The sequence below is a fragment of the Hippocampus comes genome, unplaced genomic scaffold (genome assembly GCF_001891065.2).
Source record: "Hippocampus comes isolate QL1 unplaced genomic scaffold, H_comes_QL1_v1.1 scaffold66, whole genome shotgun sequence".
Taxonomy (NCBI): Eukaryota; Metazoa; Chordata; class Actinopteri; order Syngnathiformes; family Syngnathidae; genus Hippocampus; species Hippocampus comes.
In genome coordinates, this window is record NW_017805003.1 from 1 (window position 1) to 71,056 (window position 71,056).

The 71,056-nt window shown below is 41.1% G+C and overlaps 4 protein-coding genes and 2 long non-coding RNA genes across 7 annotated transcripts; 4 read left to right on the plus strand and 2 right to left on the minus strand.

The window, feature by feature from the left end:
- The first annotated feature begins 3,516 nt into the window (after positions 1-3,516).
- Positions 3,517-10,620, plus strand: kcnip1b (Kv channel interacting protein 1 b). The gene is made up of 8 exons (XM_019858567.1): positions 3,517-3,856; positions 6,608-6,732; positions 6,830-6,899; positions 6,965-7,035; positions 7,132-7,239; positions 8,608-8,712; positions 9,238-9,300; positions 9,664-10,620. Exons 1-8 carry the CDS (start codon positions 3,799-3,801, stop codon positions 9,709-9,711), a joined length of 648 nt encoding a protein of 215 aa, XP_019714126.1. The 5' UTR covers positions 3,517-3,798; the 3' UTR covers positions 9,712-10,620.
- Positions 10,621-11,505: 885 nt separating this feature from the next.
- Positions 11,506-15,627, plus strand: npm1a (nucleophosmin 1a). Its single transcript, XM_019858879.1, has 11 exons — positions 11,506-11,677; positions 12,875-12,954; positions 13,054-13,173; positions 13,462-13,555; positions 13,653-13,783; positions 13,952-14,010; positions 14,170-14,227; positions 14,294-14,362; positions 14,570-14,689; positions 14,792-14,866; positions 14,958-15,627. Exons 1-9 carry the CDS (start codon positions 11,620-11,622, stop codon positions 14,633-14,635), a joined length of 735 nt encoding a protein of 244 aa, XP_019714438.1. The 5' UTR covers positions 11,506-11,619; the 3' UTR covers positions 14,636-14,689; positions 14,792-14,866; positions 14,958-15,627.
- Positions 15,628-16,941: 1,314 nt separating this feature from the next.
- On the minus strand, positions 16,942-20,288 carry cldn7b (claudin 7b). The gene is made up of 4 exons (XM_019858893.1): positions 19,801-20,288; positions 18,172-18,336; positions 18,005-18,089; positions 16,942-17,852 (listed from the first exon to the last, which is right to left on the minus strand). Exons 1-4 carry the CDS (start codon positions 20,021-20,023, stop codon positions 17,699-17,701), a joined length of 627 nt encoding a protein of 208 aa, XP_019714452.1. The 5' UTR covers positions 20,024-20,288; the 3' UTR covers positions 16,942-17,698.
- A 2,035-nt stretch (positions 20,289-22,323) lies between these two features.
- LOC109508961 (uncharacterized) lies at positions 22,324-56,996 on the plus strand. Its single transcript, XR_002166827.1, has 3 exons — positions 22,324-22,568; positions 44,668-44,786; positions 56,382-56,996. It is a non-coding gene; the product is annotated as an uncharacterized LOC109508961 (long non-coding RNA).
- LOC109508968 (uncharacterized) lies at positions 22,832-24,309 on the plus strand. The gene is made up of 2 exons (XR_002166829.1): positions 22,832-22,985; positions 23,121-24,309. It is a non-coding gene; the product is annotated as an uncharacterized LOC109508968 (long non-coding RNA).
- On the minus strand, positions 28,432-48,666 carry fgf11b (fibroblast growth factor 11b). Of its 2 annotated transcripts, XM_019858868.1 has the most exons (6): positions 48,066-48,666; positions 47,663-47,988; positions 36,543-36,653; positions 35,685-35,788; positions 30,074-30,272; positions 28,432-29,385 (listed from the first exon to the last, which is right to left on the minus strand). In XM_019858868.1, the coding sequence occupies exons 2-6, from the start codon at positions 47,853-47,855 to the stop codon at positions 29,249-29,251; spliced, it is 744 nt and encodes a 247-aa protein (XP_019714427.1). In that variant the 5' UTR covers positions 47,856-47,988; positions 48,066-48,666; the 3' UTR covers positions 28,432-29,248. The 2 variants fall into 2 exon arrangements, with proteins under 2 accessions (XP_019714427.1, XP_019714422.1); XM_019858863.1 differs by having other exon boundaries at positions 47,663-48,666.
- Positions 56,997-71,056: the final 14,060 nt, after the last annotated feature.

Sequence of the window (71,056 nt, forward strand, 5' to 3'; positions counted from 1 at the left end):
ATTGTTTATTTGAAGCCCCAGACCATGTTTGTGTAGAGCTCATGAAATAATGACAAGATGTGTCATGAAACAATTGTAAATCCAGTGTTATTTCTACAGTACTCTGTCAAATTTAAGTTGTAAAAATCCGTCTACTGCTTAAATGTTTGCCTTTAAGTTTTCTCTGCCCGTCTTTGTTTGTCTTATCATTTGGGATGTATTTTGTTCTTCTTCAAATTGAGGTACAAATGCACGCAGACACATGAAAAGCTTTCTTGGATTGATGTCTCGTGTGGACTGAAGAAGCTCTGCGGTACTCTCTTGCATCCGACGGTTACCGTGCGTTTTTCCCCCACTTTATGGAGCTACGTTTCATCGCCACTCGGGGCGCATTACGCTGGCCTATGATCATTTTGACTGAGCCCCAGGCCTCTTTTCAAGGGACACTTGCCGACTGCTTTGGTCGGCGTGAACCGCTTAATTGCCAACTGTGGGTATTTGAATCCCAAATGCAAATTAAACCTCAAATAAAGTGATCGGTGGAGCTTTGCTGGGCTTTTCTTTCTCTTTATTCATTATTAATGTTTTTTTTCTCTTTTTTATTGTATTTTTTCTCTTTGGTGTGATGGGGGTAGTGGAAGTCCACGCACAGGCCTCTGCAGGGACACTTTGGTGCACATGCTTGCTTTTGAACTTTCTCTTAATAGAACTTTTATACTACTGAGAAAAATGTAAGTGTAGAATCTAAGATTTTTTTTCCAGCACAGGACCTTCAGAGCCTCTGGTTCAGCTGTTAAAACTCTTTTCGTGTGTCATTATTTGCTTCTACAATGCAAGAGGCGATGAGATGACTTGTGCTTTTTCGCTGTCTGTGATTTTCCGTGTGTTTTCCTCCTATGTGGTGCTGTGACATCAGACTTGCCAGCAGTAGCTCCATTACCATCAGTTGCCTTGTGCTTTATCACCCTGACAATTATCACTTGACTCCCCTGCAACGCCCACTGCATCGATTCGTCATCACTCGTGTCAATAACCTTTTTTGTGGAAACAATTCAACGGGCAGCTAGACAAGACTGACCCTCACATAAAGTTCTGGCTTTGAACTGCTTATCAAGTATCATGCTGACCTTGGTGACCATCAAGATCTTCTTGTGAGTCAATGGCATTCACGATGGACTGTCGTGTCTGAGTCATGTCCTCTCATGTCCATATCTGTGTGGGGATCATCAATAACTTTTGCTACAAATGCCAAAAGCATGGCTGCCAATGCCCATAACGTCATCCTCCCATTACCGGTTGAGAAGAACCATCCAGTTGAGTTGTTAGCTCCAGCCAAGCTTTGGTCGGAAGGCTTTGAGCAAGGAATATGTTGGTCCAGATCAGTGGTTCTTTACCTCGTTAGAAGTACTGAACCCAACCAGTTCATATGCACATTCATCGAACCCTTCATGAGTAAAAAATAGAAAAATAAGATCTTTTATAAATTCAACACATAAAAACGCATTTATTAAAAACTGAAAAAAGTCAATTGAATTTCTAGACATAAGTATAAGTTTTTTTTTAATTGTGCACAAAATGAACCGAGCATGACGTACTATCGCGACAGTCACACTTCGATAACTGAGCGAACCAAATTTCCTGCAGCACTGATTGGACAAGCAATGTAATGTGATCATCTGCAGCCAGTGATGGCCAAGTGGGCGTGTCATATCTAATTGACATGTTGAATTGGGTGTGTCTTAACCTGCATTGCAGACGCTCCGTCGAACCCCTGTGACTGATTCACCGAACCCCTAGGGTTCTATCGAACCCAGGTTAAGAAGCACTGGTCCAGATGCACGTGCATTTTCTGGACATCTCCAGTGAAAGGCATGACGGTCAATACACCGCCACAAGACATTTCGTGTAAAAAGTCCTTAATAGTAGACACAACGTATGAAGTCACTTCTCTGCATGTCTTTATTTGGTTGCTTAAAAAGCCTTCTGCTGACTCCATAATCGTAGTGGAAATAAATGCATGTTACATCTTGCAAGTATTCTAGGATTCAATAATAGATTTTTTGCTTATCTTGAATACGTCAATTCAGTCTTTCCAAAGCATTGAATTGCATCTTTGAAATAGCACAGATTTTTCATATCAACACTTATGCAGACATCTACCGCAAGAGGTCCCATGGGTGACAGCGAAAACAAATCATTGCTCCCAAAATATGATGAATACCACACACACACACAAAATACTGCATGCTCAGTACAAAAAAATGTATAAAAGTATAAATAACACACCGGAAATTATCAAATATTCTTGCAGTGCCACGGTTGACACTGTGTGCAGTGTTGATCTACACTGTAAAAATGGTGCCCTGAATTTACTCAATTTATTTTGCCAAGTTCTTGTACAAAATGAAATCACTTGGATCCACATACATTTTTTTCCGGATCCAGATGATTTTATTTCGTGCAACCACTTAATGAAATATAATCGGCTAAATTCAATAAAGAGTTGGGTTTTTTTTTTTCAGTGTACTTGCCTGATTCTTATGTACAATGCTGCAACATTTACTTAGTGCTTCTGAGGAAGAAATAGTGACGAGGTCGCCTGTGTGTTAGTGCTGTGTTGCAGCTCATGAGTTGTTGAGAAGCTAATGAAAAGATAATGAAGTTATAGACTGCAGTGCAGCAACCTTGGCACATCACTGTGCAGGGGGTAATGCAGTTGGAGATGGCAAACATCTGTCAAGGGAATTGCACAGGTCACGGCTGTAGGCTTGTGAATGCAGAACTGGATTTCCCTCCAGAGCAACAGACAGAAGCTATAAAAATGTAGAGAAAACAATGTCATGCAAACACAATTTATGTGATTCTTATCTCAGGTCTCTTTTCTATTGCTGGGGGGGCCTTCGGCTAACCACGGGCATGCACAGAACCCCACAGTGGTATCATTTTGTGCTTTGCATTTCTTAAATAAACATGTCTCAAGCCTTAAAAAAATGACATTGTTCCGTATTCTATTATATAAGCAGGACTATTCTATAAGTGGCCGCTTTTTCTTGGAAAAAATACTGTGATTGAATCGCGACCCGTCAAGGATGTAAAATGCCTCTCACCCAAAGTCGGCTGGGTGAGACTTGAGGTCATCCACAATCAATATGAGGATAGGCGGGATAGAAAAAAAGATGGATTCTAGAAAGATCAGGATCGCTCACAGCTTTCCTTCCCTCAAAGCAGTTAACATTTGAATGAAATGAAGGATGTGTAACATGAACGTCATTAATGGCCCTCTCATCCTGTAAGCAACAACATGCAGCACCAAAACAAAATGGACTTATTTTGTACAAAACGAATTCCATGGCTGACGGTGTCTGCAGTCATTCTCGTGCACACATACGGATAGTCGGACAGTTCACGATGACCAGCCCTGAACATTCATCTGTATCGGCTTCAGCTGTCGTTCACCCGCTGCCATTCACTTACCAGCGGTGTTATTTGTGAGTACTGCGTTAGTATAGCAGCATGCCACAACAACATTAGACCACGAGGAGGCAGGGAACTGGAAAGAGGGGAGGATAGAGCGGAGGGAGCCACAGAAAAGAGGGAGTGGTGCTGGAAGGCAGGAGCAGCTCATGTGCGTCTTTGAGAATGAGCTCAGAAATCCAAGGGAATCATCACGCCAGGGAGAATCGACTCTCAGAGAAAACCTGCGAGAGGAAATCCCCTCTAAGATCCATTGCTGTGAAAGGAGGCAACGAGTGAGTCCCAGAAATAAAAGGACTACAAATCTGGGCTGTGGTTGGCCAGGCTGGTTACCACTGTGGCAACATGGGTGCAGTGGTGGGAACTTTGACCATGCAAACCAAGCAGAGAAGACCGCCAAGAGGTATGTCAACATTAGTCCAAACTAAAGTAAGAGGGGAGGGAAATTTATGGAAGTCGCGCTCTTGTTTTTTTGCCGCACAAGACGCAACATGTGCTGACTGAATAGATCAATAATAATGAACACATTCATTGTCTTTCTGTGCATGTGTGTGTGCGTGTGGATACTCTATTTCTGTGAAAATACAAAAACAACACCGCAACAGTTTTGTCGATTTACTGGATGCAGTGATAATCAACCAAATATATTTACATAGGAGATATGCTAATAGCACCCTGTTCCTTGTACAGGAAAATCAGAACAATGATCAATGTTCAGTCAAATGAACAGAATAGAGCAACTCCATGACGAGCCACTCTTGTTGATACTGTCATGAGAGTCGTATCTCATGTGCCATGGTTACGAGAGAGAGAGATGACAGTGTGCCGTCAAGTAGGCTGTCCTCGTAGATAAGTAGAGAGCAAAATCACTGTCACTGACCCTTAAATATGTGCACGGGGGTGAGGGGCAAGTGTACTCATGGGCTCCTCCACTTAAAAGGTAGCGAAAGAGAGAAACAAGCGCTGCATGTGAATTAACACCCAGCTCACATATCTTACCTCTCTCCCATCGTCATGCATGAGAAGCCTGTTGTCATGGAGACTGGGTTGAAGGGGCATGAGAGAGTGAACAACAATCTGTCAGGAATCAGGATGAATGATACATTTGGAGCTGTGTACCAGAAAGAGATGTTAGGATGCTCACTGACAACGGTGATTTGAATCTGACACATGCAGTATGTTTGCTTACGCCGAAGAGATGGAATGGTACGAATAGAGTTTATTGTGAAACATGCATTTGAAAAATACAAAAGTGTTCAGACAACACTCCGCCAACAATGAAGTCATTTTCCTATGAGCCATGGATGCGATGACTAAGATTTTGTTTGATGACGTCAATGCATAGGTAAAAAAAAAAAAAAAAAGGAACTTCTTGAATTCATTTGTATTATTGTGATGGTCGTTTGCAGTTGTGTCGCATTCGAATTACGCACGCTGTACTCCGGAGATCAACTCAATCGTCAATATTCACGGAATGCAGTTCGACACTACTATATTATGCAATTTTACAAGATCGAAAGTAATGCAGAGAGTTAAGGGTCAGGGTCAGGGTGTACGCCACCTCTCGCCCAAACTCAGCTGGGAGAGGCTCACACAAGTGAACCCAGAGAGGATAAGTAGAACAGAATATTGAAATTATACACATGATTTGTGTTTTTTTGGGGGGGGGGTGGGGTGGGGGGGGTTGGTGTGATGATCTACTAAACTGTCATGAGAACACTTTATACACCATAGAGGCATACTTTTGTACTTTACTACCTTTCTGATTGTAACAATGAAAGTGTGAAGCATTATCTTTGCACCGACACAATCGCATCTATTTCTTAAAATTGAATTGCTATTCTATTGGCAAAAGATGTAACGTAGATAAAGAATCCTTTTTCTTGCTGGGTTTGCCTCAATGGATGGTTGTCCACCTGTTTCATGTGGTTTACAAGTGGCGGCAGTCAGAAGATAACATTAGCAGACCTCGTAGCTGGACCAATGGGAGCAGCCGGCACTCGGACAAACACTCGGACAACAGCGCATGTTGACACAAACGACATGATTGTTTGTGTCAACGTACGCTGTTGTCATTCACAAGTGATGTCGTTTCTTCTGGGCCGCGAGCACCACCTCACACATCTCTAATTATCGAGCATGTGCTCGGGGGGGACATGCTGCTTTGTGAATGTGAGCAGACTCTCTCGACAAGAAATGGTGATTATGATTTTTTTTTTTTCAATTTTGGCTTTTGGCAAAGGAAGTTATTTCAAGATAAATCCTCCAGGCGGTTTGACAGAAAATAACTCATCATGCTTCTGACGTCAAGAGACGGCTTGTCACACGACCTTCAAGCTGCGTTTTCCTCACACTCCGTGTCACCCTCATTTTATCGACACCTGCCAATTTCAATTTTCACCATTTTTTATTTTCTAATCACACGGTTGTGTTCGCACGGGTGAATTACTGAGCAAAGGGAATACGCAAATCAAGCATAACATTTAACCGCTAAAATGAATGCAAGGCAATCATCTTTGGTCAAGTCAAACACTAAAGTGTTTTTTTTTTTTCACAAACATATTGGAAAAGGATTATTTTGTTTGTGTTTTGATTGTTGCTTGCCCAAAATATTCCGCTGCAACCCAAATAGTATTATTCTCTCATCGCTCTATGTGTAAAACACAAAGAAAGAGGCCGCAAATAACACTTAATGTAGTTTCTTTCCTCTGGATATTTGTTCGGGTTTGTAAATGTATTTCCGTGTGAATAATACGGCTGATGGATGTCGAGATGTTGTTGTTTTTTTTCCCCGCTGGAGACGTCCACTGACATTTACCCACAGGCAGGCCTGAGCCATCTCGTCTTCATAATATTAACCGCCGTCTTTCACAACAGTACAGCAGACACTGAGAACCTTGTTACCCTTAATACAATTCCCTCAACTCTGAAGAGGGAATCAAATTTGTCAAGTTCATGCAGTTTGACTGCATGGTATTTTTTCCCCCCACTCAATAAGCATTCTCTTCTGCAGCCAAATCAGATTTAAAGTGTGTTCACCGGGCCATATCTGGAACATGTATTATAATTTCCACGGTTCTAGAATTTCTTCAATGCATAAAATGGAGACAGTTCGTCCTGGATTGCCGTCAACGCTTGCCGTTATTCTCTGCAGATAAAACCGATGATGAGCTGGAGATGACGACGGTGTGTCACAGGCCAGAGGCTCTCGAACAACTGGAATCCCAAACTAACTTCTGCAAGCAGGAGCTCCAGATCCTCTATCGTGGTTTCAAGAATGTAATCACATCTTACGTCCACAAATTCAGAGGCTTCCGTACGTCTTTAAAGCAGTTGTTTTACTTTTTTTTTTTTTTTATGTTGTTTTGTTTTACAGGAATGTCCAAGCGGAATCGTAAACGAGGAGACATTTAAACACATATACGCCCAGTTTTTTCCCCACGGAGGTAAATTTTTGCGTCGTCGCTCGTGTATTTCAAAATCTCACGTGGTTTTGTTTCTTGTGTTGCAGACGCAAGCATGTACGCGCATTATCTTTTTAATGCTTTTGACACGACTAACAACGGCTCCATAAAGTTTAAGGTAACGGCCGCAAAAGAGATGCAACTTTATGGGGCACAAGATAAGTTACTAGGATGTCCCATGGATGCGGTGACATTTTGTCCTTTCGCTTGTCAGGACTTTGTGATGGGCTTGTCTATCCTGCTGAGGGGAACCTTGAGGGAAAAACTTGAATGGACGTTTCACCTTTATGACATTAACAGAGATGGCTACATAAATAGGGAGGTGAGTTTTGTACAACTTTGTGCTCATAGGGCAGTTTAAATAAAAATGCGTGATGTGGAACAAACTAATGTACCGTTAGTTAACAAATGTCTCATCTTTTGTGTGTGTGTGTGTGTGTGTGTGTGTGTGTGTGTGTGTGTGTGTTGGAGGGGTTGGATGGCTGGTCAGTTTGAGGAATGGCTCTATGCAATCTATTTATAACTTTCTATCGTACAAAGTGATATTTGGCAACTTTTAGCAACAAATAGGTTCGCCTTCAGCAACTGCCCCGAAAAATGACGAAGCAACACTGGTCTAATCTATTCTTCAGTGTGTCTATTTTCTTTCCATGGACAAACTCACATGGCTCCTCAATGGAAAAGGCAAAGTATCTACTACAGAGTTATATGTTGTTAGCTAGTCTGTGTCCTTCCCTAGAGTGACCTTGCTGTGTTATATAGTCCTGACAGGTATTTTTATTTTAATACCTCGATCATATCACCATTGGGATGACAGCAGGTCAGGGCAGGGGGGAGCGAGCCTCTTCATGGGTGATGTGTTATGACATGTCATGGAGTCCAGGTCAGGCTGCTTCGAGAGATTCGATATCACACAGGTGGTGCAAATTTTATACGGCATGGCCACATTCTGGGGGTGATCAGATTGATCACTTGTATAGGTACTATAAATTACTCTTTGTCCTTATCTAGGTGTTCGAAAGACCAACAAAAATCCCAAGTCTTTCCCCTATGCAGTGGTTTACCAACCAACATGATTTTTTTCCTCTCCATTTGTCTGATGTCGGTATGTTTCCCACAGCATTTTAATTTTAGGCAACATAAGAGATGAAAGAGACTTCATTGAAAGTGTTTGCATTTTTGGGGCAGGGTTACTATAAGTTCTGTACAAGATCTTTGAATCTTTTTGAGTTGTTTTTCTTTTTTTCATGGAATGGAGAACCAGTGTCAAAGTGCTCAACTGTCTGGTGTCTTGTCTACATTGTTGCAGGAGCCATTTGTGTTGGATTTAGGTATAATTTTGTCACGTCTTGGACAAAGAAATATCGTTGAAACAGAGTAGTCACTCAACAAAGGGTCAGTGCTTTGTCCAATGGGTGACAGCAACATCAACTGTTGTCACCGCACGTTTTTGCAACGAAAATAGTCCAAGAAAAAAAATGCTTTTGGAGTCACCAAAAATATATGGACATAAATTTTGTGGACGTTTGTGGATTATTTCACTTATAAACATAATATTGAGAACACCCCCCCTCCCCATTTATTTATGTTTAAAAAAGGAAATACACGATTCATCTTATCAGTGATTGAGGAAGGAAAAATTCAGTTCCTGTGATTCAAAGTCAACCTCTGCATCGTTTTTTTCTTTTAGGAAATGACAGAGATTGTGAAGGCCATTTACGACATGATGGGAAAGTACACTCACCCTGCGATGAAGGGAGATGTGCCACAGCAGCATGTGGATGCTTTTTTTCAAGTGAGTTCAGCAATCAATTTCCGAGGAGAAGAGTTCATATTGGACAATTTCAATAGTCAGCAGTGGTAGATCAAAAACTAGAGAGCAGAAAAAAAATATAGCAAGCAAGATAGTATAAAAATGGAGACACAAGAGCCAAGATGAGACAGTTGGAAAGGAGGAAAGTCTCCAGGATCATCAGGATACTCTGCGTCGGTAGTTTTTAAACAGAGCTTTTATTTTATATACTGAAGCGAATAGTTTTTCTCATTATGGCTTTATTAAAGGCGGTACGGTGGTCGGCAAATTAGCATGTCCGCGCCACAGTGCAGAGGCCCAGAGTTCAGTTCCGGCTCCGCCCTTCTTGTATGGAGTTTGCATGCTTTCCCCGTGCCTGCATGGATTTTCTCCGGGTACTCCGGTTTCCTCCCACATTCCAAAAATAGGCATGGCAGGTTAATGGAGCGCATTAAATTGTCCCTAGGTGTAAGTGTGAGCACAAGCTTTCTTATGTTTACTGACCAACATTATGTATTTTTGCCACAGAAAATGGACAAAAATAAAGATGGAGTGGTGACTTTAGAGGAATTTGTAATAGCCTGCCAGGAGGTATGTGTTTTCCCACTGGGGATTTTCTTTTCTTTTATAGTCGTACACCCATTTGACTTCATGACAAGAGCTGTATGTCCAAAATTCATATGCAGTAAACTTCGAGTGAATTGACACTGTCACAGAATCATAATATACTGTATACTGTGTAAAAATGAATGAGGTTGTTGGTATTAACATTGATGCCTCTCAGTATGATGCAATAGACGTCTACGCCACTGTAAACTAGGACCCAAAGAAAAAAATAATTTCCCTTCTTAAGTTCCAGTTACGCCAATGTTGTGGATGACTGTTACATATCGATGTACAGTATTGCATTTCATTCCTTCACAATGGTCATTTGTTTTCTCTCTCTCCTCACAGGATGAAATCATGATGAAATCAATGCAGCTTTTTGAGAATGTGATGTAGGGCAGGACGGGATGATTTTGCCATACTCAAAATCAGAGGGCTATTCGTCAGTTAATATGTGTTGATGCATTAGAGCAGTGGCTCCAGTCTGTTCTCTGGCCATCGTATCAAGCTGTGAACTGAGTGCAGACATGTTCCCCGCAAAGACTTGGATGTTAGTAATGGACTGGAATTCTTGTTGCAGCGTTTTGGGTGTCCCGAAGTAACCCCTGAGAAAGGCATGGAAGTACAACGGTCTTGCGTTTTTCAGTTGGGCCAGTCAAAGAAAATGACATGAGTAATTGCTTAGGCTTATTTATTACTGTTGGCTAAAGATGCTCTCAAAATGTATGTATGATTCTCCAAAAGATCTGGGTTTATCTGCAAATATTTGTCCGATTGTTTGTTAAATGTTTCATTCTTTGCTTATCTCTGGCTGTAATGTGCTTGGCGAATCTGTTGTACGCTTTGTGTGTGTCAATGTAAAGCTTGCAGTGTAAAGCGAAACTGTCTTGGGAAGAGTATTTGGGCCTAAGGGTCGCGTTCGTTGTTCTTTTTTTTTTTACATGCTGGTCTCAATGTCTATATGAGAATTACATTCTTGAAATACTATATTTTTTCCATCGCTGATTTTAGTGTGTTTCAAAAATGTAAACAATGCAAACATCGAATATGGTGATTTCTCCACTTGCCCGCAATTTTAGTCTGTTGTGGTGTTAAAAATGCAACTGTCATTGGAAATGCACAGGCCATAGTGGGTGGAGCACTGAAATATTAATCATGGTTGTTTTTACAGGCAATGCAGCTTTTTGCTCCTTCATGTACAGTATCAGTGGGATATCCTAGCCTCAGGTCTTACTTTGCAATTGATTTGTCTGATTGTCACAAATAAATTTCTAAGCCATACAAATAAAAATGCAAATTCTTAAATGTAATGTGTTTTATTTCAAAAGTTTGTTTCAAAATGAATAAAAAAACGAAAAGACATACTAAATTGGGTGACCCGGTGGTCCAGTGATTAGCGCGTCGACCTCACAGTGCAGAGGTCGTGGGGTGGATCCCGGCTCTGGCCTTCCTGTGTGGTGTTTGCATGTTCGCCCCGGGCCTGCGTGGGTTTTTCTCCGGGTAGTCCGGTTTCCTCCCACATTGCAAAAACATGCACGGCAGGCTGATTGAACACTCTAAATTGTCCCTACGTGTGAGTGTGAGTGCCGATGGTTGTTCGTCTTTGTGTGCGCTGCGATTGGCTGGCAACCGGTCCAGGGTGTCACCCCACCTACTGCCCGAAGACGGCTGGGATAGGCTCCAGCACCCCCGCGTGAGGATAAAGCGGATCGGAAAATGGATGGATGGATGGGCGTACCAAATTTATCATCATGGGTCATTTCGGTCAACATTGGATCATTCCGAAATTCTGGGAACTTCTGGAATAAATTGGCTGCACTGACAGTCAAGTGGTCGAAAATATTGCACGGCCCACTTTTCAGTCAATTATTTCGAACAAAATGTTTAAAATACCACATGGCTTTTGTTCCCTTCACAGTTATGTTCCCATTTAGCGTTGATCCTGTGTATTTGTGATGTATTTTAATGATCTATGTATTTATGAATGCACGATTGAGCACAGTGGATTCAAAGCTGTCTTTGTGTACTTCTTATTTATCCTGTCAAAATTAAAGAAGTGTTGAGAATCTAAACAAGTTGAACGAATTAAACCATCGCAGTAATTAATACAGATCTGTGGGTGGCGGTAAGGCGCTGATTTAGTCCACAAACCGCCGCAAACAGCAAAAGAAGAAGCGAGGAAGGAGGTGGAGTTACACGTCAGTTAGCTCACTCTTGCAGAAGCGTCGCGTCTCTGCAGCATCAATTTCCCCCCACTTATCAGTTTCTTGCAGTTGCATCGTTACTGTCTCCTAATTTTACAAAATGAACGGTTTAAAGGTTTTAGACGATGAAACAGTGCCACCGCAAATGTTTATTTACGGTAAGTCACTTTCATTGATGTAAATGCGAAAAATGTCGTGTGTGTTCTCTTCGTGCAATAGTGGGAGACATAAAGGAAAATGAAAAAAAAAACTTCGCTTTCTTACGCATCATTGTATATCGTGAAATGATAATATGTTGAGCTAACACGTTTTGTCCAAATAGGTGAGTGTGTACGTTTGTCACACTGGTCCAATGCTGCTACACACGTGTTTGGCCCCCAAGCATGGCGTCTCCCTTATTTCCACGAGAAATATTCATATTAAAACGTGTCATCTCTTGACTTGTATTTAGCCCCTTCTTGATATCGTCCTATAACAATTCGGCCTGCATTATTGCTTTTGTGTCGATGAGTTAAATTGGTTGTTTTCGATGGTGATAAGGCAGGCTAAGTAGCAGGCTAGCAGCCTCAACGTCGGCTCTCACATGTGGACCACGGTGCCCACCTCCCTCTTAAATTTTCCTGTACGTTGATGTTTCGCCATTTCGTAGTATAACTTTCCCCCACCGTCTGATGTAAACATTCAATAACCCGGTGACGACGTTGATGTTGTCTTTATACGTTTCGTAGTGGTCTATGTACTCAACACAAAGACTGTGCTTGCAGTGTCGTATATTAATTCTGTTCCTCTTGCCGATTTAGTTTGTACGGTATTTTTAAGTATGTTTACTGAGTGAGGATACTTTACTTTCCCAAATTCGTTTTCATATTGGATGGAATGTTTCCTCATCGGTAAAGGTTAAGGCCAGGCCATGTGGAAATATCCACGTTGGTACTGTGGCGCCCCCACGTGTTCACGCCAGGTTTTCTTTTTATTGAACGAACGAAGGCCAGAGAAAAGAAACACCAGTTTTTACAGTCTTGAGATATTCACAAAAAAACACCAAATGCATCTGTTACAATTTAAATACTTGTCTAGTAATCATTTGTTATCCATAAAATATGGAAAAACGGTTACAGAAGTGCACACTGAACATGCAAGTTTGTGTTGCATGATCACTTTTTTACCCCCGCTATGTAAACTAGTTAAAATTAAGCTTTTTGCAACCATAAAATCCTGTATCTTGATAACGACCATTAGCAACCTGTCCAGCGAGGATCACTGATATACCGAACCGGAATTTCTTTATACTGTATTTAAATGAAGGTTGAAATGGGTTCTTTGTGTCTTGATTCATATGAGCTTTGCTTCGTTAGGTTGTGTGCTTGAATCTGGAAAGGAAGTGAAGTTCTGTCCTGACGACGATGGCTTTGAGCATCTGCTGGATCTGCGGATGGTAACCATGCATACATTTGCTTATAACATAATTGCGGGTTTTCTAAAAGACAACGGTTGATTTAAAGTTCGAAACTGAGCTGAATTTTGATCTTTTCAGGCATGTACTGACCCGGCTACAAAAGATGAGCTTCACCTTGTGGAGGTGGAAGGAAAAGACTGTGATGGTGAGAAGGTGACAGCGACACTGGCTTCTCTGAAGCCTTCCACCCTGCCAAGTGTGAGTTTCCACCCTAGGACGGGTTCCGTGTTTAATGAGACTTGAGCCAGCACATGAAACACGCAAGCATTTATTGAAATAGGTTTTCAAAGATGATGTTTGAACATTAAAATTTCCTTAGAACTTCTATATAATTGAATCACAACGTGGCGATAATGGGATGTGCGTAGCGACTATCCGAAACAGCTGAAAGGATGTCCTGACTTGGAACTTTCATTTAATTGCAAACACAAGATTGAAGTTGTTCTTTTTTCTTTGTCTATTTTCTGATTGTGACATTTTTCTCAGGTGTCCCTTGGAGGTTTCTCCATTCCACCGCCCGCAGTTCTCCGTCTGAAGTGTGGCGCCGGTCCCATCCATATCAGTGGGCAGTATCTTGTCTGTAAGTGTGTTTGTACATGCTCTGAAAAAAAAAATTTGTGTTTCATCAAATACCACAAGCACGTTATTTCTTCAACTCTTCTGAATTCCCGCTGCAGCAATGGATTACAATCGGTTGCGTGATGATGATGATGATGATGATGATGGTGAAGAGGAGGAGGAGGAAGAAGAAGAAGATGTCAAAGTTTCCAAGAAAAGACCTGCCGCCTCTCCTGCTTCCAAGTCTCAGGTTTGTTTATGATGACATTAACGACTATGCTACGCACTACTGTTGTGTGGACTCGGCTGGCTTGATTATTTTCACTCCGTCCTATACAATGGATTTTTTTTTTTTTTTATGTTCTGTGCTTTGACGCTTTAATGAAACGGGCTCTCATTCGCATTGAACACTGTGCAGAAAAAAATGAAGATGGACGTTCATATGGATGAAGACGATGACGACGACGATGATGACGAGTGCGTATTCATCATTTTTGCATTGCATTACAAACTTTCTCTTTGAGTGGAGTTTAAATTGCATTATAAAATGGAAAAATAAGGCTTTTGGGGGACATTCAAACAAGCTTTTGCATGTGCCATATTTTCATGAGGACTTTTTTTGTTTTTTTTGCTTAGCGATGATGATGATGAAGATGATGACGACGACGAGGAGGAGGAAGAAACCCCTGTTAAGGTGAACATTTAGAATATTTGAGCGAGGTCTGATGTTACAGTTGTCCAATGATTCTGCATTCAACAGGCCAAGCCCGTACGAAAATCCGCTCAGAACGGCAAGAGCCCAAAAGCCAATCCTCCCACCCCAAAGCAGGTAACTGGTGTTTAGTCTTTAATTTTTCTCAAGGGAAAAAAAAAGGAATTGCCACTTAGCCTCATTAGCATAGAGTATACCTTTTCCTACATCTATGCGGTCATTCATATTGTTGAATCCTTTGAAATTCAACCAAATTCAGCAAGATGAGCAAATTTACAGGAAAGCTCAATTCATCACTTAATTGTCATCCATCGCTCTGTAAAGGTGAAGACCCCCAAACAAAAAGTGGGAAAATCACCAAAATCACCAAAATCCCCAACGACCCTTTAAATAACTCTGCCACTTCCTGAAATCCAAGCAAAGATGACTGAAGCAGTGAAGAAGGTTGGTGATGTCACTCTGATGTTTGTTTATTTATTTGCTCAATTTTCTATAATGCCTTCAGCCAATGTCTTGGTCCTGTAAGTCATTTTGGCTCTGTTTTAGGGAGTAACGCTGCCCAAAGTCCAGGCCAAATTTGAGAACTTTGTGAAGAATTCTTTTAGAGTCTCTGATGCTAAGGTATGCGTCGCCGGCATGTAAATAATCATTGTTAATACGGCGTCTTAAGTCGACTTGATTAGTATTTTGGTTGTTTTGTGTCCATCCTCAGGTTGTTGCTGAGCTCTGGAAGTGGAGACAAACTGTTGTGGACCCAAAATAAACTCCACTTTTAGTCTTTTTTTTTTTTTTTTTTTTAAATCGTACCCAAAATCCCTCTGTGCCTCAACCCTTGTTCTCTCTCATTAAGTGTCATCGATTATTAAGAGGTTACACGTTTTCACTCCCACCTTTTGCGCAAACATACTGGAATTAATGAATAAGTCATCAGGGACTGGCTTGTGACCGACCGTCCAGAAATGTAAATATAACACCCTGTAGATTGACACCAGAAGCTGTGATACCAAGGAGTTGAATATGCGGAAGAACAATAACATGCAGTGTAACAAAATGTAAAAGTTAGTCTACCTTGATGTTGGCTCACAGACGAATTGTGGTTGTTTGGAAATGTGATTTTTGTAAGGTCTTGTGTTTTGATTTTGGATTTGTAGCTTAAGTTGTCTTTGTTTCTTTCTGGCCCTTCTTTAGCAACACAGTTTCAGTCTCTCTCAAAGGAAAACACACTTCAGCAAATGATGTTGCCTTGTACATGTATTTTGATGCATTTTAGTCATTTGACAGCGTTTGCGCCACTTGTATTTCAACGGTTTGAAAGGTATGCACAAGGCCAGTTGAAGTGAAGGCCATTCCAGATTCTCAATAAAGTTGGTTGGCTAATTATGGGTTTCTGTCAACTGCTGATTTTATTGAGACAATTAAAAATGCCTGTGGGTGTTAAAACTAGTTTTATGCAACTTTATCGGTTTAGTGCATTTCACAAGAGCTACAGCTGCAACAAAACACTTTACATATATTGTAATTAGTGATACTAACATGCAGTTGATAACAGAAAACAGAACAGTGTCAGTCACAAAATATGTATAAGCATGACAAATGTCATTTTCAGCAATGTGTTATTTCATCTGTCGACTTTTTTTCTTTGAACGTTCTGTCGTGAATAATTCATAAATCGGGTGCATTCTGGGATATGGCCTACATTTAATGAATGACAAGGCAAAGTTCCCTGAGCCTACATATGCATTCCACGTGGAATGTCCAGAATAGCAGGAACAATAGTCATTAAATATATATATATATAATTTAAAGGCGTCTTGCGGTTCTAAAATATAGGACTAAATGGAAAAGCAAATCAGCGTTGAGTCGTTTCTTATAATCCCAATACACAAAACGACAAATTCAGCATGTGATCGTTGAGTCGAATGAGCTAAAAATGTTCCACGATAGTGACCCTCTTTTTAGACTTGAAACACGCTGTCAACTGGCTATATTTTACCGAGGCATATTTCGTCCAGTTTATACGCAGTCGAACGGATAGCTGTCGTAAATTTTTTGTACCACGAGGTGGCAGTAAAATCAAATCTATCGACCGTTGCTCTTGATGTGATGCAGTCAGAAGGCTGCCTCTTAACTGGAAACTGCTAGACGGAAAATGAGTAAGAATAAATTAAAACATTTATACTACAGATGCTACCAATTCAACATTTCTTAAGATAAATGATTCACTAATAATTGCAGTCCAAAGGTCATACACATCCCCATGGGATGTTTTGTTCTTCCATTTGTGCACAATTATACATAACCTACTCGACATATATCCTCCTGCCCTTTTTTCCTCATCCTGTCTAAAATTTTGTTTTTGTTGATTTGGTCCACACTAATTCCTGAGTCATGATGGTTGAGTTTCATACCACAAACTTTTTCCTGGTTGTGCACGTTTCATCTGTTAAAGTTGTGGTGATCAAATAGTTATTCCCTTCCTTATTCTGAAACAGATTTTCAATGTTTTATGGTTGATTAATGGTGAAATGCTGTTGCAGTTCTGCAAAACTAACTAAATATCCCAGTACCTGTATTACAATATTTAATTTTACACACAGCTTGTATCAGTTCTGTGAAAAAGATATGAGGCACGTGTGTTGTGGCTGTTTTCATGCTTTGGCTGCTGGCTTTGTCAAGTAACAGTGAAGAGACAATTGTTTTTGTTATTTCCACTTTATGTACAACACAAACTTTAATAAAAAAGGCATTTTAAAAAAAAAAGGAGTGCAACATCCATACCTAAAAACAGGAATACAAGTGAAAAGCCATGAACATACACAGTAATTATCTCACTAAACAGCAACACTGATGTGCTGTTGTGACTGAGCAAATAAGATTGGCAAACTTGCTGAAAGAAATCAACATTGGAAATTAATAACTTCACTCTGGCACTTGATTAAAGTCGTCAACCGTGGTCGTAAATCATTGTTCTTGTTCATATAAATAAAAAGCCCAAACAAAGGAAATTCGTAATCTTACTTCTCAGGTGCCAGATGATTGACTTGTAAGCAGCCTGGCAGTTGTGAAACGTTTTGAATCTTTGCTGCTCGATGTGTCCTCATTACTCTCTTTAACGCCTACATTATAAAGCACTGGTCCAAGTACACAGCGTAACATGGCATCTAGTTTTAAGCATGCCGAATGGGATAGAGGGTTTTGGACTTCATGTAAAAATTGTGTGCCCAAGATTAAGATTATCCAAATCTAAGATTTGAGTGCATAAATTCATACAGTAAATGTTGATGTGGTCTCTTGAGTCGTTAACAACTTTAACACACTTTTAAAAATGTTACAGTAACATTTAAACATTGCCCTGAAGTTTTGAAAATACGGATGTCTTTTTGACTAGTTCCGAGATTAATTATGCTGCTTGTAAAGGGTTCCTAAAGTCATTATCTTTCATTCTCATCTTGCTCAAACATACTCCTTGGTGCTGCTAGGAGGTCTGGAGATGGGGTACTTTGGTGTAGATTTGCCTCTTGGGCAAGAAGCTGCCAGCATGCCACCCCCAATAACAACCAAGAAGGCTCCAGCCCAGGCAATGAAGATGGCCGACCCGAACTCATACCTTCAAAAAGAACACAAACTAGTCATGAAGGGGAAGCAGAGTATGTGACCCCTCCCCCACACACTTCTCTCAATCAGATTATCACATGATTAGATTTTAAACATGAACTGAGGAAACCAAATTACAATTATCCTGAATTGGCATGTACTCACTTGGTGTTGACTGGAGTGAAAGGGTTGTAGAAGGCTTGGATGATATCGTGAGCATACCAAGAGCAGGCAATAATGGCGCACAAAGCTGTGGGTAACCAAAGAATGTAGTCAACAAGGTTTTGTATATGTGTGTGTACATGCATGTGGCTGTGCGTATAACCCCTTACCTCCAATCAGTAAGATAATGCCGCCTGTCATGGCAATGCGAGACTTGCGTGTTTTATCATCTCCGCCACAGTTGGTGCACTTCATCCCCATGCAGGCTGCGCCCAGGCCGGCCACCGTTACGATAATGCTCACAATCATGAGTGCGCGTGTTGCCTGGAGGGCACCTGAGTGAAAAGGACACGATTGTTTTAGGGGTTAAGAGTATCCAGTGATACACACAATGCCTGTTGCCCAAAAAAAAAAAAAAACATGCAGGCTGCGCCCAGGCCGGCCACCGTTACGATAATGCTCACAATCATGAGTGCGCGTGTTGCCTGGAGGGCACCTGAGTGAAAAGGACACGATTGTTTTAGGTGTTAAGAGTATCCAGTGATATACACAATGCCTGTTGCCCAAAAAAAAAAGAAAAAAAACAGTCAAATTCAAAGCCCCTGTGATGACCTTTCATAATTTGTGGATTTGATTTTTTTTTGTTCCAGCTGCAGGAAAAGGTATTCAAGCAAACAAATGGACTTCAGTTGCTTGCTCCCGCCAACCCATATTGGAGTGGGGGCGGGGGAGGGTGGACCTCAGGTGTGCATGAGCAACTCAAACAGGTCTGACCAGGTTTCAGGTTGCATCATGGAGGACACTCTGAATTTCACATACTGGCTACAGGTTAACATTTTAGGCTTGTGACCTCTGTACACAAAGAGCCTCTCTGTGCATTCAGGCATGCGGTGTTTCTGCATTTAGTTCCTTGAGTTGGTATTTTTGAACATCATTATTGACTCGCCACTTGATTTCTGAGCCGAACTTTACTCGACCAATGTTTATCAAAGGTGGGTGCACATATTTGTAAAGATTGTGAAAATGTCGCAAACTAAGGTGAACAGGCCCTGCAACGGTACAATGACGAGCAATAAAATAACTGACCCATTTAGCCCCCGTTTTTAAAACACCGTCAGACAGATAACAACCATAAAACGCAGTTAACGGGGCCAATTTCAATGCACTTTGTTTCACATTGTACATGCATGCATGGCCACTTCCTTGAACTGACTGCTACAGCAAAGTGAGGCCACCAGTCTTTTTTTCCAACCAGATGACTCGGAACCATTTTAAAACAGCATGCATGCGAGTGATTTCGAGCGTGCGTGCGGTAGTGAATAGAGGGTTTAGAAATACGGTTCAAGACAACAAGCTGTACAAATATTGAACATTCAAATCTCCTCTGCTTTGTCATGGACCCCGTACAGTACACCAATTCGTATTAGTGAGGGGAATTAGTCTTTTTTTCTTTTTAAACGACGTTCTTATTCTTTCGTCGGGGAGCAGAGTCAATAAGTGACTAAACCGGTTAGGACGAGCAACAGGAACCAGAGTGCAGTTTACAGTGGTAAAAACAGGGGGCAGGTATAACGGTGGCTTAAGGACTCGGTCGGTGACTTCCCCATTACAGGTGTGGTTCATTTGCTTTTGTTCCGGTTCCTCGTATGGTCACATTTAAGTCAAATTAGCTGGCTTATAAAATCAGTTTCGCCAAGACAATAAATGTCTCATCGAATGGAAGAGTATTTTATTTTAAAACAGTGTATTAAGTATGAATACCAGCGGAATAACACTCAGTAATGAGTTGTATGACTTACTGTTGAGCTGGAGGATGGAGTCGTAGACTTTGCATTGGATCTGGCCTGTGCTTTGGAAGGCACAAGACATCCAAAGGCCTTCGTACATAGCCACTGCTGTGATGATGTTATCCCCGACATAGGCCGACATCTTCCACTGGGGCAGAATTGTGCCCACTACCAAGCCAATTAAGCCCAGAAGCGACAGGACGAATCCCAACATCTGCAAACCGGAGTTGGCCATTTTCTCTTCTTGCTCTTCGACGACGACCTGACTTCAAAAATGGGGGAGGCGACGTCCACCTGTTCAAAATCTCACACCTCGTCTAACTCGAAAGGTAAAAGAATAAAAAATAGTAATCCTGTCTTATTTTAAATTATGTAAAAACAATTTGTTCCAGTTATTCTTAAAAAGTGTTAATAAAATGTTTCCAATGGCGGTATTGATTTGGCCGACGATGTCACCTTGAGCACCTGTTGCTTTGCCGCACCTTTAATGGGGAGGGGACAACGGGAGCGAGCTTTTAGGCAGTTTCTGTTGCCGGTGGGCGGGTACGCGCACGCCTTCAGTTTCATGACGTAAGTATTTCCGGGAAAATCTTGCCACACCACAAACGCGATACTGCAGTGCAGGCCGAGGTTCGGGGCGGGGAATTTCTTTCAGGTGTTTTAATATTTATATTTAAAACAAACAAAAAATGAAACAAACACTTTTTTTTAGGAATCACCTTGGTATTTTTTATTCATTATTTTCACTTTCGCCCTGTATGATCACCAATCTGGTTGAAGTCTGTGTTAACAATGTCAATCAAAAAAAATACCAACTTGTGTTCTAAATATTGCCTTTTTTTCTTGTTTTCCCCAAATATTAAAAAATGACTTGGGCATCTTTGATATGTGGATGACGATATTTAAGGTAATAATCATTTATTTAAGTGGGGACCTAATTTGACATCTTCATGTGAAAGACCACCTTTCTGTCATTTACTTTGTATTTCCTCAGCAAACTTGTGTCATTCAATTTGTATTTATTTCAAAGTTAAACACAACACAGGCAAAAAGGCATTGGAATTTTGGCCTCTTCTGTCTACATTGATACTGACGACTAGACTTTTCCCACTCGCTCTCTGAGTCACACTTCAGAGGCGGGCTAAAATTTTGTTTGTCAACTGTCACAACTATGATGACGAACAGAATTACTTAGAGAGAAAAAAACTGAAACCATTACAAAGCGGATGATTCAGACTGTTTACTATTTCAAGGGTTGTGACTTTTCTAGGTCTAGTCTGGGTGCTGCTGCTATTCTGATTACTGTAGTGGCAATTAACACTATTAAGATTAATGTGTGCTGAATATTTAATTTTTCATGAAGTGATTCACCCTCTTTGACATATAATTTGAACATCAAAGCATTTCCTAGCACAAACGTCCCAAAATAATGACGTGAATTAGCTTAAGTATCAAAGAAAATTCTGCTAATACTGGGCAAAGGTTTTGTAATTAAGATTCCCTCATCTGCCAATGACTCATCACCTGAATGAATCTTTGTAGCAGAGGTTATATCTGGATCTGAACTGGAGCAAAAGGGTCTTAAGTACAGTGGCAAGTAAGTGTTGGACTTATAAATACAACAAAACACTGACCAAGTTAAATCTGAGTCTCAAACAGAAAGCTCAGCATAAGTAAAAAATTTAAATGTATCATAGTGCCCAAAAAACTTTTTATTCTTCCTCGCATCTGTTGAAAATTTGTGAATTTGAGAGCTATATTTGGCCAAACTCTTTAATCCTTATGAATAGCCGTATTCTGTCTGAGCTCAGACGGCTTTGCTTTACACACTTTAACTGAGAATTATATCTTGTCTTGCTACTGTAGAACTACACAAATGTTCAGATTTGAGGTGCTCTGTCTTGAGGGATCAGAGTCGTAAAGAGAAAGTGGTTTTTATTATTATTATAATTTTTTCTAATTATATATATATTTTTTAATTCAACTCTGACTTAGTTAGGGACATCTGAAAGGGGAATGTGTTTTGAAAGCCAGTGTCAATGTGGAACCCATGCACAGTAATCTACCGGATCGGATGCTGCTCAGCTTGATCATGAATATGAGTTGTAAGTTAATTAGTCTAATCCGTGCTACATGAGCTATCCATTTAGCATGGTAATCATTCTGACATTTTACTGCCTAATCGACTGCTGGGCTGTGAACTGGTTGTAATTGCATCTATTCATCCATCTGATACATTCTGGGTTAATCCTGGCTCTTTAAAAAGACAGTTGACTTGGCTACAGATAGATATTTTGAAAGCAGAGGTTTGATTTTATGTTTCCACTTTCAACACGCCAATGCTGTACTGTTGAATTTGATATTTCCACTTTCAACACGCCAATGCTGTACTGTTGAAGAAATACGAAATCTACAACTGAGACTTTTGTGACACACGATATGGAGTTGTTTTGGAAAATAAGGCAGATGATTTTGAACTTTGGCCTCATGGTGAAGTGGTGGTTGGCAATTTAACACATTTGCCACACAGTCACGTCCAAATCTTGGCTCAGGCCCTCCTGTCATGTGGACTTGAACTTGCGTGCATTGTAGGTTGGTTATCCATCGATCTATCCATCCATCCATCATCCATCCATCCTCTGTACGGCTTGTTCATCAGGGTTGTGGGTTTGCTCAAGTTTGAACCAGTAGAGCATTGTTTTTTCTGCCACCTTGTGGAAGTTGATGCACATTGCAGTCATGGAGTCCACAAGATGGCTGACGTCTCTGCTTAAGTTCAGGTAGGCTGCATAAACTTTAGTTTGAATTGACTGTTTATTATTGCGACAGCGCTTCTGCAATTTACTCTCAAATGCACGATTTGCACATCGTTTGGTAACATGAATATGTTACGCATGGTACGACACGAAAACGTTCATGCCAAGCGGAAAGACAAGATTGCATGTTTAGTGTGTGCCTGTGTGATTTGTGATTTGTGCTTGTGTGTGTGTGTGTGTGTGTGTGTGTGTGTGTGTGTGTGTGTGTGTGTGTGTGTGTGTGCGTGTGTTTGTGGTGTGGGGGCAGGGTGTGGTGTTAATGACAAAAAAACTAACAGCACTGCTTACAACAATACAAATATATTATGTTTTATTGAATATTTTTCCAGAATAGCAGATCTCCTCTCAATTCAGGAATAGGAGTTGTAGAAATATGCACAGGTGTGATGGAACATCAGGTTACTGGAGAGGGTAAATCGAGGGCTTGTGTCTGTTGATACTGAGAGGGAGGCATCCCCAGAGTTGTTAAACCAAAAAAAAAAAAAAAAGGAATAGGAGTTGTAGAAATATGCACAGGTGTGATGGAACATCAGGTTACTGGAGAGGGTAAATCGAGGGCTTGTGTCTGTTGATACTGAGAGGGAAGCATCCCCAGAGTTGTTAAACCAAAAAAAAAAACCAAAACAAAAAATCATTCATCATTTTAGACATTTAGTAATTATTATTGCAGATCAGAGATTGCCATACATAGCAAATCCATTGCAGTTCAGTCCCTTGTTGAATTTTTCATGTCCTTGATTTCAAACTGGTAAAAAGTTCCATTGCATATTGCTGGTTTTCATTCCTATGGAATAGTAAAAAAAAAAAAAGCCAGTTTTTGTTAATTTGGCTCTTTTGGAGTCCACTGCGTGTCTAAATCCATAGGTGCCTGCAGATCCAGACCATCTCTCTTTGGCCACTCAGTCCCAATGCCCATGTTCCTTTATGGCTTTAAATCAGCTCTTCTTTTTCTGAAAACGTCAGTTTTTTGTTGTTGTTGTTTTTTTTAATTTCTGGAAGACAGGAAGACTGACTTGAGAGTCAGACACCCAGAGTTCGGGATAGGGTGGGGGGGCTTGAGAGAGAGAGAGAGAGAGAGAGAGAGAGAGAGAGAAAGAGAGAGAGTTTAAGTCGTTTGAGGGAACTTTTTGGAAGACGTGCGTGACCAGAACTGTGAGCCCACAAAGGTCATAGTTCTTTTTTGACAGAGCACATGTGAGCTTTGGTCGTTTTTTCCACTCTCTGTGTTTTCACTTGAGTACATCTTTCACAAACCAAACACATAACTTAGTCACATAGTAGAATTCTGCTGGGATGAAGGTCACACAAGGGAGGCGGGCTCATCTTTAAAAAGATGCAGCAGTGCTAACAAAAGCCAAAAACAGACCCAAAAGAGATCATATTTGAAGAGGGAGAACCGCTCTGCTTTGTTTGAGGACTTTGCATTGGAAATTAAACACAACTAATCAAAAACGGACAACACGCATTGAGAGCTATAAACAGAATTAAATGGACTTGACATATAGTACACCATTCATATGTATAATCGACATAGCATACGTTACGTATGATAGAACTCTGACACAGTCACATTTTTATAATAAAGCACACGGCTAAATAGCTTATAAAGACCACAGAATCTCTCCATTTGTTGTCAGAATGACTCTATTGAAATAAAATTTGCAAAACTGCAAGTGTGAGATCAAGGGCGGCAAAGCATTTTTTTAAATAAAGATGGTTCATTGCAAATTAAGAAGCCCTGGGAAAATGATGAAGAGTTGTTACTATCAACAGTCATAATCCGTGTTCATATTCTGCTTTCCCACCGCAGTGAATAGAATTCGCGACTCATCCTTACCATTTGCATAAATTTGGGAAAACAAAACATCTTTGTGGAACCTTGAACTAATAATCACTCAAAATAAATCAACCTCCTTCTCAAACAGAATGATCATTTTGTCACCTGGTTGATGAATTGAATTTATACCTCAGTCAGTCGTTCTAAAGTTTCCAGTTTGCATGTAATGCATATGTAAAAGTTACTCTTAAACATACTGATTGTCACATGCAAGTAAATAGCCTTTGTGTTGTCAGTGACAAATTATTCCGTGGGGGTGTAAAAGAGAAATTATTTTGGAGTACTGTATTGCAAATAATATGCTGAAAAGGCTATCATAACCAATCAAGCATAAATCAATTTAAAATGAAATGCAAATGTTATTTTCAAATTTAATAAGTCTCGAGTTCTTCCCACTCCCCTTTGAGGATGGACAATTTTGTGAGGTGCACTTGGGCTAATTTTGCTTGTTTGTTGCCCTTGGTATTATTTTCATTTATACTTTTGTTGTTTTGGTTTTTCTTCATGTTCAAATAATCATTCATCCATTCACATTTGATCCAAGATTCCGAAATTACATCATAGCGCGGTTTTGAACACCAACTGAAGTGGTGGCTTTGGAAACAAATAACAATTTCCAATAGAGGGAGCTAGTTGTACACAGATGTTTCCCTAATCTGATGTCCATGTTTTCAACATGCATGTGTTGCAAACAAAAAGAACATGCAGATACTGCACTGTTGGTGCTGATATCCTGCCTGCTTTTGCAATGAACTGAGGCAAAAGAGACATTTTGTGTTTTGGAGGGTAATAGTGCGACAGCGATGTGACTCAAACACCTTCTTGTTGTGAGTTTTTTTGTTTTGTTTTTTGTTTTTATATTTGTTTTATAAAGCGCTGTGTTACAGCTGCGGCTGTTGCGAAAGCACTATATTAATATAGATGTATTGTATTGTATCTTGGAATGGACTTAATTTCTGCTGCGATTTTTTTTTTTTTTAAATGCTGTGATTAGTGACAGCAATCCAGGTCCCCGATGAAAATCTTATTTCCTTATTGAAATCATTGAACGCGGTTTATGCAGTGATTTGCATTGACCACTGCAGTTGAAAAGTCCATCAACTCAATAGTTCCTCACAACTACTCGGACAAGCAGTTTCATATTCTTTGTTGTCCGTAAGCCTCGTGAGTTTGTGGGTTGTTGTCTTTTGGGATAGTCGGTTAATGTTTTAATGTTTCAAGCAATGTCCAGGCCTTGCATAGTCAATTCCTCTAAAAAGGAATCCGAGTGGGCGGGGCTTTATTTGAAGAATTTTGCCTCAATTTATATGTAATTCCTAAAAGAGAATCTGTCTGGCCATGCTTTTTTTTTCTAAACCAGAGGATACAGGTCAGCAGGAGAGGAGTGTCTTGATAATTGCTCTGCAGAAACAAGAAAGTGTGTTTTCCACACAGCTGGCCTCTGAGTTGTTTGTGAACCAATGGATTTTGCTGTCTCTGCCAGACCTTCAAGTAATTTTTGCAGCCATCACAAGTCTCTTGTTTGTGTTTCATCGAGTCTATCGATCATTGTTTCCCATGCCCTTTGTTTCGCTCCTCCGCTCTGTCTTGCCCTGCCCAATTCTTAATCAACGGCGCGCGTGCACACACTTTACAAACACGTGTTTAAGCGTTTTTTTCCTGAATTGCTCCACATTCTTACAACTTACTGTTTTCTTTTCTTTTTTTACATTTTTACTTCCAAACAAAGTCATTCTTTACTTAACATTCAAAAACTGCCTTTTTTTTTTAAACATTCTTTTTTTCCTGTCTGTCTACATGTTGTATTGCTGTCTTGACAACTTGCGTGGGCATTCTTCAGCATTAGGGGCTTCTTTCAGTGCTTTATAAAGAGGGTAAGGGTATGAATGTCTGATATTTTGAAATAGAAAGTCATAAATTTTGCCATCTTCGTTCGGATGACAGCTAAATAAACCTATTCCATACTCCCTACTCTCACCTTGAAATCATACAGTACTTAAAATTATTGCTACGCGGGGACTGAGGAGGGATCATTTGCGTTTTCCTTTTGTATTCCGCACCGATGACAAAGCACACGTTTGGGGACACAAATTGCCCTTGAAACTCACAAAAAAAAAACAAAAAAAAACAGAGGACTTCATTTAAAATATGCAATTCATTCCATCCATAGCCTTCGTGTCATAAATAACTCACTGTGCCAAGCGTGCTCCATTATCATATCAACATGCCTCATCCGTCTCTGGCAAACGTTTTGCATATTTTACGGTAGAAATTCGATATCAGGATTCCTCAAGAATCTAAGTGGCCTTTCGTTGTCAACAGCGTACGTTGTGCATCTACTGTATGGATGCATTTATATGTATTTTTTTCCGTCCTGTTCTTTACAGTCTAGCATTCAATTCCAGACTGTGTACATAACAATTGTTAAGGCCTCCAAGTGACTTTCTGTTAAAAGATTATCGGCCCTAATTGCAACAAAATCTAGGAGACCATTGCACAAAAACAATGTCAAGGTTTGCCATCGCCCAATCTGGAAATGTGTTGAATATATATTACAATGCATTCAAACATCTATTGCCACAGAGAGTCACAGGAGTCTATTGTCATTATTTCCAAGAGGAAACTCAAATTAGCTTAAAAAAAAATAAAAAAAATGTGGCGCACTGCTTTTTGTATAAAACCCAACTGAATTTTTGTTAGGACAACCGCAAATGTTATTTATTTTTTAATATTTATTTACTGAGTCGTTTATGTATTTTTTGCGTATTTAGCCATGATTATATTGCCATTTACATTTCTCTCTACCATGTGGTGCATGTTTGCTGGTGATATCCAAGCGCATGATGAAACGTTGTAGCTATCTTTTGTCCCGAGGTAGATTGCATGAGTGACGTTCCCTCTTGGAATTCCAGATTGACGCGAGGTCATTGCATATCGGTTGTAAAATTGTCTCTATTTCTTTTTTTTAGAGAGCCAAATATAAAACCTGAAAACAGGATACGAGCGGATCACCTTCTTTGTGACTCGGTTCATAAAAGACTCTTATTCTCCTACAGACAGCGTTGCGTTCTTTTCCGAATGACGCGGTTAAGGTTACCTGCAGTATCTCTTTCCCTTGCACCGACACTCATCCACAAGCATCAAGTGTATCGTCGGAGTCAGACGTCAATACACAGGGGTGACGGCACAGTCCCACCAAGACATCCACCAGGACGGCTACGTTTTTGAGGGTGATTCTTCCAAGGTGATTTGATAAAGCGAGCGGGTGGATAAGCTGCCAGACATCGTCAGAATAACAAGTGCTCCTGCTCCGAGGCTCCTCTGGCTTTGATGTTTGCCTTCAAACTCGGCTTTATGCTGACAGCAGATGCTGAGTGAAGTATACACCTCGGTTCGATTTTTTTAGATGACTAGGTTCTGATCCACACTGGATTGAAAATATGACCCAGTTGTTGGTGTGTAGCTTTTGAGCGAGCTCTCTAATGATAAGTGATCACCTGATGGGTAGAAAGGCTGGAAAGAGAATGCCACTTATTCTCTTTCTGTGCCTCAGTCTTTTTTTGATGACACCGAGTTATGGCCCAAATAGGACTCGGATTTAAGATCTCATGAGTAGTATATGGAAGATTAGTGAATGGTTTTGCTCTATTTTAGTATCATTCTATTTTTTTTCCCAGGAAATATTTCATTGTTACTAAAAACTGGGAATTCGCAGATTTCCATCCATCCACTTTCTAATCCGCTCATCCTCAGAAAGGTGGCGGGCGTGCTGGAGCCTATCCCAGCTGTCTTTGGGTAGTAGGCAGGGTACACCCTGAACTGGTTGTCGGCCAATCGCAGGGCACACATAGACGAACAACCATCCGTGTTCACAATCACACCTAGGGACAATTTAGAGTCTTCCATTAACCTGCCATGCATGTTTTTGGAATGTGGGAGGAAAGCGGAGTGCCCGGAGAAAATCCACACAGGCAGGGTGAGAACATGCAAACTCCACAGAGGAAGGCCGGAGCCAAAATCGAACCCTGCACCTCTGCACTTTGTGGCCAACGTGCTCATCAGCTGACCAACGTGCCGCCGTCGCAGATTTCAAATCGCGGAATTCATTTAGATTTTCTCTGAACAATGGCCAAGAAGTATTGATGGCTAATCGTATTTGTGAGATTGTGTCATCACTTTCTCCCTGATCCTCATCTGACTTGATTTGACCCAGGATTCCAGTTGCCATCTTGACTCTTTTGAGCTGCTTCATCTCATGTTGAGCTTTAGCTGACCTTGATGATTAGCCGAGCTGGTCGGCAGATGGTGTGGGGAAAGCCGGCTGGGCGGCACAGTCACCAACTTTAGGGATCAAGAGTGGGCTCATGGGTGAGGATTATGAAGTCGAGACTGCTTTGTAAACGTGCGGATGGTGAATATCACAATGCAATAGCGCAAACGCTGCACAGGCGCGGGAGAAAAGACAAAAGTGTCACGGTGACCATGAAGCATGATGATAACCGAGAAATTAATGAGCCTGTGTATCAGGAAATTCGAAGGGGCTCAGTGGAGACAAACATTTCGGATGGCGGTAGAAAGTTGCTGCGACCAGGGTCCAGGTCTGTCATTCTGTGGTGACAAGGGCGGGGAGGGAAGATTCCTCTCTCATTGTGTTGTCTGCTGATGGACTGCTCACCCTTCATCCCTCAGCATCTTATCGTGCACTCCTGGACCATGAGAGACATTCACCCAGCCATCCTCCGAGCATGATGGCTGACTTTGTTCCAAGTGTCACTGTTGCCCTCTGACCCACCCTCCGTCTCCTGTGCTATGAGGCATCAGCCTTGGGGGCTTCTTTCCGTCCATTTTTTAAGGACGGGGAATCTGATGTTTTGGTTGTCTTCCGTGGAGGACTCACAGGCTCACTCGTGAGCTCATGTAGCGATGGCTCCTTATACATTGCAACTGTACAGCAAAGAAATAATGCCCATAATTACCGACAAACATTGACATTGTTATACATTGAAGGGATGGGCATTAAAAATCCACAAATCAGGTGTTGACAATTTGGGACATTAGATAACATTTTCTTTTATCGGTATCTTGTGCAGTCAGTAATGTCTCAAACAAGAGGCAAAACTGCCGTCCATCCTTTCAGTGTCAAGTTTGCTGGCTCGAGACAGGATTGGAAATTAACATGACGGTCTCCCTGTGCTCACGCACTAGTCATTGGAGATGATTAATTTGCTCAACGCGACAGGGAAACTTAGTGTACCTGATTGTAGATTTCGTGTGATGGCTGAGGGTTGGAGCCTGCTAACACCAGAGCTAGCACGTCATTGCTTCTATACCATTTATCTATCCATTGGTGTTGAGTTAATTTGCGGAATATAATCTTAATGCACAGAGGCAACTGGTTACAAAGTTAAGGCACTCTTTTATTCAGCATGCGTACGCCACACGCACAAAGTGCCGACGTGCATTCTTCTTCAGTGGTTCAGCAGCTTGTTCAGTAGACAAGCACATGGCGGACGAGGCTCACAAAAATGAAACTAAAATGATCTGATCAATAATTCTACCTGCCGTTGTTTATTTAGTGTATTCAAATGCCCATCCCGAATTACAGACAAGGCTCACAAAAATGGAAACTGACCCTCGATAACTTTAGGCAGGAAGTGCGCGGCTCCTTTGTTCTTCTTTACCCGGTTGCCCTTCATGACCTGGCCGTCACGGTTGATACCGATATACCAAGCGCGACCAGACTGGGTCTGCCGATAGAGCATTGAGGAGTATGTGACGTAGTAGTTCTCAAACACACTCTCCTTGAACTTACACTCCGGAGTGAAGTGATCCTAGAAATAAACATGAAGAGGGAGAACGGGGCAGAGGTGCATTCACATTAGCAACGATTGCAAGGGAAGCCAAATTACGCGCAATTGTCATGAGATCAGTGAAGCATCATTGGAGTCTTTGAACATGTAAAAAGAAAGCACGTTTGAAAGCATGGACATCCTTATCCTTGGGGTATAAAAACATGAACATTCATGCCGTACATGGCAAAACAACATGAACATCTCTGCTGATCATTAAACCTCCCACAGGGAAAAGAAGAGGATACGCGCAACAACCATTATACACTGGACACAGATTGTTTTATACAAATAAAGAATTTTCATCTGGATCTAAAATAACCGTGTTAAATAAAATTCTACGAAAGTAACAACCCCATCTGACAGTTTGACTGAAATATCAAAGCCCAAACATGTTGCATCGAATTTTAATGTACATTGCTGCCAAATCAAGAAATCAGCATGACATCTGGATAAGATTTAGGAGGAAAAACAACTTCAAGACGATGTTATTGACAGTAATAGCACGCAAACAGACAAACAAACCTGAGCCAATGAAAATGTAACCTCTGCGGTGTAGGTTATTGAATAAATCTTGTGTGCAGCAGAATGATGAGGTCATAAAAATATCATGTCTTATTTAGTTACCTTTGGTTCAGAAGCGAGCGTTGCAAAATTCTGTCACTGTTGTAATACTCAAGATACTTTCAGGGAGCCTTTCTGTCATAGTTGCCTTGAGAAATGTGTTTCTCAAGTGTTTGGTTTCGAGACCGGTGTCAAGACCAGATTTTGAAAGTCTTGGTCTGTCTCAGACTTCACTTTCAAAAGTCTTGGGCTTGTCTCAGTCCCTGACCTGCCTGACTTAGGATATTCTGTCGAGGTCAGTCGAGACCGGCACTGATTTCCTATTCGTCATCTTCACTGATGGATAAGGAGAAGCACATGGTAAAACTACAAATACCTTCAAATTTTGTTTGACTCAACCCTCCACCGTACATTCCACCATCCTAAAGACTACTTATGGCATCTTGGATGTTCTGTCAATGAAGCATAGCTTGCTCCATCTTTATGACCATCATAAAATCAAAGGAGCAAAACTCGAATCCAATCCTTCCATTCAGTCAATCGTCACAAATGATCATTTCCCCCTTCCGGCCCCAAATCCACACCACACCGCTGCCCCCACGGGTGTGTTCTCTCTCCTCCATCAGGACATCTGAACCTTGTATCATGTTGACTGCTGATATTAAGCAGTCGAGACAGATATACATCTTCCTTAGTCTCTATCAGTCTTGTCAGGGTCCTTCTCCTGTCAGACAGCAAAGCCAATCTGGTGAATTGATTAATTGCCGTCAACATTGCAGAAACGGTGGTGAGTTTCTACAAGACTTTGGGGAGAAAGAAAAGAGCTCGAGGGCCACCACCTGGCATAAACAAACCGTAGCGAAGAGCCAACGTTAGAGAGAGAGGTGATACAAGACCTCCGGTTTCACACTTATCATAGATCATCACCTTTCTCCTTCTCTGGGAGGCATCATCCTTTAGCTGACAAGGCAATTCAGGACTTGGTGACCTTTCTCTGTCCACTCTGCTGCTCGAAGAGTTTATGCCCATTTAAGGCCTGCTCCCTGAACAGAGCAAAACAAGCCCCGGCTTTTCTCATTTAACCAACTATACCACTACTATGACCACCACAGCATGGAGCTATTTTAGGAGCCCCTGGCAGGTTTGATACCCTCTGCTTTGTCTAATGCAAAGAGGAGAGGATCGATTGGTGATGTGCTTCATTTATTATTAATCCGATCAGAGAGCAGAGGGCAGGAGATGTCTCAGACAAAAAAAGGGGAAACTTGGGAAAAAGTAAAGAAGAAAGTAGAAGATAAGAACACAGACAAGTAGACAGTCTCGCCTGAGAGCGAAAAACCAAGATTTTTGAGCTGACAAATCCTGTGCCCCTTGATCTGACAAACACTGCTCTCTCCATAAAGAAACCATCATTCTAACAAAATGCCCTTCAGTTCAACCTCTGAAATAAAAGAATCACCAGGGATAACCCCCCTCTTGCAAGTAATCCCCTTAATTACCCTTCATAATCACTTCGCTGAAAATAACCAACCTTTAGAAACCACATCAGCTGCCTTTCATTCATGTAATCCCAAAAGCAATATTTGTCATTAGTTGATAAAAACAAAAATCCAGGCATGATTATGCAGTCATTGTTCATTTTTCATGGCCATTTAGCACAAAGGGTCAAAAATTGTTGTCATGTTATTACATCTATTTTTGAAACCCCCTTGAAGTATCCTCTGGATCCAAGATGAACACAGAACCCAACCAGCGGGTACTTACTTCCTCACCAAATTAAACCATGTCGACAGATTATTACTGAGGACGTATTCTATTTCTGTTGTAGTTATTGTTCACAGTACACATTTACACAAGTGAAAAGAGACTATGCCAACATATGAATTGTAGGCCCCGTATTGTATGTATGTATATTTATTTAATTGAAAGTTCAATAAAAAAAAATGTGTTTACCCTTCTATATGTGAATGCCAGACGGTGCCTCCCTCATGCGTCCCATGCCAAAATGAATTTAAATGAAATCAGATGAGAGAGGTACAATGTGGTGTCCGTGCTGAGAATCGACAAGATGCGACGAAACCATTTTCTGATGAAGGAATGCACCCGCCCCCTCATCCCCGCCAATACACAACCCTCATTTCTGATTACGTCTCCCCTACCTCCTTCAGAACGCTTAACTCTCCTTGCCATCAGCCTTGCTTGCTTGCTCTTATACGTCCAAACACGACAAGTAAAGTGTTAAACATATTTAAACTCACGGGGCAAAAAATCCAAAATTTGATAGTCACGGTGCATATAATCAAGAACAGAATGAATATTGATCCCTAATTTCAAATGTCTTATTTGCACTTTTGTCCTCATGTGTGGAATTAACGGGTGCCTTGCAAATGTAGACGCACTTCTAGAATCTTCAAGATGTTCTGGCTGCAAATCCGACATGCAATTATTCGTATTCTCCTTTTTAGACAACGGGGGTCACAGTGTCGTACGGGCTCTATGTGCTTATTGACTATCCCATCAGATTCGCGGGCATACACTGAAAGCATGAGTTTGCCAAGCCTCCAAAACATCCTAATTCACCATGCTTCCATAATACTACCACAGCAAACCCACTCCACATAAAACCCATGTCATGGATACCTAACTATCACATCATTTTTCTTTATGGCGCAAACCGACGCGTGCATGTAAAGGATGCACAGAAAAGGATGCAAAGCCAGCAGCAGTGCATATATTGCTGATGTTGTTTTGAGGCCAGATGCAGCTGCTCTTTGGCGCACCGTGTTACGTAAGACAGTCGGAGATGGATGTGCATATTAAAAAGGTTTATCCGCACATGAGACAGTCAATACTGTCTCGGAAGCTTTACGGTAACATACATAAAGCATGCGGATGATAATGTGATGATTTGTGTCCCGTGGCCTTCTGATTGGCAGATTGGTACGTCGCTGAGAGGGGAGGAGCAGCTTCCATTCTCTCTCCAACCTTCTGTGACACCTGCTGCCTTTAGTAATCACTCAGCTTTTTAATTATCCACGCTACCCAGGAAACAAAGTTTGGGTGTATCATTATTGCTAGAGGCATTTTATACCCGAGCAAATTACTACGGACAGGTACTACAAATATCCCTTGGTCTTACGTACGTGTGCATAGACCAATCCTGTCAATCGAATAGAATGCATGCGATATTCACAATAGAAGAGGTAGTCTTCACTGTGTAAGGGGATGAAGACATTTGCCAAGAAAACATTTGTTTGTCGCCTCTCCGAGTGGGTCAGTGATGAGCTTCTGGAAGAAAATGTGTCCGATGAAAATGTTTTCACTCTCTTGGGATTCTTTTGAATGGAAAAGCAAAGCACAGCAGAGCGTGGCCTTTGAGCGGAAATATATGCACTGTGCCGTTCTACCTTCAATCCATTCCTGCACCGTTAAATCGGAACGTTAGACACACTCGAGAGGAAAATATGGGGTCATAAAATCAAATATGCATGATATTATACCAAAAGACAGGTGTTCGGTTGTAAAGCACCTACATAGGAGTGTGTGCGTGCATGCGTGTATGTAAATGTGTGTTTCTCTGGGAAAAAAAAAATGTGGGCTGCACTACAGCTATTGACTGCAGCAGAGGAAATCCCCACACTGTTCGCGGAGGAAAAGCATAATAAGCAGTGCAGCTCAGAGGATAATGAGAGCTTGTGCCTTTGCCATATTCCACATGCGTTTGCGCATAATTGTTCTATCCTGCACTAAAACCAACACATAAGAACAAACCATGTCTGGTCACAAAATAATATGCATCGACCGTGCCGTGAAGATTTTCCCTAGTCCTGATTTTTTAAGTGTAGTTTTTTAACAATAAATATAAAATGAAGTTCAGACAAAAAATGTCTAATAAAAAAAGTATATGTCCCCTATGTGAAGAAGTAAGTAAAATGTAAAAGAAGAAAACAGTTGATTAACCAGAGTTTTAGTTTTTGGACAGATGGCCATATCCTCGCCTGATTTCCGCCAGGGTTTTTTAATCCAGAAATAATTCGATCTGCTACACGTTAGAGCAAAAGTACAGAACAACAATGCCGTGAAAAAGTATTTGCACACTTCCTGAATTCTGTGTTCTTTGCATATTTATCACACACAAAATGTCATCCAACCAATTTTCATATCACAGCAAGTTGTCTCGGTCCTGGGTGAGCAAAGCAGCCACAGACCATCAGACAGCCGCCCCCATGCTTCACTGTTGGCATGATGTTCTTTTCCTCTAACGCCGAGCCTTTTTTACCCCAGACGTAACGGGCCGCACATCTTCCCTTGAGGCACAGCAATGCCGAAATATAGTAAAACAACATCTTTCATCAGGATCACCTTTCAAGATCGAACATATTTTCGTGGTCAGTAAAATTTTCCCAAGTCAGGTGTCATTTAACATTGAAAGTGAATTTTGACAAAAATGTGGGGCCTAATGTTTTTAGTCATACATATGCCACAATTCCCACGCATATTAAAAAAAAAGGCTAATATGAGTTTTATTATTGACAGTTTCTATCCGGAAATCCAACATTTGAATTTGTTTAGACAAAAGACCAATACGAAACATGTAACTGCCAAGTGGCCGAGTGAATCTCTCAATCCAAAATGACAGTAGTGATAAAGGCTTTCCGTGTATTGCCTCTCTTCATATGATTACACAGAGAACCGCTTATCAGTAGCCACTAAAAAGCTTTGGAGTGATCAGGATCATGCGTAGCCGGGTGCAAAGCTTACCTCCCAAAGTCACAAACTCGTGCAGCAATATTTTGGGCTTTCGTAGACTGATCTGCACAGCATACTTACCGAAGTATAGAGGTATCCGTCGCTATTCATGGCAAGGTACAGCCCCGTCTTTGCACCCTGGATTGCCACAATCCGCAGTCCCACAGGAATTAGGTTAAACTGCGCTAAATTGGATAAAACAGTTTAGGGAAGATAGAGAAGGAGAGAAAATAGAAAGTCAGACAACTCTGAATTCAAACGGCAAACTCACGCACGGCTAAAAACCTCTGCATTCTCTTTCTGCATTGTCGCAGTCTTGGAGGCTGCAGTCTCTCTACTGCATGCTACAGCTCCCTTTTTACCCAAATGCCGTGACCTCTCAGAGTTTATGTTGCAGCAAACTCTACACCGTGTCACCTTCACTAAGCTTAACGCACCCTCTAAAACTGAATAAGAGCGGGATGCTCTACCTCAGCAAATGGGGCTTGGAGCTGAGCTAAAAGTGGATAGTTCGACACAGCACCCGAGCAGTGCACTGCTTCAAAGCTAAGACAGAAGAAAAAAGGCGAGCTGGGGAACATTTCTTCATCCAAATTGGCTGAATCAACTGCTACTGCAGTGTGAGTATACGCCTTTGTGCCGAGGGTCAAAACCTCCAAATTCAATTCTACCTGCAGGATAAATTGCATAATTTGGGGCTAAAAAGATAAAATTAGACTTCTGGGGGTGAGGATAATATTCACATCATGTCAGCAGCAGGAATTAGAATTATCAACGTTGTAGCTATGAAGGTAATAGACTTCCCTCAGACGTATGATTGACTGAAACGACGCAACAGATTAAACAGAACCGTACACACACACACACACACACACACACACACACGCACACGCACACGCACACGCACACACACACACACACACACACACACACACTTACAAAATAAACTGCTCTCATCTCTTGTACTGTCAATGGTGCCATCGGGCTGCATTTGAAGGTAGTATCCATGTTGGCTATACAGGCGGGATACAATGCCTTTTAGTTGCGGCTCTGCAAATGAACACAAGGTAACATCTCCATTAGTTCATTTAGCAATAATCTCAGAACACAAATTCAAGGAGTTTTAGGATACAAAGTTTCATCTCTGCTTACCGTGCAAATTTTAATTGTACGGTTTGCCACGATTCTTCCCTTAACGTGTCTTTTCAAGTCAGTTTCCTTTCAGATCAAACTGCGGCAACTGAATTGATCATGTCATCATTTCAAGACACGCTGTCATATCGCTCAACGGTTTGTTTTGTTTCATACCTTTAACCTGCTAATAAATCAGCTCTAAGAATCGCTGTGGCAAATAAACATCAGCATGTCAGCAGTACTGCGAGCATGTTAACACGCTGACATAAATATTTCGCTTGTTTGTGCCCGGCAGAATCACTCACGGCGCTTTGCTCTCCCATTCAAATATGCGGCATTCAAAAGGGGTCACACACAAATGATGTTGTAGCGGAAAAAAACTCCCGCCTTTTTTCGAAACTCTCATTCAGATTGTTATATTGTGGTGAGTAAAAAATATGCAGTTAACAGCTGCCCTCTCCAGAGAAGTCTCATTGCAAACAGTTATTCAGCATAAACGCTTAAGTTTTAGCGACTCTCAGTTAATTAAAGAATCGCCCGAGGTGCATTTCACACTCATACCCAAAACCCTTGTAAGACACACCAGGTGATGAATAATACACTTTGTTTTAGCCGCCGTATTAATGCGATGTTTTGCTATCACATGCATTTTTAGCTATAGCTGGGGTCATCAGAGGCTAAATTTAGAGAGCGAGTTGGAGAGTTAGCAACATAAAAGATGCAATCAGGAACCTTGGTGGTGGAGAACAGGAAGGGGTGGGGGGGGGGTGAAAAGAGTGAATGTTTAATGAGCGAACACCCCGCAGCTCATTTTAATTTAAGAAACAGACATAACCTCACCTCCTGTTTCTTGGTAATTCAAACAGTAAGGAGAACCCTGCAGGTCCTCTGTGACTCATCTCATTTTTTTTTCTTTTCACTGCTTACATTTATTTATCTCACCATTCCTTTTCAATGTATGTCAAATGAGAGAGGTGAACACGGATGAAGGGAGCAGGACCAGGGAGTCGTGTGGGTGTTGCTCTTCCTCCAAACTCCTCCTATGCCCTCGCGCACAGCCCTCGAGGAGTGTCCTGGTAAACTGTGCAATATGTCTTGTCTTCTGGTCACGAGCACAGGGGGCAACAAACTGGCACGACGATGATGCAGTGATGAGATCTGAATTACCGTTTCCCTCAGGAAATGTTCCAGGGTCGAAGCATCATTGAAATTGCGACCCGGTCCCATCGTTTCATGCATGCTGCTGAGAATTTCCTATCTTTCACATCTGCTAGTCCAAATACACCATCTTCCTTAACCCCCCCCCCCCCCCCACACACACACACACCCCCACCCATTGATTTCCTTTATATTTTTTTGAATAATATACTGTACTTGAGTTGAACCTCCAACAACATGACATACAATCCAATCAGAGCAGTCAGTAAACGTCAAAGTGAGGGATGAAAAAAGGGGAGATAACAAAATAGGGGAATTAAGGAGGCACGGAATAGATAGAGAGATCGCTGCGACATGCAATGAAGATGTCAGTTTGTTCAGAATGGCAGCTCTGTGCACCGCAAACGAAAGCAGACTTAAGCAGAAATTCTATAGATGGCTCATGGTAGTCGTGCTACAATTAAGATATCCATGTTAGTCTCAGAAACACTTTTACTAATATTTCGCTGACCTTGCCTCTACAGATCAAGTTTCAAGCCATTCCACCTACAATGGACAATAAATTCCAAGCCAGTACGAAAATACTGTGTAACACCCCCCCCCCCCAAAAAAAAATAGCAAAACGAACACATCAACAGATTTAGAGCCTCCGGAACAAAGATTGATGGTTGGTAAAACCAGTGCCCGTCAACTACTGGCATACTATTACCAAGCATGTATTGCAATTTACGCACAATAATTTCGGTTTCATAGCACCAAAAGGCACGGGCACCAGGATTCTACCTTTGGCCACAATGTGACACTGGATTCTAGTTTGCGTAAGCTATTTTAAACTAAAAAAGAAAAACTTTTCCGTTGTTTAAAGAGGAAATTTCATCCAACAGGTACACATTTGCTGCTATCAACACGGAGGCGTGCATTCGGAATTCACTTCCTCACACCAATTTTTTTTTCTTCTTCATGATGCATTTTTTTTTTTGACTGGTGCGATGTAAAAAAAAAAATGTTCAAATCGCAAACTTGGCGAACGTCTGCAATACTGAGTGCTATTCCTGGTTTAAATGCAACATGACAATAGACACGAACGAGATTCCCAACTTTTTACTCAACAATACTAATTGTTTCTAGTCTACACGTACCTTGTAAGCATGCGACATCCTTATGTAACGCTCCTTTTTCAAAGAATTCTGAACTCCAGCTTTAATGGCTTGTGTCCTGCTGACTGTCATACCCCCTACTGCTCCCAAAAGTCCTGGAGAAGTGCACGCACTGACGGAAAGTAACATGTTGTGACAGCAGTCTACCTCCCGTCGGATTAGCAAAACGCACATTTGTTTACATGAGCAGAAAGGCTGTGTTTCTGTCACAGCGATGCAAATGTAGCCCGGGTTGCACCGTAGACTGTAGGTAGAAAAGAGGATGACTATCTAGAAAAGAAAGTGACTCTTCTGTGTTTTGGGTGTTACAGATGTATTCCAACAGCAAACGCAAAGGCATCCACGCTTGCTCCCTTTGCAAGCGAGCAAACTTAAAATAAAACTTTTTTTTTGTTTTCAATAGCATAATAACTGCCATTGGCTGGCAACCAGTCTTGTGTGTAAGTCACCTAGGAGAAGTCTCCAGTTAAACCCGCCATTCTAATGAGGACGAGTGGATAGAAAATGCATGGATTTATCGATCGACGCGCGGTTTATAAGTGACAACCTTGAACACTAGTGTACTCGTGTCCACTGTATACCGGGACGCTGTCATCCCAGCCGTAATTGCTTGAAAGTACAATACTTTTGACTTTTCACTTACATTTAAAAGATATCTCTTCCTTTGCGGAGCTTTCCAGACTCACTAGATTCATCATTCACTATTGTTTTAGGGAGTTTTCACTTTCACATTAAAAGACCATCAGCGCTGTACCTCTGTCTTATCGTGTAAGTCACCTGAAAATCTTTTTTTGTTTTGTTTGTTTTGTTAAAAAATGTAGTTTGTCTTTTATGAATCTAAATATTGTACACATTTTGATTTGGTTGCAGCAGCATGATATCTTTCAGCACATACATCTCTCTTGTAAAACTTTAGATAAATATGCCCGAGGCACATTCTGCTGTCCCGGACATGTGAATATTTCCCATGCTGGGGCTGTGTATGATGTCGCTCATCACTCACAGGACCCATGTGGGGCTTGAGTGACAGAAAACATTAGCCGATCCAGGTCAGTGGAGTGTGGGTCACAAAAGAGACCTCCCTGTCTGTTTGTGTACATCACTGGCGCAAGTGGTACACACAACATGTCGACTCATCAGCGGACCCGTTTCCCGAGCGACCTTCATCACATATGAACGGAAACAACAATAGCAGTTGACAGGAAGAAAAACATGCAAGTTGCTGCTTTCTTCAAATGGAAATGCCTTATAAGATTCACTGCGACAACAATAAAAATAAATCAATACCATCCAAGTAAATAGAGCGTCGAGAATATTTCGTTGATTAACCTGAGCGTGTCTTACACCTCGGCGGTAGCCATTTCACCGTCTACGCATGCAGGGACGCCCCTCATCAATTTACATTCAACACCAATAATCGTATTGAAAACCCCGTGGGAGGAATGAGGCCTCGTCCTAATAGTACCACCATTCACCAAGCAATTAGATGTGCGTCTGTACAAATGAGTTCAATGCGCATCCGACGCCAAGGCAATCACTTCGTGCATCACTGCAGCCATCAAGGATGCTTAAACCCTTCCCTGCGATGTAATTGCTCTGAAAAATAAGCACTAGTTGAGGTTTATCACTAATCAGTGTTGGGTGCGTGTTAGTTATCATTGCATTAATGTATTTATCTGGCTTGATTCAAGCTCAATATGTTGCTTGCTAATAGCTGAGTTTCTATTGAGAGGGCTGGAGGTAATTACTAGGAGCTGCATGACAGAGCAGCCAAGGACATTTGATCGCCGTCTCTGACCGAATCAAACAATGGGGGTTTTCCTTGACTTATATTTTCAAGACCTACACTTTCTCACCTCCTTGGCGATTACGTCTCTGTTACGCACACCTCCTTTCTTATTCTTTCCCGCCGTACGTGCACATGTACGGAGATCAAATACATCTATCAAATACCCCCCCCCCCGAGTTAATTATAAGAAATTCACGAGAGCACAGTCCTCTGCCAGGGCTGAATTATCCTTCAAATGTCTCCCAGATTTGACTGATTTGCACTTTGTGGCTTGGAGTGCTTCATTTATGATTGATACTGTCACTTTGTTTTTCCTGGTGTAGTTATTTCTGGTGTGTACATACAGTACCGTATTTTCCGGACTGTAAGTCGCAGTTTTTTTCATTGTTTGGCCGGGGGTGCGACTTATACTCTGGAGTGACTTATGTGTGAAATTATTAACACATGATTATGTCATTTCACATGCTATTTTCACATTAAACCATAAGAGGGCACTCTCGGCCTCTGTTGATAAATCGACGATGAGTCTGATGTAAGCGACGTAGAAGAGGAAGCGGCGCATTGTCTACCTCCCGAGTTGGGGGAGTTGTTTAAAAGTGACACCGAAGATGAATATTTCATTGGATTTAGTGATTTGGAGTGAAACTGATAGCTTGGTAAACTTGTTAGCATGTTCTTTATGCTAGAGTTTTCTGAATAAGTCTTAATATGTTACGTCGTTACTGACATTACCAGGCATATCAGTCATGTAACGTTCGTATACCGTACACTTATTCAGCCTGTTGTTCTCTATTTTATTTTTATTTTAAATTGCCTTTCAAGATGACATGTATGTTTTTGGCGTTGGATTTTATCAAATAAATTTCCCCCAAAAATGCGACTTATACTCCAGTGCGACTTAAATATGTTTTTTCCTTCTTAATTATACATTTTTTGGCTGGTGCGATTTATAATCGGGAGCGACGTATAATCCGAAAAATACGGTAAGTGGTGCGAATGTGCAGTCATTAGTTTATGATATGGTTGTGTGTAGTTTACAGACAAAGCAGACTTCGGGGTGTGGTCATACTTGGTCTGTTTCCGCCTAAAGCTTCCCAGGTCCACTTGTCCTGCCATTGTACTAAATGGATCTTTTGGCCATGATCGCAGCCAGCACACCTGTTTAAATAGTCTGTTTCTCCCAAGAAAAGAAAACTATATGCCGGGAGAGTGTCTTAAGAGCAGATTGGCACAGGATGCGCAGAGTGCATCTATGATACCTTTCGGCCAAACATCGTCTGTGATCACGCGTGAGAGCCAACGTTGCACTTTGCGCTCAGATTCCCTTGAATCTAAATGTATCGACGCATTTATTAGCTAAGTTCCTTTGAAAATTTCATACTATGCGCTCTGCATAGTAGTAAGCAAACACACCCCGTGTGAACACTGCCAAGGGATATATTACAGTAGTTGAGTCAGATGTTGTTATTCTGTTTATATTTGCATTCATAAACTATTCATGTAAGTGCACACCAGACACGTTACATAACTCTGGTCGTTTGAGAGCTTTTATTGGTTACTTCTAGGACTTCATGCTTATTTGTTCCCCCTTTTCTTCCCACTTCCTTGTCTGCTCATCAGCACCCCAATCGGTGTCCTCCATCTTCACCGACTTTCTTTTGTTGGAGGTAAGTTCAGTCTGTCCCTGTCAGGTTTCATCAAAGCGCCCACTGATTCCACTTAGCAAGTATGCGTGGGAGGTTAAGGTGCTACCTTCAGGACGACGGAAAACAAACGGATGCTCCCTGCATACACATCCCTCAGCTGCCTCACTTTTAAATACGACTTAAGAGCTTTGTCAACAGCTTCTCCACAGCTAAATATCAAGCCCACTCTCAATTCAGAAAGCCGCACAGACAATCCGCTCATGTCCATTTCCCTTACCCCCCCCAAGTGATGAGAAGCTTCTGCAATCAAGAGACGAGGAAGTAGATAAGCCATGAAATGAAAGTAAATGCATAAATAAAACTCTTAATCTTGTGCAGATTTCCTACTTTTATGAAGAACGCCCTAAAAGATTAGGGTTGGAAACTTTGTTGCTTTGCTTGGATCTAATCTGATGACATTTTAAAGGATAGAATAGATAACGGAGTTTTGACATCATCACTCCATGTCATTTCACACCATTTGGTTCCAGATAATTTGAGTCTTCTGATGTTCATCGTTGAGGTTTGCCGTTCAAACACGTTGATGATTGTTGTTCTTGGGACTTGTCACACAAGCCTCGGTGAAACTGTTGGTTTGAAACCACGTCTCTTTGTCTTGCCCACATGAGACTCACATGGCCTTTGTTCCAACACATTTTTCATGCAACCACTTGACGAAATAAAATCGAATAAATTCAACGCAACATTTTTTTTCACTGCATCTGATTTTTTTTTTTTTTTTTTTTTTTTTTTGTGCATGTCATCACAGTTTCCGCGACAATCGGTAATTGTCAGGCAATCACGTGAACCCTACTCCCAACTTTTGGAGAATAAAATATAACAATAGAAACAACTCTTTCAACGAAAAAAAAAAAGGGTACAAGTGAAAAGTTCATGTGGATGAGAGCTTTCTGCAGTGACAGTTAATATCCAGCCTCGTGGTTTCCTATCTCACATTTTCTGTACGGCAGGCTGATTCACAGCTCTTTTCACTTCCACCCACCTTGCTTTAATCTCCTCTGCTATCTTTCTTTACTCCTCTTCCTGCATGTTTGATTACCCCCTTTATCTGTCTCTTTGCTTAGCGTTCCCATCCAGCCCCCACTTAGAAACACAATTTTTCTCTCCCATCGCTAAGATCTTGACTTTTCTCCTATTAGTATCTGTTTACCTTCGCCAGACTCCTCCTCCCCCACCTCACCGTCTCGTCCGCTTTCCCTCTGCCGCGCTCTGACCCCTGTCACACTCAGTAAAGTTCTGATGAGAAGCTACCCAACACTGCATCGTCTGATCAGGTGTTGTCGAGTAAGCGACTTTGCCCGGCCCTGATCTCTTGGGGTCAGCTTAATGCCATCCTCGGCTGAAGCTCTCCTTGTAACTCGGTCTGCTGCTCCCCAGCTGCGGCCTAACATTTGTGCTCAAACGGTCCTCGGGTACTTCCTCAACTGCATTGCTCCTCCCTGCGAACAGCCGCGAAAAGTCTCAATTGTATTTGTGCATTTTGAATTTTGACGAGTCAGCACTCGTCAGAGAATTACCTATCTATCGATCTATCAATCTATCTACCTATCGATCTATCGATCGATCGCTGATTTCCCTTATGTTTGTTTTTCACGCCCACGTGTGGGAAAATGTGATGCTTTGGTTTGATCAATTGTAGAGACAACCCTCCCCCTCTTGGAAAAAGATGAGAGCCTTTGAGATTCGAGAGGAGATCAAATAATCCACAGCGCCCCTGGTTGTTTTGTGGAAACGCAGCTCTACTTAGAGCCCCGTGCAAGCGGGGAAACTATTGTGTGTGCAAATGACATGGAGTTGAGTTGTATAAATGTAGGAGGTTAATCTTGAATCAGTTTTCCCACCCACAGGATATTGTAAAGTCAACATATCCTGCCAACACGCAATTAATTGTCGGAGACTTTGAGTCCGGCGTTGTTGGGCCAATCTATGTGAAATAAAGTACAGTAGAACAAGTGCTAATTATAATCGGGATTAAATGATGAACAGATCTGTGCTGCAGCATGCATATTGTAAAAAGGGCCTCCACCTGTTTAGTTAAACTGTATTCTTTGTCACAAACCAGAGTTACCAATCGAGTTAAAACATGTTTTTGCTTTTTGTTTTCATCCAAATTTGTTTAGATACTGTATGGCTCCACGCTACCCCAAGACATCAAGATAGAAGGAAATCCTCCTTGGTGTCATCCAACTGCTTGTGGATGGAAGTGCCAACCTACTGTCAGGATGAGCAACTCTTGCAGGTAAAGGATTTAACTTATTTGATATATCGCAGCATATCAGAGCTATTCCCAGATGGAAAAACGTCAATATTTTGACCACAATAGCCATTTGGGCTAAGAAATATTTACAAAGATTCAGCTATGAATGAGCTCCCCATCTCTTTATCAGCTGTTAATTTGAGCGACGTTGTTACTAAATGAAGCACTATGAATCGGGAAAATATATTTTTCACGTACAGTAGCACTGGTGTTAATGCTTGCTTTTCTGTGCCATGAATTCCTAGAAAAGTGTTTCATATCTGCCCATATATTGAATACACAAAACTATGCTTGAAAGGCCTTTCATGTGAATTGCACACATGCTTGCAGCTCATCCCTACGACATTTCAATCCATCCATGTTGTATGGCACTCGTCCTCATTAGAGCCACGGTGAAACTGGAGCCTATCCCAGCTGACTTTGGGCGAGAGGCGGGGTACAGCCTGGACCGGTCGCCGGCCAATTACAATATTCTCGTCCCCAAAAGTCTTTACAAGTGCATTTCCATAAGACTCCTTCGAAGCCTTTGCGTGTCACACAGAGCGGCATTTCTTCAACAGCATGCGGGGAAGATGAGCAGTGGCTCATGCAGTCAAAATGCTAATTACAAATCTGGGCAGGAAAAAGAATCTTCTCCGTCTCCGTTTCACCTTTGTGTCGCGGCACCGTCATCCATAGGACAAATCTGGTCGCCTAATATGAACAAGCTGTGTTTTTTTTTTTTGTTGTCGTTTTGGTTTGGGTTGTTTTGTCCAGGCTGCGCAAAAGAAATAAAGAGCGCAATATCCGCAAAGCTGTAATCTTGCAGCGTGTTACCGTATTACGATGTTACGGCTGCGTGGACGATCACCGCAATGGGTGAAAATAGACAATGACTTGACACTGTCATCAACGATCTGCTGCGTGGCAGTCTTGTGATCATCAAACAAACTTCTCAGATTTGGAAGTCAAATGCTGCAGACATAATGTAGAAAGTCCTCATCATAATTGCTCCTCATGCGCCACAATAAATCTGCTCCGAAACAGCCTTTGGCGCTGCAGGCAAACAAACACTCAAACGATCACTGTCTTCTCCAATCAACTGCGACGGTATGTGGCCTCGTCACGGAGGACATGATCAGCAGCATGTCTACAAGTTGCGTTGTGACGCTTGGGCATAGTTATTGTGGCTCAGTTATTAAGCAAGACAATTGAATGGAAAATATCACCGTAGGAGAATTATCAATAATTTAACAACTTTTTTATTGTCTCTCTCAACATGATGCAATAATGTCCTTTAAAAAAGTATGTGACGAATGCAAAAAAGCGAAATATGGATTTAGTGAGTCAACTATAATATGAATAGTTCTTTTAAAAAAAAAGTAGAATATGACCACTTTTAGTTGTATTCCGTTGATTTTTTTTGTCTTTTTCAATGATAAGTTGCAGAGGATTATGTCTATCATTCAGGGACTTTCAAAGTGAAAGATGATCAAAGAAACTGACTGTTTCACAGCTTACATTTTTTTTCCCCCCTCTGTGCTTGTTTTGCGCTTGCAAATACCAAGAAAGCATCACCGATTGGGTAATTTTCCATTCAATTTGGCATCTGAAGAGCAACTGAAACATGTTATTATGACAATTATTGCGGAGCACTTTATAGGAGCCGCTTTCAATATCACAACAGATTCCAATGACATTGTCTTGCCCGTTTCTGTTTATGACAGCATGTTGAACGGCAAAAACGCCAACTTGAAAAAACATTTCACGATCATGAGGATGCGGACATCACATTGCTTCAAGAATGTCAGCAGACAGGACTGATGTGGGTGTGTGCGTGTGTAGCTGAAGATAATGAGCTTGATGAAACTGCTGTAGCAAAGTGTAGCTTTTCTTTGGCCAGAGGCGAAACGGTACTCCCATAAATTCTCAAGTCAAACATGCTGTTGGACAATAGAGGGAGGACGAGCAGCCGCTGCGCATGCGCCGGATGCAAATCTTTGTGTCCTCTGGCAGTTCTGCTGCTCATTGTCAATTCAGCGGAACTTTTCACCAATGCCAAGAACAAAAACTTCTATTTTTTTATGACATTTTTCTCATGCAAATGTACCCTAAATCTCCCCAAAATAGTTACAAAACCTCGTTAAATCAGGCACATGAACAACTCTGCGTGAATCATTCAAACAAGAACATTCAAATTGATTAATCATTGTTTCCCACCTCTGTTTTTGCATCAGCAATTTTAGCTCATGTCAGACACACCTGCACGTCATGACATCGAATACACGAGCTGCGTTGTGAATTTGGCCTTTACAAACAGAATAAACTTCAGTAGCAATATCCGTATTATTGTGGTTGTTGTTTGAAGTGATGCGGAATAGCACACCGTCATATTGCTTCCCAGGGTGTGCATTTCTCACGTAGACAAAAATACGAGAATAGAGATCTTTCTATGATAAATTCATCTCTTAAAGGACACCATCATCAACTGTTAAATCTCATTCACTGTCAAAACAAACTGAGCAGTGATATATTCATACAGGCGGACTTCCTACCACATGTTTCTGTTGAGCTTTGCGGTCATGAATTATATTTCATACTGAGTTTAGTAGCTTCAGAGGAGCTGCCTTATAAATGGGAGACGATATACATTTGCGCGAATATAAATCCTTGTTCTCCGAGGAACAGTTCATTGATCCAATGCAGATCTGTTATTTGGGCTGGAAACAAAATAGAATGGAATTTAGTGGGGGGCAAAACACTCATATTTTTTCACAATCTATATAAAACAAGTTCATGGCAAACAGAGGCAAATAAAATGCCACATAAAATGTTAATGTTATGCACAGTACATTAGTTTTATGGTGGCAATGACTCACCTGGTCTCTTCTCGTTGCGACCTTTGCGACCCCCACACAGTCTTACTTTGGAAATGAGAACCAGGATCTGTTTCTGGCACAAAGACTTGTTGCTCTTTGGACAGGGCTTACGCTTGTTGGCTACCGGTCGATTGGTTTGGTCGTCCTTGACAGCCCGTTTCTGTCTGATGAGTGAGCTAGCAAGAGCTGCCATCTTCCCACCCCCCTCTCAACTTTGGGAGGGGGGTGTCTTCCTGCCCAGGTGCCCCTTTTACTGCTGTAGCTTTTGCTTTGCGCAAAATCTGGAGTAGGACAAAAGGTTGTAGAGAAGTCCCCACAGGGGAACCCTAAATGGGTTAACAGGGAACCGTTTAGTGGGAGGGTTCCCTTTGAGATGGAGGAACGAGGAGAGATGCAAGTTCACCTGCAGTCCAATGTACGCTCTCCACACTGGCACAAATATATCAGGAAGGGAACAGTCATGTTGTGATCATATTAAGCAAGGATGGCATTGGAAAAGGGTGAAAATGCTTTTCTTCACACATCTTGAATGCCAATCCCTCCATAGACAAGCTCAAACTCCAATGTCGCCAAAAACTAGTCGACTACTTTCACGCATTACAAAAAAACGATTCCACATATAAAAAGACTTTCACTCGGGAAAATTGAAATCATTTTTAATGCTAGGAAGAAATTAAAAAAGCAAGAAAAATCAATGTGTTTGTCACCATTTGTGCGGTCCACGGGGGAACTTTGCCTCCCATTTAAACGTGGCACCCTCCAACAATGATGCGGGAGTCCGAGTGGTAATCCGGCGGATTTAAATCCAGAGGTAGAACAGCAGGCAGCACGTTGACGACGCTTGTGGGAACAGTGAAGAGACATGGACTCAGAAAGATAGAGGCTCCTCTTCTGCCTCTGGATGGCATTGCTCTGTTCCCACAGTCCTCACCGAATCCCCTCACCCCCCGGGCTCCCCCTCTCCCTCCTTTGCCTGCTTCTTCCTCCTCCTCATCCAAAGTCAGCGAGTGGTTTTGAGAGGATGTGTGTGTGAATTCCGGCAGCCACCATCAGTAGAGGTGACATTCATGAGAGAGAGAGAAAGAGAGAGAGAGAGAGAGAGAGAGAGAGAGAGAGAGGGAGAGAGAGGGAGAGAGAGTGTGGGGGGGGGCAGTGAGTGCGAAGCTGCGATGTGTGAGAATGAAATTGTCTGCCAAAAAAAAAAAAAAAAACACAGTAAGTGACCAATTCAGAAACTCACAGCTTTGAAGAGGCTGCTGGTTGTCTCTTTGTTAATGTTTTTTTTTTTTTTTGGGGGGGGGGGGGGGAAGTTGAGTGCTATTCTCGTTAATAATTTATTTTGTATGGTGAAAGGAACAGATTATGGCAGTTCGCCATCTCTTCTGGAAGAACAAAATTACCATGTGTAACCTTACACACACACACACACACACACACACACACACACACACACACACACACACACACATCGCTTGTTTTGTAGTGGAGACTTCCCTGCTGCTGCGTCTGTGTCAGTACTCTGCTCCCACAGCAAGAACCTCCTAATCAAGTCATTATTGCCGCTCCACTTGTGATTTATCTCATTCATCTCGAACCCAAAATTAAAGCAATAAATAAATATTATGATTCAAAAATGTTTTACTGATACTGGCACCAGACCTGTCGCCAGAGCCCGGCATAAAGGGGGGCAGATGAAATTCATTGGGGGGAGGGTGGGGAGGTGGGGGTTCAATTATTAATATCCTCCAGGCAGCACTTACTCCATATATTTGGATATATTCATGTATCAGTGCGGCTCCCAGTCAATCGGGTTGAATGGTGGCCCTTTCCAACAACCGCTGGCAAGTATTCTCTTAGACAACATTTACAGTACATCTACGCCATCTTGAGTATGTCGACGCCGCAGCCGTATTGGATGTGGCAAAGTGAAGCTCATTGTGAAGATACCTCGTTCGCTTGTTCCTTGTAGATGTATAAAGTATCGCTAAGCAAGAACTCACTGGATTAATACTGAACTGTTGCTTTGGATTGTATGAATGCATTTTAACTCAATTTGACGAATATTATTTGCCGGTTTTTGTGGCACATCGAATATGGCGGATGCGCTGACATATCGCTTTTAACGGACCACCTCATTCATTGGGTGTATGCATGAGGAATGAAAAAAAAAATGAAAAGAAAATTGATCTTAGGTTTAATTGTTATGGGTTCAAATGGCTCTTTACTTGGCGACATGAATGTAATATGTCCCTCCTCACTCCGCCATGGAGTGATTGATGAGCCCGGGTCGAAAGCATAATGTCGGAAACTAAACGATGCCCAATATGCGTAAACTACCATCAGTTTATGTTGACATCTCTACTTCTGCTCACATCAACCTCTGAAAATATTAAAACAAATAAAGTGTGGTCGAGGTGCACCGGAAATTATGTCATACACATCTAATTCCGGCACTGGAGTTCACGCCCCCATTCTGATGAATCCGATGCTGAAGATCTTGTTAGTGCAATCATTGTCCTGACCCCAACCCCATCATACACTTTTGGGATCAACGACAGCAGTGATTGCGAGACAGGCCATCTCACCCAACATCAGTGACTTCTAACCTCACAAATGTTCTGGATGAGTGGACAAAAATTCCCACCAACAGTTCACAGAAGAGTTAAAGATGTCCAGACTGAAAGGCTGGCGAGCATGTACGGATTTTATTTCATGTCTCAATTCCTGCCAGTGGGCCAGGTGCTCCAGATCTTTCATTCAATTAAGTCCAAGTTAATTTGAAATATGCTGAGAGGCAGTAGCTGCTGTGATTTTAAATAAGATATTTGATTTATTTCACTTTGCAAAACAGTCTGTTGGAAAGCAAATATTATATTTGGATTAATATGATATTAATCACTTTTGTGAAAATCAAAGGTGTGCTTTCTTTCTCATAAACAGAAAACGTCATGTATTACATTTTTAATTGTGTTCATAAGAAAATCATTTTTGGAAATAAATGTTTTAGGTGGTTGAAAAACAACATGCGTGTGATGCAAATGGCCGATTCATAGTCAAACACCATCATGCTATGCTGTGATCGAACATTAAAGTCCTACGAAAATCTCCCTGGCACCTGCAGGTTTGGATTCCATCAAAGCAACTGATCTGAAGGCTAATCAATCTTGCCATTTTTTGGCACCTTTTTTGCAAGCCAATTTTCCCAGGAAACCAGGAGGAGAAGCAAAAGGCAAGGTCAATTCAAATCGTTTCGAACAATACCGTGCAAGGTCACCGTCCGTCACGACATGATTGACAGCTGACAGCGGGTGTTTGGTCTCGGTTGGAGGGACAAGGGCACGGCGCGGCGGAAGCACAGATAAGATAATGCAGTTTGTATTGACAAGTCAAGAGAAGTCAACATTTTCTTCTCATTCCTAAAATATTCCCCCTATTCTGAAATGCGCTTTTGTATTCTGGGTTAAGAATCAATCTCCTAATGGATACGATGGTTGTTGCCAAAGGTTAGTCTGTGTGTTGCTTGTGTCACTACTTACAGAAAAAAAAGCCTTCCTGTGTATTCTTGGGACGGTTTCCTTTCTAGAGGTTATGAAAATATTCAATTTTCATTGAACTCTGTAATTGATGAAATGATGTGCTCTTATGTCAGCATCTTAAATGTCAAGTCACCGCCTCGCTATGGGGATTTAAGACTCCCACCATTTAAATTCTTATTTGTGTGCGTTATTGCCATTGTTTATCACATTTCTTTTTTACTAGTTGTTTTCTTTCCAAAACGTAATTGCTGTACATTTGTCAATGTCCTCTACCTTTTGTGAATTTCAGCAATCGAATCGTTTTCAAGCGTTTATGAAGAGCAAATCTTCACCCGACAAATGTAGCAAGTTTGGATAGTATCAATCCATGAAATGGCCCATTTCTAATAGTTATCACTGTCCTTGTAGTGACTCAGAAGGAGCAAACACTTCCCAGTAGGCCAGAAGGTGTAGCTCATCTATTATTATCACTGGTAAAGACTCAGTAACCTAGATCGACTCGCGCTGCTGGGTTCATAGTTTTGGAAACACATACAGATACCTTCAAAAGTGTTGGAACAGAGAAACCAATCCCTTTGTTTTGGTTGCAGACCGAACTGTGTTTTGACATCAAAATATGAATCTGAGACGAAAGATCAACTTTAGTATCTGGATCCAGATGATTTTATTTTGTACAACCACTTGTCAAAATAAAATGGAGTGAATTCAACACACCATTTTTTTTTTCAGTGGATGTGCAAGCCAAAGATTATTCATATCTTGGCCACAAAAGTTATTTCTTTTATTTGATGACTGGGTCTTATCTGGTTAGAAATGTGTAAAAATAGTCTCAGATGTTATGGTAGATTTGAGATGATAATTGTTTAACACTGGTCAGCCTCAAATCTTCATCAGACATGAGTTGGTGTCCCGATAACATAATTTTGACACCGTCTAAAAAAAATATATATACTTTTTTACTTAATGTATTTACTCTTAAACCTTCTGTTACACAAACATAACAGTTACACAAATGAAACAGGTGGATTAAGTGTGAGTTCGGTCCGCCTGGAGAGTAAGGCTGAGAGTGAGATCACTTTATAGACCAGTGACTGTTATGTTTTCGTCTCAGACGCTATATGAAAATGTAGCAACAGAGTAATAATATACTGTATTAGTTTTTGTTGAAGGATTTTACGTGTGCTACATTGGAATGGTTAAGAACCAAAATTAATTCCTGACAAGTGACATCGGTATTCATTTGCGATGAATTGAGAAGCAGAATTGTCAGTTCAGCAAAAAGGTACTCCAAGGAATCTAATTACTGAGAACAGCGCCTCAAAAAGTTTTTCATTCCCATCCCTAAAGATTTGGGCCACCTGCAAGTACATATAAACTGGAATTGGGCACTAAATAGGAATTGGGCATATGGGGGCCTCTTTTAATGCCCAACACAAGTCAAACCTGAAGTGCAGTCTAACTGCGCGCTTGGTTGGAGTTTTCTTTCTGTGCCGTGCAGAATCTGTCACATTTGATCAATTCTGCACCACAACTTAGACCTGTTTATAGTTGGTCTAAGGTGTAGTCTACTTTTTGACATCATATTGTTAGGTGCGGCGAGGGGTGGGTGGGGGGATGTAATAGCATCGAGCACATGTGCCTGTCGACATAAATGGACCCCCACAGTGACAATCCTGCCTAAATTACATTTAGTACAGAGGACAAAAGATGCCTCCTTAACCTACGTGGTGTTTGTGAGGATTTTCTGATAATTCTCATCATCAAGTTAATGGAAATAATTGGCAGATTTAACAATTGACAGCGATTCATTTCCATATATAATTCTTGTACATGTCACTCTAGCTCATAGAGCTGGATAATGAGCATCCCGTTGCTTTGTTCTATGAAACACAATAGCCGTGGTGACGTATAAGTATGTTTACATAAGAATACAAATGCATGCACAAACACACACGCAAAGCCAGAAAGAGTTAAGCGCATCAAAACAATTGGCCTAGTTCTGTCTTTGTCTCCCTCCTCCCGTTATCGCTCTTTCTCTCCTTCAATCCCCCACTCCTCAGCTCATCACGCCGTCCGTAGATGACAGGAGGCATTCTTCGCTAATCCCCCTCCATTATGCATCCATGTGGAATTTGAAGCTTGCTTCTTGCATGCAGAAATGATATTTTCAATGTCCTTGACCCATGGGTGGGTTGCTCATTAGCTCTGAGCTGTACATAGCAGTCTCCATTTTGCTCTTTATTTTGGTTGATTTGGATCATTATATGGTCATTTGGTTTTAAACATGAGAATTTCTTGGCGCATGCGATGCATCCCGCCCTCCCCCCTCTTATTTTGCGCCTTTGACTAACACAATAAACCTCATTCACTCATTCTGTCACGTTCCGATATTATCGGGATAGAGGTGGATCCCACCAAACGTAGACTTGGATAAGATTGTGGTACAAAAAGTTTGATTAACAAAACACAAGACCGACAAAGTACAAATAATGCTGGTCAACACAATAGGATAAAACGAGAGGAACAAAAGACTGTTGCGAAAAGGCTAGGAAAATAAATACGGAAATTGCCTGTCTCAAAAGGACTAGAAAATCAAATCATGACAAATACCAACCGAGAATAACGCACCAAACTAAATGGCTGTTTAGAATAAAATGCAGAGCAATAAACAAGGAACGCTTGAGCAAGGTGAAGTATCCGATAGTCAGTTGTCGGCTTGAGAGTACTTAATAGCTTGATTGCGATACAAGAAAAGAGCGGAACACCTCGTCCACCTCCTGAAGGGAAACTGAATCATGACAAATTCAAATTCCAAGAAAGTGAAATTAGATATGGGTCAATTTGAAATTGAAAGCAGTAGATCGGTAGAAATCAGACATAAGTGCTCAATCAAAATTGGCCACTGCAGTACAGGTCTGATTGCTAGTGATATTTGTCAGGGCTTCATGAAGAATTACATCATGATCTAAGTTAACTGACCAAGAACATTTTTATTTGTGAGTTCTGTATACAAATTAAAAGACAGCCACTTGTGAATGTTACGGTAACTGAATGACTTTGAAAGTTGTGTGATACGGTCTGGAGGAATTTGTCAAGTCCTGGTTTGTCTCCTGGCACCTTCACTCTCTGTTTAATCTCAATTACTGTCTTTGTTATGAATTTGTTTTTTTGTCGGATGAATAATTTTTGCTCCATGTACAGCACTTTGTATATAGCGGTGGTTGTTTTAAAGTGCTCTAGAAATACCATTGAGTTGAGTTGAGAGAAATATCTGAATTGAGGAACTATTTGGTTGATATGCAACCCGCTCGCTGTGAAGAACGTCCCAATTGAGGGTGAACAGAGGTAAAGAAGAAATGCATATTTGGGTGGTAGAAGTGGTTGTGAAGCTGAAAGCTGAGGATTCTTTGGGGAGATCAGATGAGCGCCTCCCATCACAGATGGTCTGCTGATTTAGCATCATAACATCTCCAGAAGGCTGAAAGCTAACTTCTGACACCAAAACCACCGCTAGATTTCCTTTAACTCCATAACTGTGTTTTGACCCTGAGCCTGTTATTTCATTCTTGGTTGTTTTGTTTTGTTTCATTGATTCCTCTGTAACATTACTGAAAACTTTTTAGTGTTCGTAGCTTGATGCAAGAGTAATATTTTTGAGGCAGGGTTTGTTTTGGAATGCAATTTTTTTTTTTTTTAAAGGTTTAGTTATAATAATTTCTCACTGAACCCAAACAAAATTCATTCAAGGGTTTTACTTGACTCTTGATATCCAACATCTCATTAATTGTAATTATTTATCCATAATCCTATGCTGCCAATATCATAGAAACAGTTTAATAGGGGCAATTTTCTGTGCCAGGCTGGTTCTGCCCCAGTACGGAAAGGCATGATTGGATGAGTTTCTTGTGGAAGAACTTGAAAGCACACCTTTAGAATGACCTAGTACATCGCATAAAAAAACAAAAGCTGAGCGGTAAATCTCCATATTATCAGTTAGGAACTTCTCAACATATATATTTTTTCATGTTGTGCATGCTGGAGTCTTGGTTGCCAAACATCCTGCTTGATTATTCCCATTCTAGTTCATTCCTGCCCACTGTCGTCGTTGTCTGTTGTAAAAAGAAAGAAAAAAAAAAAACCCAAAAATGACGTAGCTAATGATCAGTTCCGCTCAATTACCGTAGGGTGACGTCATCAACATTTCAACATGCATTCCATGAAATCCCATGACAACTGCTAGATGTGGCTCAATGAATCAATTAATTGACACTCACAAATTCCATCTGTTCTCATATAAGATGAAATGTGAAAAACATTTGGAACATTTGTCTGTCTTTAAATGTTCTTACTCTATGGTGTTCCCTCACTTTTCACGGGAGATATGGTCCAAGCACCTCTGCAGAAGGTGAATTTTCACAAAGTAGGGGTTGAGTTTCAACAATTTTTTGGGGTATTTATTTTTTATTTTATTTTAGGGGGTTGGGGCGGGGGCGCGCTCAGGGGGCACTCTCGACACTCCAAATAGTCAGGCAGGCAGTCCAGATGGAAACAGTTCAATTGATTGGTTTCGAACATAGGCTGCGTTCAGAAATTAATGAGAGGGGAGCGTGCTCTGCAGTGCACTGGCGGCAAAGTGAATTTCCGATGCTGTGACCCTCATGTTCATGAGCTCGGTTTGAACACAAATCACATAAAACAGATTTCCCCTTAAAAATCAATCAATCCCCATTTCTTGACCAGTCTAACTCAGAAGGAAGAAAATGGCAAGAATCCGGAAAAATCCGGAAAGTAGCAAGGTAAAACCACGACTTAGCGAGGGAACACTGTACCTCAAAACCAAACATTGTGAGAGACATCTCAATGGAACCAAGTCTGCGGTTACTCTTACATCATACACTATATTGTCAGTTGTTTACCAGGGCCTGAATGAATTAGTGCCTATGACATTTCTGTTACACACGTTCCCTCCAGTAGCTACAGACTGTACCCTTGACAAAGATGACTTTGCTTGTGACAATGTATATTGCTGTCAATAAGGTCTTCACTCATGGAGAAACTTAGCATGTGGTCTTCTGCATGGTTCGGTATGTTTCACTCTTGACAATGGTTGATTTGACAACGCTGACCTCCTTGCGAGGTGCACAAAACATATAGATTTATATTGCATGCTTTTCTGTTTATAGGCATCATCTATTTGCAGCTGTCAGACCAACCAGGTGCTCGTACCAGGGCGCAGTGACAGCACCCCTGCTCCCCTACCAAAGGTCCTCACGTTCACAGCTGCAGGGATATGACAGGAGAAGGTGGGGGGTATTGGTAGGATTTATCGAAGTGTTTATGTGCCCCTCCCACAGCCCCCCTCTCAGTCAAAATGCATTGGGAGCTTTTTATGAAGAGTGAGTTTTAAGCCATCGGACATTTTTAGTCTGATTACAGCCGGAGACATAATGTGTTTACACCGAGACGGTGCAGACAGGATTATGGTACGGCCGAGTGCCATGAACGGATTAAAAAGCTCAAGATCTTCAGTGACACCAACATGACCTGTACAGATGTGGAGAGCTCTAACGGGTCATGAAATCAATGTAATCAACCTATGAAGTGGTATTATCACCCCAACTGTAATGTCTTTATGATAATGACATATTTTGTTTAGTTTTCTTTATTGTGATGTTTTGATGAGGCTATTTAGATTTTTGAGAATGGATAAAATATGGAGTTTGGTCTCTCTCTCAGTTCCCTTGATATTTCAGCTTGTTTGTTTGTAATATGATGTAAACATTTAGCAGTGGAGAGCAGTGTTATTAAAGTGACAATGAATGTATATTTAGTTTGGATGCAGCTATAGTTTTTTTTAATTCATTTTTTTCTTCAATGAAGTGTTGGATGGTAGGATAATCTAAAAATATGTTGAAGTTTGGGTGATCATAAAAGCAGTTCCCAGGCGGGATGTGTGATAACAATTAAGGAGTTACCAAAAATTGCTTATTTACTATCACATTTTTCCTTTGGTCTATTTTTTTTTGTACAAGTTGACCTATTTCTTCTTCAAATTTATAGTGGATGTGAGAATCTAAATAGTTTGTAGTTATGCGATGATGGCGATGCTGCTGCTGCTGCTTGCTGCTAATGATGATGGAAATTGCTGATAATGCAATACTGTAGTCTGTTTGACTTGGTGAGAGGTTCTTGTTTTCCAGCTGACAATGCTAATATGATGATGCCAGTACACAAGCGATATCAGTTATGATTTACTGTACATTCTCATCTAACTATGTACGGGCCACTTGAATGAAGGTACAGTATTCTCAACTGTGCCTCATTTTAAAAAAATCAAAGCAACTATAGCAGTACAGCTGAGCTGAAGCTTCCACATTGCACTGTCCCCTTCAAGTGAGTTCTGTTTGATGTTGCACAGATCTGCTGCAGAACTGCCTTTGAACCACTTTGAAACTGCAATGGATTACTGTAACGGATATTTGAGTGAAATCTCTGTGGGATTGCTTGTACTACTGTGCGAAAAAAAGCATCCGGATGTTCTCGAGGTACCAGAAAACTGACACATAATTTGTTTGAGGACCAATTAAGAGCAGTGCCATGGGCGCTCATGTTTTTTTTTTTTTTTTTTTAGATGTACAAAGTGCATTGCAATGGCAGAGCCTTGCTCTGCATAATTGTACACATGCCGTTGTTAGGGACTGATAAAGGTTGACATTTCTGGATGCGCTTAATTTTTAAAATATGTTTGTTTTGTGTCTACTCCGCGAAAAGAGTCAGTGTAAGTTCAATGAAGAGTCAGCGGAAGCGGGGAAGTTCATGTGTGTCTCCTCTTAAATCCGGCTTGCGGTGTATTGAGGTATGCCTGGGTGCAAATTGAACCTGTGTGTGTGTGTGTGTGTGTGTGTGTGTGTGTGTGGGGTGGGTGTGTGTGGGTGTGTGTGTGTGTGGGTGTGTGTGTGTGTGTGTGTGTGTGTGTGTGTGTTTTCCAGGATCACATCTGTCTGAGGTGCTCTGCCAATCTCTGTTCTGAAACCTAAGTTGACCAAGGGAATGCATTTTGGATGATTCAGTCCCGGGACTACAGAGGACACAAGGTTAGGTCAATAAGACAAAATGATTCACGCGCCCCCCCCCCCCCCCCCCGAATGAAGCCATTTTCCATATCTATCTATCTATCTATCTATCGATTGATCGATCGATCGATCTAGCTATCCATTTATCTATCTCACACATCTCCCATGAACAGGAAGCTTCCAGGACAGGCAGCTGTTTTGATTCTCCAGTACAGATACTTATATTTCATAATGTGTATGTGAAAGGAATATCGGAGATGCACGACGACACAAACATGATATAGAAGTCACAGTACTCAGAATCAAACTTATTTCAGTCGGTATAAATGTGACTTCGGTCTCACTAAAGGTCTCCCTGTAGGACTTTGTGACACGTCAGAGTTTCCTCAGTAATGACATATAACCGTGGATTCTAGTTTTCACTTGCATTGGATTTCCTTTGACTGTTTATGTGTACCCAGTATTGTAGCTTGGGGTGCGCCTAAATATTGTTTAAAGTGGATGAGAAAGCAATAAAGGAATACCGGACAGAAACGAGACTCTATATAACAAAGATTTACGAAGGTGCTTCACAAGTTGTCAGACTTTGGAGAGATATAAACAACCTCTCCCGGCAAGTGAGGGCTGGAAGTGAGTCATCATTTTCACCAGAGCTCACCTGAAGATGCGTCGGGCACATATTCTATTTTGTACTGAGCCTTTAATTTTAAGGTAAATTAGCCTAGCGTGGCCGCTACACTACACAAAAGGGCGACTCAAAAAAGTCCTTACACTTTAAAACCATATAAGGTTAAACTGGAGAAGGGTGTTCTGTCATTTAATCCCTCCATTCATCTTGCATTAACCACACATCAAATGTGGATCAGGGTGATGGTTTTGGATTTTTCATTGCTTTAAATTCAGGCAGTTTTAATCAGTTTTAATTTTTTTGGAGAAATGCTTAATTTTTCTGGCTTTTCTATTAGTTTTTGTATTGCCGGTAGTTTTAGGGTTTTTTTTTCAGTTAGATGTAGTATTTGTCAAGTGCAAAAAAACCAAATATTGCATAAATTGCAACTCTCAGGCGACCATAAGACCTTCCTTATTCTGTACCGACAGTCAACAATACGGAAATAAATACATTTAAATTTAACCCTGAAATCTCATGTATGATTAAATGACAAAGAGCATTTTCACTATCATCGAAGTTAGTTTGAGATTGTTTGTAAATGTGACATGTAGATTCACTTGGTTTTACTTTTTCAAAAAATACTTTACAATTTTACTTTTAGTTATTTCATTTGTTTTCACCTACCACACTGACTTGTATGTGCTCAACTGAAAATTAAGATCAGCTATATGATATCCTAACGGCCAAGTGTGGTCCAATAGGCCAACTCATGTCCAAGGTAGGTTGTCCATGTATTTGCAGTCCTTGCCACCGCAGGCTGGGTGATTTTCGAGCCAAAACCGCATGCTTTAATCCACCAACTCTGTCCTCGTATTTCCCTTGGAGGACAGCCAAATCCTTGTTTACCCCATACCCTCATCTGTTGCCACATTAGGCTTGTCTCTCAACCGGGGCCCTGACTCTCTGCAATTAAATTAATATGATACCTTTTGCTCGCACAGTGCAGATATATCATTCCAGATGTCACTGATTTGGTCTGACGGTGTCAGAGGGCACAGATGTGCACACATGATGCCGGTCTGGCCAGCCATTCTTGATCTTTCCAATGGCTTTTTTTTTTTTTTTGCTCCTAGTCATCAGATAAATAATTGTAACACATTGGATTTTGAACATAACACTTTTACTTGTGCCACCTTCACATTTTTTTTGTTTCAAAGTGCACTTGAGCTGAACATTGCTCATAATTTGTATCACCTTGTGTCCAAATTGGCTTCATTTGGTGTCAAAAGGTTACTGACGCTGTAATTTATGAGCTTCCTGCAATCCCACTCGAATTGTTCTTTTGCTTGTTGAGTAGGCTAGTGGAATGCACAAAAGATGCTGTAAAATCTAATTTGATCTGGACATGCATGACAGCCAATCACCTAATTTTGAGCCTTTGTGTTCGAAGAGCTTTGAACCTCAAGTCTGTTTACTTCCCCTACTTCTGTTCAAGTCGAGGGTAAACTTCTTTCTCTTCGGTCTATTTCTGATTTCTGGTTTGTTGCTCCCAAACTTTTCTCGAGTTTTCCGCCTCCCAACATTTCCCTGCTATTGTTTCCTTCCTGCTTGCACTCATTTTTGTCTTTCGGGATTTTGTTCCGACGCTTACATACATAGCTTGCATTCCCTGTCCAGTATCTTACAATCCTTTTACTAAATCAAACAATGTTTATATTCATATAATGAAACCAAAAACAGGAAAGGGCGATACATTTATTCATGTTGATTCACAAATGACGAGCATCCAATTGATTTCCCCTCTGGGGATCAATAAAGGATTATTTTATCCGATAAGCAATTAGCCTACCCAAACATGTTTTGCTTTTTTCTCTTATGGTTAATACAGCATAGCTCTTATACGTCTTTAAGGTATTTTAAAATCCTAAAATAAATAATTATTATTGAGTAAGGCGTGGTGAGATGTGATGCGATTATTTCGGTTGCCCAATGAAGCGAGCCGGCTCGAATTTGGGATTCAACAAAGATGAATTCCCATTTGGAATTTCTCTTTGCTGCTGAAAATGGTAAAATCTCACAAGCCCATAAAAGTTGGAGAGGGTCCGTATTATGTTCACAATTTTATGACCTGTCATAAATTTATTCCTGCACTGTTCCTCTCCTACCAGTATTAAATACACTAGTAGTGTGTGCGGCCTCAAATGATCATAAATTGCCACTGAATTGAGCTAAAGTTGCCATTATGGAGTATGAAAATTTCATAGAAACAGCCACTGAAATGATAATGCGCATCAGAAACTCCGCAGATTCCTCTTCCGCGAGTCTTGTAAATGCAAATAGATCTCTTTTTTTTGCTGATATCTCTCGACTTTGATTCAGGGAACTGAATCTGCTCTTATTTTTGCATCGTAAATTGAATAAGGACACCCACTTTCATGCAGGGAAGCCAGACAAATGTTTATGTGATGTTTGAAAGGCTGAGCTGTTTTCATTCGATGTTATGCATGTTTGTATTTGGCGTTCATATGTTTTCTGCATGCGCTTGTCTGTATTTTCTCCGCTTCTTGACAACCTGGAGCATAAACATCCATGGTAAGTTGATTGTAGACCAAATGGCCGTTTGTCTACGCGTGCCCTTGTATGCTGTGTCTCACCCAAAAGTCATTTGTCATCAGCTCCATATGCAGCTCACCCGTAACCCATCATGAGGCGATATAGAAAATGGAAGGATGTATGATAAGTACAACCAGAAAAAGAAAAAAAGAAAATCAACTTTGGGTTCTTAAGTGTCGGCGCATTGAACTTGTCGTCGCTGCAAAAGACTGCACTTGGCTCATTGGTCTGGCTGTGGTTTGAGAAAGCTTGTTTAATTACCGCCCCTGTTTTTAGGCTGCAGGCCCATCGAGCGGCTCCTGGTTTCAAGGATCATTTGTCACGCCCTGAGAAAAGTCTCTTCTCTATTAAGTGCACTGTCTTTCACCTCCTGTCTTTCCATTCATCACTGGCCTTCTACGGTTTCTTTGAAACACTTTCAGATTCGTAATTTGTTTGTCATTTGCTCCAGTAATTTCGTTTCAACTGTTTTTTTTTTTTTTAAACTAATGCCAAGTGCCAGAAACCAATTTGTTGGGTTCGCTGTTAGTCATAGTAGTTCTTGCAACCAGCAAATACATTCGCATGTGTATTTTGTCCGGTTGTACTCTTCAGGTCAAGAAAGTGTTGCTGCATTTGTGATGCCGTATCATGACAAATACTCTGCCCACTATAATACAGACGATGAAGAGGTTATTAAGGGCATGGGTGGCAAAGCAAGACACCACAAACTCTTTTCATGCAGGGCAAGAAAAGAGAAGTAAAAGATGATAGAGAATAAAATTGATTACTTATTACCCCCTTGACTCCTAATCCAGTTTACAAAAGTACTCTTCACCGACGCTATTTGACTTCAAAGCTTCTGAACCAGGGCCAATTATGTTGCATCCAAGAGTTCCTTTCCAAACTGAAACCAAAAAAAAAAAAAAAGTTCTCAAAGAGAATTGTAATTCATTTCAAGTTGGAGCCTGAAAATACACTTTTTAACTGGTTTGTGAACTTGGGTGAGAGGCTCCAATAGTGAAAAATTCCCAGCGGATCCTTTCTTATTTGTTAGGCATCTTTTTTAAGCAATTCATAAAAAGCCGTAACAATTTCATTATTTTACTGCCATCATTTTTTTTTTCGAATAACCAATCGGCTCCTTTAACAACCATATGAATTTATAACGCTTACTTATGATGCAATCCTATAATTGGGTTCGGTATGTTTTAAAGACTTATACTCCATATTGCTTATATTAAAACAAACTTGAAGTCTGTCCATCACATAGCAGGACCAAGATGATGTCAAGTATATATTTGCAATCTGTTTTCCAGAATAATCACTGGCCACAATATTACCTCCAGTTGTGCAATTCATTGAGATTCAATTCAGAGATTTTTCAAAAATGCGAGTTACCCTTGCGACACCTACTACCTATACGTACATTTTCTTAAATGAGTGTCATTAACCCTTTCAGAGACAGCGGTTACTACAATGGACAGCTTCTCATGTTATCAGGTTACAGGTTGCATAAAAAGGGCACTATTTGAATACAACTTGTGACTTGAATCCCATTGGCTGGTACACATTTTTCAATTTGCTCATTCCAAATATTGTCATGACAAGCAGATAGCTTTCAGTCCAAACGCAAACCTTTCTCTGGCTTTAATTGAAGACAAACATGATACAAATGGATCGCTTGCCCCCGACGATATAAATCTTCCCTACTGTCGTGATGGAAAGACAGACTGTGTTCGCTAAAGTGACAACACACCTTTCCCCCCAGAATTACACATTTTTGTCCGTTGTATGGAATGAAGCTCTTCACTATACACACAGTTGTTGTATACAAGAGCATACAGTACCAAAAAAAAAAAAAAAACATGGAATACAAGAGCTTTATTGTCATTGCAGATGTAATATGCTTTTGCGGCCTATAAAAGAAATCTACATAATTACACCTCACACTCGTGCGCACATACGCCGATACGTCACTATAAGTCATAAAACCTGAAAGACATGAATTGAATGACAGTGAAGGACTGTCATAAACTCTCACACAGAGTAAACAGCATCATACAAAAAACATAATAAAATGGCGCATTTTTTGTTTTCAAATGACACCGTTGGGGGTGTTGCTGGAATACGTATACAAAAACAAGAAATAACACACTGTAGTTTTTTTTTTTCCTGAAAGGTGCCACAAATCTTCAATTGCCTTACAGTCGTACCTCGGTTTTCGACCATAATCCGTTCCAGAAGGCTGTTCGAAAACCGATTTGTTCGAAAACCGAAACCACGCTCTTTAAAAAAAAAAAAAAATCTTTATTGAACACGTCTGCTCACAATGGAACGCTACACGAGGAAGCATCACTTCCTCGTGTATGGAAGGCGAGAGGAGTCAAGTGGTGCATTCAAGTGCGCTCAGTTTGGTCGAGAACCGATTTTCCGTCGTAATCCGAGGCATAAAAAACTCGAGAACAGAGACATTCGAAAACTAAGGTTTGACTGTATTTAGAGAAACAAAAAGTGCTCGCATAATACCGTTTAAGTGAGTGCAACGTTGGGCACCGTTTCAACCGTGTTTGGGCAATGGTGACATGTATACAGCAACCTTGGCGACAGATGATGAGGCCGAGCTTATGTAAGTGTGTAGGAGCAGGCCATTCAAGCCCCTCCATGTCCAAGATGCATCCCTGAATCGCGTGTATGTGATACATGTGTTTGTGTGTGTCGGGGTGGGGTTGCGGGAGTACAGCAGAGAACATTCCTGGAAAACGCAGTAGCATAATCTTCTTATTCACGGCCGATTGGCTGAGCGTGTGATGTGTTCATGTGTGTGACTTTACAGTGCGTTTTGTGCACAATGGCTTTGACCGTCACGATTTGACACGACTGCTCCACCTCATCCTCTCAATCCTTCACCTCCCATCTTTGCAGTCGACCCTCACCTTCCTCCGAAGTCTCTTCACCCTCCCCAAATTACACCGCCTTCACATTTCGCCCTCATTAGTGCCGCTTTGCTCACTATTCTCCCCTCCGTGTTGGCCCGGAGATCTGAAGATGAAAGTGACCTCATGTGGAAGGCAGAACCAAGGGAGGGTTGGGAGGTTTCTCACTGAGACTGCTGAGGTTTCTCTGCCGCTGGCCAGGGGAGGAGATTTGTGCCTTTCTGAAAGACTAGGTGGGCGGGTGGATTGTAGGGTGGGAAAGGGCTCGGGGGTTGGGTGCTCTGATCCAGAATCTGCTGATTGTCGGAAATTATACCCTCTAATATCACCTGCGACTCCCAGAACAAAGGCCGGGGTGAGGGAGTGTTTCAGTGGGTGATAAGAGGAAGGATGATGCGGAAAAGAGATGGAGATGGACACTTGAGAGGGAGAGGACAGAGCAAGTGGAACAGCTTGAAGGCAGCCGTTTAGAAGAAAGGTTGTTGTGATAAAAGCCCACTACTGTATGTCCACAATTTTGGATTACACACACAAATACAATCCCGCACCTATTTTCCCTCGCCTTTATCTTTACACCCGACGAGAAAGCCCTATTTGCCAAGCTGGCCCACATGTATCCTCTCATCTTCCGCTTCGATCCTGGTTTCCCTCTCCTTCTTGATAGTCTTACCCGCACACCGTGACTATCTCCCATTCACAGCAGAACCACTACAGGATTAGGGAAGGATGGGGGTTAAAAAAAAAAAAAAGTGAATACGGTCAAGTAGCGCCACCTGCAGTGCAAAGACTGTCACAGACTCACAAATCTGCAGCCTCCTTGAAAAGACGACAGCAAGGACATTGGTTTTCCCATTTGTCAGACATCATGAGAAAAAGATGGCAGAGGGAGTAAATAAACCCGGGCTGCCATTTTGTTATGCCTTTCATCAAAATAATCAAACCAAAATAAATGTGTTGTCAATGCAGCTTTTACTTATATAAGTTACTACAGAGAGCAGTTTCATTCATTAAACTATCAATGGAAGTGTTTTTTTTTGGGGGGGTTTTTTTATATATAGTGCATTCCTTGCGTGATTTTAGTATTCATATCCTCTTCAATCAAATTATATTCCATGTAAAAGGCCTTTGGCATATTCGGCTACAGTGAAGAAAGTGGGACACAACAACCACATTCAGTCGTTGGTGTTCCACATTTTAATTCCAACAGCCGCCTCATTATTTACTTTCAGAAAATACAGACGTTTTCGTTCTTCTCCAGTACAATTCTCTTGCTTCTGAGCTTTCTTGTCTAGCAATCCGTTATTCCATTTTGCACGGCCGGTTCATCATGTGAGGAAACTTTCTGACACATGCAGACATTCACGATTACATTTTCTTTTTCCTCCATTAATGAGCTGGAGCCTGTGGGTGTGAACGGTGTGAGCCAGCGCTGAGTTAACTCTCAAAAAGATGAGAGCATTTTAGTGCACGCAAAGAATGAGAAGCTGAACGACACAGCGCGGGCTTGGCAGATCTACACCGTTTCACTGCAGAGGTTTTTAAAGCCTCTAACATGATTTCCCTCATCCTATTAAACACATAGCTATGGGTAGCGAGACTGTTAAGTGTTGGAGGGAGGGTGACAGAGTGTGAACGATAGAATGGGAAAATGAGAGGGAGAGATTAAGTGGATGTTGAATGTAGGCAACAAATCCTCATTCCGCTCTAATTTCTGTCTTCAGTCTGGCCTCTCTCGACTTCTCTCTATCATCTCTTGTAAATTGGACTGGATGACCTTTTATTGTTTGGCCAAATCAAAATCCTCACGCAGACAGACACACACATATAAGAGCAAACCGTTCTCCCTCGCAGGAAATGAGGTTCAAGCGCCGTACACACAGAGAGTGACTTGGCGAGAGTGATGTGGTGACTATTAACCATTGAATGTCAATGAGGAAAAGAATCCACAAGTTGAATTGACCAAATAGCCTTCCATTTGATCATCCCTGAAGGGGTTAATATCTTTAACCTCGACTGTTGCAGAGAGAACCGTCATCTCTTGAACGCCCATCAGTTAAGGCACAGTGTGGATAATGACAGTTTTTCAGAGCTTGCCTTTATACACCGAAAAAAAAATGGACGGATATTTACATTTTTTTTTCCACTAAGAAATTCCGAGTGAATGTTATATAGAAAGCTCTTTCGTAAAAATTACCAGATAGTCAGTCTGTATATGAATGTCCCACATGATTTTGGCGTAGTTGTTTTTCAAACACCTTTGGAGGTGTCTGCCATCTCGATTCTAGGACCTCTAATCCGTATTTGGTAGAGATGTCCTGGTACGCTGTTCCTGCTACCTGGTTATATTACTCCATATATGCCTTGCCAGCCAGCATCTTACACAATCTGCTGTAAATGCTGCACCATTTCTGAGGCTTCTTTGCACAGCCTACACCCAGCATCCTGTCGGATGTGGCAGACCCCCGGCCTTGAGTGATTTTGTGTGACGGGCCTGTTCTTGTGCTGCCATCATTATCGCCTCCGTGCTGTCTTTCAGTCCAACCTTTTCCAGCCGCAGGTATAGCTCGATGTCATCCACTTTAATTTGATGACGGTACATGCCATGCATGGGCTTTGTCTTTCCATGACAGCCCATCTGGCTCCTTCTCCTTACTGGGCTTCTGTCCATCACTCCCCCTACACCCGATTCTAACATAGACCTTCAACTTTGGCAGCCATTTGTTGAGTCAAGACAACACATACCCCTTTCATACAATTAAGTTAGGGAATTATAACAGACTACTACTGCAAACTGCAACCTGACGTGGCTGGAAAGAAATAAACAACAATGAACATATTGTTTACGTTGAACATTTCAATGAGAATCATACCCTTAGTAAACACACTTATTTGTTACATCTCGTGTTTTAGCTGTCTTCGATGAGAACTGTACTTCTTGTTTTGACCAGTGAATGCATCATTGGTTTTTTTTCCATCTGTTATAGCCTGACTGAGTGTGGTCGTCTAACAATCAAACCCGTTAATCTCTCAATCTTACTGTTTCCCTAGCAACCCAAAACAGTGCGGCAACCCTTGAGGAAGATACTGACTCCCCATTGCTCCTGACGTATGTGTCATCATGGTGACTCTTGCCACATTGTGTCGATGTGGGGTTATTATGTACTTTTGACCATTCTTGAATAAGCAGTGCACAATACCAACCTAGACTCACAATGATGTGAAATGATTTTCCGCGGTGATCATTTCTAAATGACTTGAGCATTCTTCTGTGATAGGGTTGTCTGATAATGTCTCTGCCGCAGTGCCTTTAATTTATTTAACTCTCACTCATGCAGACAGTTGCAAATCAGTTCATTTACTTGATCGACCCTCAAAAGCCTGCAGATCGCTCTAGTTCACAACCAGCACAACTCAAATGTAAAATCGTTTTCCAGAGTAGTTTAGATAGAAGCAGACCCAGTAGTCGAATCATGTCCAGTTACACTGCGCTGGGTTACCCCCCCGCCAAAAAAAACAAGATACTCACTATGGTCTTGCAGGTAGGTTATTTTCATTGATATATGTATACGTTTTCTAACAATGCCATGATTATACATTGTCTGTGATGATAGGACCAATAGAATAAAATATTTTTTTAACGAATGGGTGTCTGCTTTACAGAAAGCTAAAACCTGTCAGTGATTATAAGATGTATTTTGCAGGAAGAATCTAAACGACTGAAGTGAGCTGACTGGTCTGCAGAAATGATGAGTTAATGATGCAACTTCTGTTTTTTTTTCCAGCCAGGCAATTTTTTAGGTGAAAGTACTGATTATACTTTGCTTGAAATATTATTCAATAAGTTAAAAGGGGCCGAGGCCAACAATTTAATTCTATCAGGATCTTTGAAAAAAATGCTGCACCCTGCCCAAAATTTATTAGCATTGTCTGATGACAAATGCAATATAGAATTGGCAGTTTTCCAGGTCATTTTTCCATAATCAACACTTGTTTGCTCAATTGTGCAGTAGCAATTGTGTGCAGCAGAGTGAGCTGTTTCTCTGCAACTGGAGGAAGCGATTTGTCGCCTCACGAGTACATGTTTGAACTGGATCTTGAGGCTCATCTTAAATCTCTTGTGTGCGGCAGTGTTGCATAAATTAGCTTCTTCCACTTGCATCCGTGTCCTCTCAGTGCTGTTAATGTCTAGTTTAAACGCATTTACAGGGTTCATGAAACATAACATGCATTTTTTTGACTGTGTGGTTTTTGCTTACTAGTGACTGAAGACCTTGTCACAAGGGCCTTGTGCCCATGGTTACCACATCTATCTCCCATCAAATCTGTGCTGGAGCTTAGCATTCGAAACAGGAGCTGTGCTTTGCGGATTCATACATCCTAGGCAGTCTTGCGGCTCCTTTTAAATTACTCTGAATGGTGAGTATTTTTAAAAGGCTGTTTGACGATGCACCATTTAGAAAAAGGTTCAGGGTCACCAGGTACACACGAAGCGAATAACAGACATGTTGAATCAGTCCACCCAAGGTTGCGATAAATGCATTCAACTCTTCTTGGAATACTTTCTCCGGGATTTTAGAGGCTGTTGTTGTTATGAAAATATGTGAAGGGCTGAAATGATTGTCTTTCGAAAAATTAATCTCACCGCTGTTTGTAAGAACGGTGTATGGCCTATTCAATCCCCTCGAGTGAGGTCATGCATAACTTTAACAATCAGTGTAAAAAGAATGACCAATATGGTTGACTGAGCAGAAGCTGTATAGTAGACTATAAGACGAGGCAATGTCATATATGCAATGAGAACGGCTTTCATCTTTTTAACAGAAATTCTGGAAGAAAAAAAAACACAGCCTGACTGTTACTTACTGCTGGAACTCAGTAATGCCTCTTTAGAAAAAAAATATCTTATAAGATATATGAGCTTATGCTACCATAACTACAGCCGTACAAACTACCTGTTGGGAAACAAATGGTGAAAATTCACACCACATTATACAAGACAAATGAACATATTGTCTTCCAACACAGCTATGCTGTCCCTCTCCCACTTCATCTTGTGGCGTTTCCAGGCTAAATGAGTCACATCAGACCTCTTTTGTGGGATACAGCTTATTGTGTCTTGTGGACACTTCGGAAATGGTCACGCAAACACCCTGGAAATGTAATTTTATTTTGCTTTAGCTTTTATCATCTATCTTCATTTTTTTTTAATGCCCGCAGAGTTGCAGTGTCCCTTCACAATTGTTCATGAAGCCATCCTTTTGCACATGAGCCCCGGTGCTCCTCTCACGAGTCCTTCATGCGTACCATATCCACACCTGGTCAGAATGATGCGAATACTAGACCAAAATTGACATTCTCTCAATCAAACTGACAAACAAAACTGGTCGGGATCAGGCGGTGACAGAGATAAGAAATAATGCAATTTCATCAGTGACCCATCAGACCTTCATGGACTGTAAGAGCTACAAATCATGTCAAGACCATGTAACCACTGCCGTCAAGACTGCAGATATTCCCAGAATATAGTGCTTGCATTCTTACGGACTTTATGAGGTTCTCGAAAAGGTCTAGTCCATTTTTTATGAACATTTTTAGCGTACAGTCACGATTCAATTCGAACCAATTCACTTTAACAAAGAGTCGATAAGTAGAATTTTCCATGGTTGCAATTGAATTCAAGAACAATATTTGACTCGTCTACTATATTCCAATCAGATTCAATTTCAAGATTATTAATTGATCCATTGACTCGCAATCCAAGCGAAGAGTCTGTTTAGAATCTATCTTAGATTCACTCAGGATAAAAAAAAAGTACCATAATTATGAATAAAATGTATTCAAGTTTTTCACAGACAAAGTCATAAGGTGTTGAATAATATGTAACCAAATTGTAACATCTACCAATTGAATTGAATATACCTTATAAGAGAACAAGTATTCGATTTGACAAATTAAGTGCAATTATATTTAACATGGATTAAGGTGCTGGCAACTTCTATGACTAGTTTTTTTTTTTTTCTTTTTATGCACCATCTGGCGTAGGAACATATTTTATCTTCAAAGATAAATTTTGTGTAGCCCACATTTTTTATTGGAACCGAAATCTACCCTTCTCCCTTATTTGCAGACTATATTTTATACACGCTTCCCAAACTATGATTGCAACAACAGGCATTGTTTCGTTGAAGAGCAAGGAAAAAGGGAAGCGTAATCATGCTGTTGTTTTGAAGGGTAAATGACGCTTGAAAAGCAATCGTTCATCCCGTTTCTCTTCACATCTGCAGGCCACACTTTTTGTTTTCGAGGGCAGGAGTCAGATCCAAGGAGAGTAACTTGAGTATCAGTTATGATTAATTTACAATTAAACATACTAGAAAATATATCCATAGGATAGATGGTTATTTTTGATTGTTTGATTTGTATTTGCTCACTAACAAAGAAATGACCTAATTGTTTAATGAGTATGGTAAAAAAAAATCTGCAAGTAACGCACAATGTTAAAGTTGTAAAATGTTGTGCACTTTATTGACTGGATTGAAAGATAAAGGATGACAAATAAATAATGAACCAACAACTTTTCAAACAAGAAATCACAAAAGGAAGGACGTAGTTCTAAGGCAGATTGACAATGGCCTTGCTACTGCCAA

What these genes read in the sequence shown, in the direction of transcription:
- npm1a (XM_019858879.1), top strand. Translation starts at nt 11,620, where the DNA reads ATGAACGGTTTAAAGGTTTTAGACGATGAAACAGTGCCACCGCAAATG. An exon ending in AGCCTTCCACCCTGCCAAGT is followed by an intron (nt 13,174 to 13,461) that starts GTGAGTTTCCAC and finishes CATTTTTCTCAG; the next exon opens with GTGTCCCTTGGAGGTTTCTC. An exon ending in CTCCTGCTTCCAAGTCTCAG is followed by an intron (nt 13,784 to 13,951) that starts GTTTGTTTATGA and finishes AACACTGTGCAG; the next exon opens with AAAAAAATGAAGATGGACGT.
- cldn7b (XM_019858893.1), bottom strand. Translation starts at nt 20,023, where the DNA reads ATGGCCAACTCCGGTTTGCAGATGTTGGGATTCGTCCTGTCGCTTCTG. An exon ending in CATTATCTTACTGATTGGAG is followed by an intron (nt 18,090 to 18,171) that starts GTAAGGGGTTAT and finishes GGTTACCCACAG; the next exon opens with CTTTGTGCGCCATTATTGCC. An exon ending in TTCACTCCAGTCAACACCAA is followed by an intron (nt 17,853 to 18,004) that starts GTGAGTACATGC and finishes TTCTTTTTGAAG; the next exon opens with GTATGAGTTCGGGTCGGCCA.
- kcnip1b (XM_019858567.1), top strand. Translation starts at nt 3,799, where the DNA reads ATGGGTGCAGTGGTGGGAACTTTGACCATGCAAACCAAGCAGAGAAGA. An exon ending in TCTATCGTGGTTTCAAGAAT is followed by an intron (nt 6,733 to 6,829) that starts GTAATCACATCT and finishes TTTGTTTTACAG; the next exon opens with GAATGTCCAAGCGGAATCGT. An exon ending in ATGTGGATGCTTTTTTTCAA is followed by an intron (nt 8,713 to 9,237) that starts GTGAGTTCAGCA and finishes TTTTTGCCACAG; the next exon opens with AAAATGGACAAAAATAAAGA.
- fgf11b (XM_019858868.1), bottom strand. Translation starts at nt 47,855, where the DNA reads ATGGCAGCTCTTGCTAGCTCACTCATCAGACAGAAACGGGCTGTCAAG. An exon ending in ACGGATACCTCTATACTTCG is followed by an intron (nt 30,273 to 35,684) that starts GTAAGTATGCTG and finishes GTTTATTTCTAG; the next exon opens with GATCACTTCACTCCGGAGTG. An exon ending in CCTGCCTAAAGTTATCGAGG is followed by an intron (nt 29,386 to 30,073) that starts GTCAGTTTCCAT and finishes TTTGCTGTACAG; the next exon opens with TTGCAATGTATAAGGAGCCA.